Raw genomic sequence first — 72,089 nt, 5'->3', positions numbered from 1 at the left:
ATAATCAATGCTCGTGCCAAATCTCCCGTTTCTATGACACCGGAAAGTGAAAAAAATTACATTCCGCACGTAAAATTTGGACGCTAATTCTTTTGCGCATAGAATTGAATAATCGAGTTGGGAGCCATTAGCGTTTCCTATTTATGACAATCAATGCTCGTGCCAAATTTCCCGTTTCTATGACACCGGAAAGTGAAAAAATTACATTCCGCACGTAAAATTTTGACGCCAATTCTTTTGTGCTAGAATTAAATAATCGAGTTGGAACCCATTAGCTTTTCCTATGTATGACATAATCAATGCTCGTGCCAAATTTCCCGTTTCTATGACACCGGAAAGTGAAAAAATTACATTACGTACGTAAAATTTGGACGCTAATTCTTTTGCGCATAGAATTGAATAATGGAGTTGGGACCCATTAGCTTTTCTTATTTATGACATAATCAATGCTCGTGCCAAATTTCCTGTTTCTATGACACCGGAAAGGGAAGAAATTACATTCCGTACGTAAAATTTGGACGCTAATTCTTTTGCGCATAGAATTGAATAATTGAGTTGGGACCCATTAGCTTTTACTATTTATGACATAATCAATGCTCGTGCCAAATTTCCCGTTTCTATGACACCGGAAAGTGAAAAAATTACATTCCGCACGTAAAATTTTGACGCCAATTCTTTTGCGCATAGAATTGAATAATCGAGTTGGTACCTATGAACTTTTCCTATTTATGACATAATCAATGCTCGTGCCAAATTTCACGTTTCTATGACACCGGAAAGTGAGAAAATTAGATTCCGTACGTAAAATTTGGACGCTAATTCTTTTGCGCATAGAATTGAATAATCGAGTTGGGACCCATTAGCTTTTCCTATTTATGTCATAATCAATGCCCGTGCCAAATTTTAAGTTTCTATGACATTGGGAAGTGACAGATTTAGATTATGTACGTAAAATTACGACGCCAATTCTTTTGCGCTAGAATTGAATAATCGAGTTGGGACTCAATTACTTTTCCTATTTTGGAGATAATCTATGCTCGTGCCAAAATTCATGTTTCTACGATATCGGGAAGTTGGAGAACTTTTGGCGAGTCAGTCAGTGAGTCAGTCAGTGAGGGCTTTCAGCTTTATATATATATATCTTTGGAAAAAAATAAAATTATTTTTCTGCCAGCCATAACTTTTTTACTCTTCCATTGACATAGTTGTGTGAGGGCTAATTTTTTGTGGGATGTCTTGAAGTTTCTATTGGTAGCATTTTTTATCACTGTCATGGAATATAAAGTGTTAAGTTTCAGAATGCAATAAGTATGTTTCTTACCTTGTATTGGACTATTGACCCTAAAATAGAAGACTAAAACTTATGCTTTTTAGTGCCGGTAACTAGGATTTTAAGATAAGAAGTCAACAGACAAATTAAATTATGCTAAGCTATGTTAACAGAGAAGACACAGCTATTGCAGAAATAGTGTCTAATGCAACAACAATATCCTGACTGTACTGATTTCCATGTCTAAGACGGGCCTTAAGAGCTTTGAGACTATTTGGTTGATGTCAATAAGCCTTATGATCAATCAGCTTTGTCACCTATGTAACACTAATCTTTGTACCAAGTAACTCTTGTATCCGCCGTCGACTTTCTATATAAGAGTTGGTAATAAAGTAGAATTCATTGAGTTCTCATGGAGAAGTGTCTTCTTGACATAACATGGAGCGATTTCATGCTATTGATAGATAATTGCTAGCAAATCTTCTCATCACGGGCTTCCATATCTACAAATTTGGCACCTGGCAATGAGGTCATCAGATCGGTAACGGTGTGGTCCGATAACATCACTTGTCATTCATTTTTTCCTGGAGATGGGGAGACCAAAAATGTGGAACTCTGGCGTTGCGTATTTTTATTTTTTTTTGACAATGTTCATTGTGTAGATCAAATAATCTGTTACTTTGATAGATCATATATGCTTTTATGTTTTTTTTTATTTTTGATATGGGAAATGTAGGACTTTTTAAACTTTCTTTTCCACGGGGGACTTGAACCTGTGATCATTTGATCACTCATTCATTTTTTATCCCCCTTCTCCTGACTGATACTTTTCAAAAATCAAATACATCTGATGTGTTGTAACTAGAGATGAGCGAGCATACTCGATAAGGCAAACTACTCCAGCGAGTAGTGCCTTATTCGAGTTCCTGCTCGCTCGTCTCTAAAGATTCGGCTGCCGACGCGGGTGACAGGTGAGTTGCGGTGGTGAGCAGGGGGTAGCGGGGGGGGGAGAGAGTGAGAGAGAGATCTCCCCTCCGTTCCTCCCCGCTCTCCCCCGCCGGCAGCCGAATCTTTAGAGACGACCGGGCAGGTACTCGCATAAGGCACTACTTGCACGGGTACTTTGCCTTATCGAGTATGCTCGCTCATCTCTAGTTGTAACCCCTTTGTGGATCATGGCTTTTACTGAAAAGTGCAATTAAGAAAATGTCTGGAAAATCCTCCTAGAAGAGCTGAACTTTATATGGGGCAAATCAGAATCCCTGTAAGTAATGGCAGTGGAGTGCTGACTACTATTTATCATGAGTTTAAATGTGATTGGCTAATTCTGAATGCAATCACATCCCCAAATATAAGAGGGTGTTCACACTTATGCAACCACATTATTTTAGGTTTTTTTCACCTAAAAGATTTCATTTTGTTTTTCAAATCTGAAATGATTCATCTTTGTCAAATCTTTTAACATGACAAAACCTGGTATTTTAACAAGGGTGTGTAGACTTTCTATATTCACTGTATAGATCAGTGATGACAGTAAAAACTACTGACAGGTGACGTAGTAACATAGTATGAAATGTCAAAAAAAGACATATTTCCATCTAATTCAGCCTATTACTCCCCCACACCACCAATATTGATCCAGAGGAAACAAAAAGACCCAAATGAGGTAGAAGCCAATTTTCCTCATTTACAGGGGTTGTCCCGCGCCGAAACGGGTTTTTTTTTTTTTTCAATAGCCCCCCTGTTCGGCGCGAGACAAACCCGATGCAGGGGTTAAAAAAGAAAACCGGATAGTGCTTACCTGAATCCCCGCGCTCCGGTGACTTCTTACTTACCTTGTGAAGATGGCCGCCGGGATCTTCACCCTCGGTGGACCGCAGGTCTTCTGTGCGGTCCATTGCCGATTCCAGCCTCCTGATTGGCTGGAATCGGCAGGTGACGGGGCGGAGCTATGAGGAGCCGCTCTCCGGCACAAGCGGCCCCATTCAGAAAAGAAGAAGACCGGACTGCGCAAGCTCGTCTAATCCGGCGATTAGACGCTGAAAATTAGACGGCACCATGGAGACGAGGACGCTAGCAACGGAACAGGTAAGTGAATAACTTCTGTATGGCTCATAATTAATGCACAATGTACATTACAAAGTGCATTAATATGGCCATACAGAAGTGTATACCCCCACTTTGTTTCGCGGGACAACCCCTTTAATAAAGAAAATTCCTTCCTGAGGTCAAGTCTAGCAATCAGAATAATCTCTGGATCACAGACCCTTCTGAGTACTTAGTGATATAACATGTAATATTATTATACTCTAGAAAGACATCTAGTTCCCTCTTGAACTCCTCTATAGATTTTGCCATCACCACGTCCTCAGGCAGAGAGTTCCATAGTCTCACTGCTCTTACAGTAAAGAACCCCCTTCTATGTTGGTGTAGAAACCTTCTTTCCTCTGGACATAGCGGATGCCCTCTTGTTACAGTCACCGTCCTGGTATAAATAGATGATGGGAGAGACCTCTGTATTGTCTTATGATATATTTATACATGGTTATTAGGTCGCCCCTCAGTTATCTTTTTTCTGAATTGAATAACGCTTATTTTGATAGCCTCTCTGGGTATTGTAGTCCACCCATTCCATTTATTACTTTAGTTATCCACCTATGAACCCTCTGAAGCTCTGATATGTCCTTGTTGAGTACCGTTGCCCAAAATTGCACCCAATAGTCCATGTGTGATCTGACCAGTGACTTATAAAGAGGAAGAACAATGTCCTCATCATGTGCTCTTGAGCGTATATCCACGCGCATGACCTGCGTATGACCACCAAAGCGAATTGCATGTGGTCGCATATATGTACATTTTTCTGTGTGATTGTCTGCATCTGTACAGCGTATGAGTAGAGTATCATATGTGAGGAAGAACAAACACAGGAAATGGCATAAGAAAGTTGCCCAACCCCCTGGAAACACCCTTCTATTGCCCAAGCGACCATCAGGCGACATTTTCTTGTGCTTTTATCATAGTGTGAGCTGTTACCTATGCTCTGAGGACCATGCCTGTAAACTTGGCTGGTTTATACTACTTTTTTTGAACAGTCATGTCCAATGCTTGAGTATGAGCCCAGAAGAAATAAACGAAGGTTCTTGGTTTGCAGTGACCCAGTAAGGGGGACTTCAGCAGCCTTTACTCCGACTTGGGCACGCATCCTGAAAAGTTCTCAGTCTTCTGCAGCATGTCCGTGGCATAATTCAACAAACTACTGGAGGAAGTGCGTTTTGGATTGAGCTACGCTGACACTAACATGCATCAGTGTATCTCCCCTGAGGGGCATCTGCAGGTCAGCCTGAGTGTTAAGGTTGTGCATCTGGGACTAGTTGATTCTACATGTTTCCATGTGCACACCTTCACAGGTAGGGGTTAATTGAGCTGTCTGGGTGTGGTATTCTCCAGAAGCCAATCCCCCTGGTCTGCAGCAGATAAATACCAGCAAACTCTTGGGAGAGATTGCTGGTCGTTTTAGTTCTTCACTGTTAATCCCACTCAGAGCTGGTGTAGTGCATGCTTGTCTGTAGTGTCCCTCCCTCCTCCCCTGAAGTCAGTCTGGGCACTTGTTGTCCCTCCCCTACTTACAGTTTCTGGTGTGTGTGATTTGGGTAGTGTGTGGTACGATGACCACACAGGTGCATGTGGCCCGCAGGTTTCTCCCTATCCCTGGGCAGGTGTTGCCCCCAGATGTCTGATTTCCTATGGAGTGAGGACACTTGGACTGCTTTGGTTTGCCATTGGTATGCATGTGAGCTCTGAGTGGTGTCCATGTTGTATGGACTACCTGTTGTATGTTGGTGTGAACAGTGACTTGTGTTGTATGTCTGTGCAAGTGGCCAGACATGTGGTCTATGCAGTCCTGTTCTATGTGGTATGTGTTACACTGTTGGTGTGAACAGCAACGTATGTTAGGTCTGTGCAGGGTGCTAAACATGTGCTTTATGTGCAGTTCTGTTCTATGTACAGTGTGTGTGTACAGGGTCATGTCCTGAGTGTTTAGTGCATCTCTCCAGCTCCCTGATCAGGGATAGTCAGGTCAGTAGAAGAAAAGAGTGGGTCCGCCTTTATCGAGGTGATGACTCCACTTTTAGGCAGGAGTGTCCCTCTTTCCCTGATCAGTTAGGGACAGTTGTCCATTCTTCCTCCAGTAGAGGTAAAATTGGTCCATGAAAGTACTCTATGTATGTGTTTGTGGTTTTAAATGGACACGTTCGCGTCCGTTCTGTGGAGTGGCCCTTTTGGGCACCAAGCGGATGTAACACTGAGGTAAAGGCAAGCAGGTTTCCATGTGTGTTTTGTGGTTTAGAGATCCTTTTTCCCTATAATGTGTTTCCCTTTTTTCTTTTGTAATATCTTAAATATTTGTATCTGTCTTTTCGTTTTTAGATTCCTCATCACTGGGACCTTATTTGTATCACTGCATTTTGAGTTCCTGTTGGGCCACTCCACCATCTGTGGGATCATGAGGAAGACCTGCGATGTTATTTGCGAGTGGCTGAAGCCATTGGTGATGCCGCTGCCCTCTCTGCAAGCCTGGTTGGACATCGCCCAGGGATTTCAAGCTGTTGTGCAGTTTCCGAACTGCATCCATGCCCTGGATGGCAAGCACATCCATGTGAATAAGCCACCGCACTCAGGGTCCTGATATTACAACTATAAACAGTACTTTTCTGTAGTTCTGTTGACCATAGAAGACAGTAACTACTGGTTTGGGCTTTTGGATATAGGGTCCTATGGAAACACCATTAATGCTCACATTTTCAGGGCTTCCAGAATGGGGCAGCAGCTTCTTTCCAATCAGCTGGCCCTGCCAGAGCCATAGTTGCTTCCTGATTCTTCAGGTCCGCTAGCCCCATTTGTTATTGTTGCAAATGAGGGCTTTGGCCTGTCGACCCACATTCTGTGACCATTTACACGTAGAGGGTTGGACATTAGAAGATGGGTCTTTAATTACCGGCTCACACGGGCTTTGCATTTTGTCAAATGCGCCTTTGGGATTCTTACCAGTATGTAGCAAGTTTTCCTTGGTGCCATTCAGATGGAACCCAACAATGTGTGCATGGTAATTAAAGCTGCCGTGGTTCTGTATAATTTTTGCCGGATCAATGACACGAGTTGGACCATGGCAGATGATCCACTTCCACCAACCGCACCAGTTGTTGCAGTCGATCAGAAGCCACAACGTAGGCCAGCATCATCTGGACTTCAAGTTAGAGACCTCTTAGCGGACTACTTCCTGACTTCTCAGGGAGAGGTTCCATGGCGGATGTACTCTATCTATCTCAGGATCTGGACTCTCTAAACCGGTTTATTTTTTTTTTGTGCTGGCTTCCAAATTATTTTTTCAGCTAGGGTTTTTGTCTTTTTTCGGTAGGGATTCGCAAGACAATAAGGACCCTTGACATAGGTTGCAAGCTTACATAATATGGCCTAATTAGCTCAAGTTTTCTTTAAAAAGACATGTTATAATTTTTGTGATTTTTGCATAATTTTGCTATATTATAAACTCATATATCATTAACTTTTCTGTGGTCACTTCAAGAATGAAAAAAAAGTGTTTTAAAAAAAGCCTGTGTGCTTTCCCTTCTTTATAACACAGTTACAAGGTTTTGGTCAGTAAACATGCAAAGGAATGTGTTTTCAATGGGGCCGGAAAACACAACGCTGTATGATGTGTTTTCCAGCCCAATTGAAAACAATGGGCAAGATGTTCCGAGAGCACACCCAAAGATAGGACATGGCATGAGTTTTTCACTACGCACATATTGCCCGCGATTTCTCGGCCATGTGAAAGCAGTCTATGTCAGCACAACTTAACATATGAGAAGTGCTGAGATAAAAACATTAATTACACGAAACACACAGTCGTTGAACCTTAACAATTTTTAATTAACAAAAGCAAATGTATGAAAATAAAATTGTTTTTAAAAAAATGTGAAAACTTTTTTTTGCATTAAATAATAAAGGACTGACTTCTGACTTCTTACAAATTTTGATACCGGGTCCCAGGATGACTGCTGGGTGAGCCAAAAGGGCCAAAACTGGCATGTCGGTGCTGTGATCACTTGTGCCTGGTATCGGAGTTATGGGTTGAGGCAAATATCTTTAAGGTTAAAAAATTAAAAATGTTAAACCCAATTAATTCAAACTGAGGGTGCATTCAGACGACCGTATATCGGCTGGGTTTTCACGCCCAGCCGATATACGGCGTCTCTCTCTGTAGGGGAAGGAGGCTGGAAGAGTCGGGAGCAGTGCTCTGACCTCCCGCCCTCTCTCTGCCTCCTCTCCACCCTCTCTCCGCCTATCTGCACTATTTGCAATGAGAGGAGGCAGGGTCGGGCGGGGCTAAATTCCGTGAATTAGCTCCGCCCGCCCCCCCGTTCCGCCTCTCCTCGTTGAAATAGTGCAGGGGGGGGAGAGGAGACAGAGAGGGGCCGGGAGCTCAGAGCACTGCTCCCAGCTCTTCCAGCCTCCTCCACCTGCAGAGAGAGACGCCGTATATTGGCCGGCGTGAAAACCCGGCCGGTATACAGTTGTCTGAATGCGCCCTTACACTGACTATATATTTCATTAACCTATCACGCGGGTCGGATTGCAGGCTTTGTACATGTCTATAGCATGTGTACATTCCCTTGAATCTGCAGGTTGGCACTATTTGTAGTACATTTATTGTGTTAGATTGTACTTAGGAATGCAGTTCCATAGTTGGTGCAAGATACATCAGGTGCTGGAGGTAAACGTAAGGCCTCTTGCGCTTACCTCCAGCACCACTTCTGGCGTTAGCTGTATATTCCTTACAGAACTGGTCCCGCGAGCGTCGCCACTTTCTCTTGATCTCATCCACTTCAACAGAACAAAGAAACCAAAATATAATGACTTCAATGCTTTCTTGTTCCATCCATATCAGGCTCGGCTCACGTTTGCGTTCGCTTACAACTGCCCTTTTCTATTTTGATTGCAGAAAAATGCAAACTATAAGAATACATAAAAAATGTGTTTTCTATTTCACAAAAGCAATGCATTGTCTGCACAACAAAGAGCAGATTCCCTTCGCTATTTCTTTGAGGATAGATAATTGCTCAACATAAGTGAGATATTTACTTTTGGTGCACATGAGTGAAAAGAACGAAAGTAACCATAATTTAACAATTTCCTTATTTTAAGATGTAATAATAATAATAATAAAAACTAAATGTTTCCACTTTTTTCCCGTCTTTGCTCCAAAAACATACAATACATTAACGGTTCTGCAAACAACACGCTGACATTAAATTTACGAAGCATAATTATCATCAAAAACATTTGAAAAAAAAATAGGGGAAAACAATACTCACTTAAAGGGGTTGTCCCGCGCCGAAACGGTTTTTTTTTTTTCAATAGCCCCCCCCGTTCGGCGCGAGACAAACCCGATGCAGGGGTTAAAAAAAAAAACCGGATAGTGCTTACCTGAATCCCCGCGCTCCGGTGACTTCTTACTTACCTTGCGAAGATGGCCGCCGGGATCTTCACCCTCGGTGGACCGCAGGTCTTCTGTGCGGTCCATTGCCGATTCCAGCCTCCTGATTGGCTGGAATCGGCACACGTGACGGGGCGGAGCTACGAGGAGCCGCTCTCCGGCACGAGCGGCCCCATTCAGAAGAAAGAAGACCGGACTGCGCAAGCGCGTCTAATCGGGCGATTAGACGCTGAAAATTAGACGGCACCATGGAGACGGGGACGCTAGCAACGGAACAGGTAAGTGAATAACTTCTGTATGGCTCATAATTAATGCACAATGTACATTACAAAGTGCATTAATATGGCCATACAGAAGTGTATAACCCCACTTTGTTTCGCGGCACAACCCCTTTAAATCCTTTTTGCGGCCTCATTGCTCTCCATAGGTCTACAATAAAGAATGACTGGCAGCATAGGCAGGATTGCAAAGGTGAAAAAAGGCTTCTTTATTCCCCCATTACACAGATAGCGACGTTTCGGCCTGTGTGGCCTTCCTCATGCTCATGAGGATGAGCATGAGGAAGGCCACACAGGCCGAAACGTCGCTATCTGTGTAATGGGGGAATAAAGAAGCCTTTTTTCACCTTTGCAATCCTGCCTATGCTGCCAGTCATTCTTTATTGTGGACTTTAAACGTGGACCTTTGGTTCTTTTGTGGTCCGGACTGGGCTTATGCATTATTGACCTGACCCTTGCTAGGGTTGAAGTGTGCTGCTGGTGTACTCTATCTTATATGCTCTCCATAGGTCTGGGATGCCAGATTATTCCAGGCCCTGTCCTGCACAGTCCTTTCCTGGTAGTCGCTCCGATTGGTGTTCCAGATTGCAGGAAAGTCCTGAATGAGAGCAATGAATCAGCCCGTCTCAAAATCCATGTCTAGTATTATATATATATATGATATATGTGTATATATATATATATATATATATATATATATATACACTACCGTTCAAAAGTTTGGGGTCACATTGAAATGTCCTTATTTTTGAAGGAAAAGCACTGTACTTTTCAATGAAGATAACTTTAAACTAGTCCTAACTTTAAACAAATGCACTCTATACATTGCTAATGTGGTAAATGACTATTCTAGCTGCAAATGCCTGGTTTTTCGTGCAAAATCTACAAAGGTGAATAGAGGCCCATTTCCAGCAACTATCACTCCAGTGTTCTAATGGTACAATGTGTTTGCTCATTGGCTCAGAAGGCTAATTGATGATTAGAAAACCCTTGTGCAATCATGTTCACACATCTGAAAACAGTCTAGCTCGTTACAGAAGCTACAAAACTGACCTTCCTGTGAGCAGATTGAGTTTCTGGAGCATCACATTTGTGGGGTCAATTAAACGCTCAAAATGGCCAGAAAAAGAGAACTTTCATCTGAAACTCGACAGTCTATTCTTGTTCTTAGAAATGAAGGCTATTCCATGTGAGAAATTGCTAAGAAATTGAAGATTTCCTACAACGGTGTGTACTACTCCCTTCAGAGGACAGCACAAACAGGCTCTAACCAGAGTAGAAAAAGAAGTGGGAGGCCGCGTTGCACAACTAAGCAAGAAGATAAGCACATTAGAGTCTCTAGTTTGAGAAACAGACGCCTCCCAGGTACCCAACTGGCATCTTCATTAAATAGTACGCGCAAAACACCAGTGTCAACATCTACAGTGAAGAGGCGGCTGCGGGATTTTGGGCTTCAGGGCAGAGTGGCAAAGAAAAAGCCATATCTGAGACTGGCCAATAAAAGAAAAAGATTAAGATGGGCAAAAGAACACAGACATTGGACAGAGGAAGACTGGGAAAAAGTGTTGTGGACGGATGAATCCAAGTTTGAGGTGTTTGGATCACAAAGAAGAACGTTTGTGAGACGCAGAACAAATGAAAAGATGCTGGAAGAATGCCTGACGCCATCTGTTAAGCATGGTGGAGGTAATGTGATGGTCTGGGGTTGCTTTGGTGCTGGTAAGGTGGGAGATTTGTACAGGGTAAAAGGGATTCTGAATAAGGAAGGCTATCACTCCATTTTGCAACGCCATGCCATACCCAGTGGACAGCGCTTGATTGGAACCAATTTCATCCTACAACAGGACAATGACCCTAAACACACCTCCAAATTGTGCAAGAACTATTTACAGCAGAAGCAGGCAGCTGGTATTCTATCGGTAATGGAGTGGCCAGCGCAGTCACCAGATCTGAACCCCATTGAGCTGTTGTGGGAGCAGCTTGACCATATGGTACGCCAGAAGTGCCCATCCAACCAATCCAACTTGTGGGAGATGCTTCTAGAAGCGTGGGGTGCAATTTCACAAGCTTACCTCAACAAATTAACAGCTAGAATGTCAAAGGTGTGCAATGCTGTAATTGCTGCAAAAGGAGGATTCTTTGACGAAAGCAAAGTTTGATGTAAAAACAATGTTATTTCAAATACAAATCATTATTTCTAACCTTGTCAATGTCTTGACTCTATTTTCTATTCATTTCACAATGCATGGTGGTGAATAAGTGTGACTTTTCATGGAAAACACAAAATTGTTTGGGTGACCCAAAACTTTTGAACGGTAGTGTATATATATACACACAGTGCAGACAGCAGCCCAGATGGCTGTGTTACTCCAAAGACTCTTTCCTGCATTGTCTGCCCACAAATTCCTGCTTTCTATATATCATTTGTTATCTGGTCTCCTGGCAAAGTGCATATGAACTTACATCCATACACAATATGATTGCGTATGCACTGCGTTTCAAATGCATCCACAGAGAGCAATGCAGCTGAAACGCACGGAATCTGCGGTAAAATAGAGCATGCTGCGATTTTTCTTCTGCTTGGAGAATCCGCAATACCTACCTACAAGTGTGAGCAAAACTGCATAAGTCAATGCATTTGATTGCCCACATATAATGGTGTATCATACGCTCGAACAGTGATGGCCAAATCCACAATTCAAATCCGTGTGAGAGCGGCCTGACACGGGTTGCTCCAGGTAAGGTTACAGTTAACTAAAATCCCCAAGTGCTTTTTTATGTCAGTGTTACCCAGTGGTTTCCCATTTAGTGTGTAATGGTGACATGTATTTCCTCTGCCATGTGCAGAACCGCACATTTATCAGCGTTAAGCCTCATTTGCCACTTTTCAGTCCAAGCCCCCAATTTATCCAGATCCTCCAACAAACCACATTCTGCTCTCTGTTGTGTTAATTACTTTACATAGTTTTGTGTCATCTGTAAATATTGACATTTTACTGCACAATCCTTCTACCGGATCATTAATAAATATATTAAAAAGAATAGGGCCCAATACCACCCCCTGTGGTACCCCACTAGTAACGGTGAACCCTCCAGTCCTGCCCCCTGTGGTACCCCACTAGTAACGGTGACCCCTCCAGTACTGCTCCCTGTGGTACCCCACTAGTAGCGGTGACCCAATCAGAGTATGTACCATTTATTACCCCCCTCTGCTTCCTATCACTGACCAGTTACTTACCCGCTTACACACATTCTCGCCCAGACCAAGCGTTCTCATTTTATATAACAACCTCTTATGTGGCACAGTATCAAACGCTTTGGAAAAATCCAGATTCACAGGATCCAGTGACTCTCCCCGGTTCAGTCTAAAACTTACCCCCTCGTAGAAGCTGATCAGGTTGGTTTGATGGAAGCGATCTCTCATAAACCCATGCTGATACAGAGTTATACAGCTATTTTCCTTGAGGTCCTCCAGGATAGCATCTCTTAGAAACCCTTCAAACATTTTAGCAACAATAGAAGTAAGACTTACTGGCCTGTAGTTTCCAGGTTCATTATTCAACCCCCTTTTTGAATTTTCGCACCACATTGGTTTGGGGTCAGACCCATCGATGTAGAATCCTAAAATATGAGAAACAATATTCTGCCGTTCACATTACTTAATTCCCTTAGAACCCGGGGTGTATGCCATCGGGACCAACGATTTGTTTATTTTATTCTTTTTAAGGCGTCTCTGCGCTTCTTCCTGGATTAGACTGGTGACATTTAGTTGAGAGTTTACATTATCACTCTGCATCTCATCTGACATTTCATCTTCCTCTGTGAATACACTGGAGAAAAAGCTATTTAAAAGATTTGCTTTCTCCTCGTCACAATATTTCCTACATTGCTTATTAAAGGGTCAACAATTTCAGTATTAATCTTTTTACTATTTATATAGTTAAAGAATAGAGATGAGCGAGTATACTCGCTAAGGCACATTACTCGAGCGAGTAGTGCCTTAGCCGAGTATCTCCCCGCTCGTCTCTAATGATTCGGGGGCTGGTGCGGGTGACAGGTGAGTTGCGGCAGGGAGCGGGGGGGAGTGGGTGGGGGGGAGAGAGGGAGAGAGAGATCTCCCCTTTGTTCCTCCCCGCTCTCCCCCGCCGCTCCCCGCCCCCTGGCGGCCCCCGAATCTTTAGTGACGAGCGGAGAGATACTCGGCTAAGGTACTACTCACTCGAGTAATGTGCCTTAGTGAGTATACTCGCTCATCTCTATTAAAGAACAGTTTAGGGTTAGTTTTACTCTCTTTGGCAATAAGTCTCTGTCTCCATCTTTGCTGCTTTTATCTGATTTTTTTTCCCTTATAGCTTTTTAGTGCTTCTTCACTGCCTTCTTATTTTACTAGTTTTAATGCTTTCTTTTTGTTGTTTATTGCCCCCTTTACTTCTTTATTGAGCCACACTGGTTTTCTCCTATTGCTAATTCCTTTATTCCTATATTCATCTCCCTCACATATATGCTTCTGTAGTGTGGGCTTTAAACAGGATTTTACATAAAGACAAACCTCTCCACCTTTCCATTTTTTATGATCCCTTCTGAACAGACTGTAACCCTGTAAGTTCACTGCCCCGTCACAGCTTTCATCCAACCAGGTCTCTGTTATTCCTACTATGCTGTAGTTTTTCTTAGACATTATTACTTCTACTTCATCTACTTTTGTTGGTCAGATTTCTAGCATTAGTCACCATACAGTTTATAAGGTTTCGGTTATTTTGTATATTAATTGTATCCCTACTAACTCTTTTGCCAGTTCTAACTGTACTAACCCCTCCCACTATTCCGCCCCCATTCTCATTACTTAGTCCCAGGTCACTGTCTACACTATCTTTCCCTCTCTCTCTATCTCTCTGGTTGCCCTTCCCCCAGCTTAAACACTCCAGCCTCCATGCTGGCCATGCTCTGATTAATGCCAGTGATACTTGCTCCTGTGTAACAGCACAAGAGCAAGCTGCATTGGGACGTGCTGTCAGGCATCGTTTGCCAAAGTCCCTGAATCAAAAGTCACTAATCACACACTTAAAAAACAGCACACTTTAGAAGACAGCACACTTAGAATACAGTATGCATGCTCAATTATGATTGCTTTATATAGCTCTTATCTGTAATGCTCTTGCTCCTCCTCTCTTTGGAAAAAAGGCGAAGTGAATAACATTGATTATCTCATTACCAATATCATTAGGCAGCGAGTGAACAGTCCTCTCTTGGAGTTGATGTTTTGGAAGCAGGGATAATGGGTAACTGTAAGGAGTCTAACAAGGGCCAAATTGTGATGCGCAGATGACTGGATCTGAACAGCTCCTTAATGACAGGTTTTGTTGGATGGTCCAATAAATGAAGTAGCCGGCAGCATAAGTGGATGAAAATAAATAGTTCCTTTATTGCCCCATCACCATGACAGCAACATTTTGGCCATGTTGGCCTTCTTCAAGGTTTTGTTGGATGTTCCTAGTATGCAGTGACATTACTCCATGTGCTATGCTTAGCCCTGTCATCAGCAGCATATTACTGTGTTTCCCTGGAAATAAGACCCTGTCTTATATTCATTTTTGCCCCAAAAGAAGCACAAGGTCTTTTTTTCGGGGGATATCTTATACTTACCTAGCAGGCGCCGTCCGGGTCCCTCCTGCTGGTCTCTGGAGCTCTTACTTTGAGTTTGTAAACCCCACCTCCAAGAAGCGTTGGCTCTGTGCAGATTTTGGTACCAATTTCTTCAGCTGCAAGTTCTGCTACATCCTGGCAAAATAATTCCACCTATGTGAAAGAGCCCTAAAGGATCATAAGCATTGAATGGAGCTCTGGTCATGCATTTGCACCACAGCTCCATTTATTGGAAGGATTCAGGGTACGATGCTCTCATTTTTCCTCATGGTCCCAACAGTTGGACTTTCAGCGTTCATCTATTAACCACCTATCACATGAAAATGTAACAAAGGTACAAGGTACCTTTACACGGGATAAGGGCTCCTGGACACAAGCGTATGTGTAGGTATGCGCTCACGAGAGGACGATGTGATTGTGTTCTGAATGGAGCGCGATCATGTGCTTTTGTGCACGTTCCCACACATTTTACTATACATTTTGCGCTGCTGGGCCTGTTCACATTGGCTCAGGAGACACCCCAGCCGGCTTTGAACTTGCTCAGCAGCCTAATTAGTTCCCAGTATTAGCAAATAACACCCCAAAATTGTGCAGTTACGTGCACGATTTCATATGGAAGGGGTGTGTATTTGCATTCAATAGACTCCTATTGAGCCTCAGATGTGCAAATGCACACAAAAATAGAGCATGTCCTGTATTATTTCGCCCGACAGAAATGCGGGCGCAAAACCGCTAAATATGACAAAAGCAATTGAAATTAATGGATTCTACTGTCTGCAGTCTGCACGAGCGAGTTTTCGACCGCAAAACGCGCACAAAATTGCTCATGTGTAGGAGAACTTGCTGTCAGGTGCGTAAACTCCTGACTATTGTCCCAATGACTATCGCTCTTGTGCTCTCATACAGGAGTGATAGTCTTCAGTGAATGGAGGCAAAGTGTGCGAGTGATCACCTCCATTCACTGCAAACAGATAGTCGCTCAAAAATTGAATGACTCCTATTTACATTAAGCAAGAAGTCGCTCGCTAGTCTCTTAAATTCAGTGAGCTGAAACCAAGCGACTAGTGAGAACTGAGCAGTTCCTTGCCCAGTGCCCTGTCAGTGAATGTCTGTACATGGGATGGTGATTGCTAAAAATCACTGTTTCAAGCAATTATTTGGATGATAATCACCCCATATAAAGCTATCTTTAGTGTGAAAACCCCTTTAATTGGTGACTAGAATGGAGAAGCAACCTCTAAAGACTACTTCTGTAGGAAGAGATTAACTGCACCACTCATCTCTGTATAATTGTCAGGTTGTGACATCACAATATGATGTTTACACAAATATTCTCTAGACACCTATCAGTGGAACATTTCCATTGATCTGTATTATATCTTCTACAATACTCATCTATTGATCTTTCTATGTAATTATATGCAGGGTGTAGTCAAAAAGATGGATCCAGCGCTATATCTCAATACTGGTTTGTTATATTGAAATAACAATAGCGTACTAGAATAGGAAAAACTAAAAACGTTTGGCACCATGTTAGCTAGTAGAGCAAAGTGTGTTTGTTCTCAGTAAGAGAAACCAAGTCATCTTGTAGATATGATACCTTTTAATGGCTAACAAAGATACATGATGTTACAGCAAGCTTTCAAACCTCTCAGGGTCCTTCCTCAGGCTTAATGGAACAAATCAAAAGACATATTTATATTAAGACATATACACATGATCACATGGGAGGGCACAGACATGGTAAACTTAATTTGCACTTAGATAAATACCAGAGACAGGATAAAAGGGCACAGATGTTTTGTGATTAAAATCACTTAGATACATAGCAGGGAGGGGTGAGCATAACTGTAAATAATTAGTCCAGTGACAAGGAATGTGAAAGTTTATAGTCTCTAAATCCCCTAACATGAATTTAGAGACTATAAACTTTCAGAATAGGAAGGCATGGATGCGCTACAGCATGATATGGTGCAGAGGCTCCCAGGGGCCCCGGGACATGGGTTTCAATTCTGTATTGTAGACTCTATAACAGATGGAGAGTAAAACCCAATTGCAAAGTTGAATATTAGCATATGAAAAGCAGAAATCCCCTTTGTGCATCTCTCTAAGTCCTGTGGGTATGGCATGACTGAAGTAAGGGAACTGCACTCGAAGTGGCCTCTGTCTGCTATGATACATGCATGGAGCTGTTCAACAGTGCAGTCCAGGGCTGACACCATCATTCCACCACCATGTTAGTGAATGCTAAAGCGACAATTCAGTACAGACACAATGTAAATTATCAGCGCAAAACCCAATTAGAAGACAAAGCAAATTTCTGCGTGAACATGTGGGTTGGAATTTGGCGTGATCACCCTGTTGGATGTGTTTATTCCAAGGACTCTGGGTATCTGAATCTCCTGCAGATTATAGTGGATGACTTCCTGGATGATTTGCCCCGATCGCAGCACACTTTCCTTACTTCAGTCCCATGGGACTTAGAGAGACATGGAAAGCGGATTTCTGCTTCTCACATGCTACTCTTAAACTTTGCAAATGGGTTTTACTCTCTATCTCTTACAGGGGCCACAAGACAAAATTGAAATCCATGTTCTGGGGCCCCAGGGGCCCATGTGTCATATCTGTCTGTAGCGCATCCATGCCTTCCTATTCAAGTATGCTATTGTTATTTCAATATAGTAAACCAGAGATATAGAGCTGGATCCGGCTTGTTGACTACACCCTGTATATAATTGATCTGCAGCCTGACTATGTGCCTATGCCAGAAAACTGTCGGAAATACATTGATAATTCTGCTTCATTATGTCTCATATATTTTACATGCAGTATCTGTAGATTTTATGCTAATTGATCCAAAGCATCTGACGGTTGTATTCTAATTATATAAGGACATTACATTGTATTCTGCATGCAGTTTATATGTCGATTACATGTTTATAGATCACCCAGCTGGGGCGAATACATCATGTTGTATTAGATTTTTGTATTTTATATGCATCTTCTGTGTAGACTGTATACTAATATAGATAGTATATCATATTACATTCTATTCTTTATGCAGCTTCTATTTAGATCATCCAGCTGGGGGAGATATTATATCAGTTGTTTTATATTTTTGTATTCTGCATGCATCTTCTGTAATACTAGTAGTAATAGATGCTGGGAGACATATTATATCACATTACATGATATTTTATAATATGATAACACATTATATGATATATTACATTCTGTATCCAGCATTTTTGTACCTAATAATAAATATATGTGATCAGATTATATCATGTTACGTGATATTTTATAATATTGCAATACATTATCTTATATATTGCATTCTGTATACAGGCTTTGTGTACATTATATAATAGTACATGTTGGGAGATAAACGTTATCACATGACATCAGATTACATTATATAATATTACATTATATGATATATTGCACTATGTACGAGGGGCTGCTGATAAGTCTTTGGCTTTATCCAGAAAGAAACGAGATCGGAAGATGAAACTTTACATTTATTCCACATACTCTCCACTGATGCCAACACACTTCTTACATCGGTATTCCAAGTTCTGTAAGTCTTGCAAAAAGAAGGATTTCGGTTGGGTCTCAAACCAGTCATCCGTAGCAGCCATGGCATCAGAAATGGTGTGAAATTTGGTCCCCTTGAGGTGTTTCTTCAGGTTTGGAAACAGATGATAGTTGGAGGGAGCTAGATCTGGTGAATAAGGTGGGTGGTCAACCAGCGGGAAGCCTAGCTCCACCAGTTTTGCCGTGGTCGCTTGTGCAGTGTGAGTGTAGGCGTTGTCTTGCAGTAACAAGATTCCTTTGGACAGCTTGCTGTGCCCTTTGGCCTTCAGTGCTGCCTTCAATTGGTCCAAAAGTTCAATGTAATACCTTGCATTGATGGTGGAACCATTTTGAAGGTAGTCCACTAGCAGCATGCCCTCCTTATCCCAGAACACAGACGCCATCACCTTAGGGGCTGAACTTCTTTGGGCTAGGAGAACCACTGTGCCTCCACTCTTTTGACTGCTCCTTGGTTTCAGGGTCATACAAATAAATCCAGGCCTCATCCATAGTGACCGGTCGATCCAGGAAGTTCTTATCAGTCCGGAAACTCTGACAAATGGACCGGGAAGTTCTCACTCGATGCTTTTCTGATCTGTTGTCAAACATTTGGGGACCCACTTTGCAGATATCTTCTTCATGTTCCAATGTTCACGGATAATGACACAAACATGTTCACCAGAAATCCCTATGATGTCTGCTATTCCTTTAGCAGAAATTGGCCGATTCTCCAGTATGAGGTTGTGCACAGCATCGACGATCTCCAGAGCAACAACCTCTCTCGGTCGTCCAGGACGTTCCTCATCATTGGTGCTGAAGTGGCCCATTTTAAATTTGGCAACCCAGTTCTTAACTGTAGAATATGAAGGTCATTGATCCCCCAATGTCTGCGACATATCACCATGAATATCCTTCATGGACTTTCCTTGCAGAAACCAGAATTTTATCACGCCTCTGCTCTCATTTGCTGTAAATATCACCTTAGACTCCGCCATTTTGTTTTCCTGCGTGCCGAGATCACTGTTGCCATAAGCTACAAACACAAAATTTTGAAAACATATATTAGACACGTAAGGCTTTCATGTGATGTAACAATCGTTACCATAGAAACAAAAAAGAACACAAAGCCAAAGACTTATCAGCAGCCCCTCTTATAAGGCATTCTGTATACAGTGTTTGTGTACATTACATAATAGTAGATGTTGGGAGATATACTTTGTCACATGACATCAGATAACATTATATGATATATAGCACTCTGTATAAAGCGTTTGTGTACATTGTATAATATTACATTATATGATATGTGGCACTCTGTATACAGTGTATACATTATATAATAGTAGATGTTGGGAGATATACTTTATCACATGACATGAGATTATATTATATGATAAATTGCACTCTGTATACAGCATGCACATTATATAATAGTAGATGTTGGGATATACACGTTATCACATGACATATATATATATATATATATATATATATATATATATATATATATATATATATATATATATTGCACTCTGTATACAGAGTGTACATTATATAATAGAAGATGTTGGAATATATGCTTTATCACATGACATCAGATTACATTATATAATATACCATTTTATGATATAAGGCATTCTGTATACAGTGTTTGTGTACATCATATACTAGTGCATGTGGGGAGGTATACTTTATCTCATGATATCAGATTACATTGCATGATATATGGCACTCTGTATAAAGCCTTTGCGTATATTGTATAATATATGGCATTCTGTAAACAGTGCTTGTGTACATTATATAATATTAAATGATATATGGCACTCTGTATACACCCTTTGTGTACATTGTATAACATCACATGATATATGTGGCACTCAGTATACACCCTCTGTGAACATAGTATAATATTACATGATATGATATATGGTACTCTGTATACACCCTTTGTGTACATTGTATAATATTACATGATATGATATATGGCACTCTGTATACACCCTCTGTGAACATAGTATAATATTACATGATATGATATATGGTACTCTGTATACACCCTTTGTGTACATTGTATAACATCACATGATATATATGGCACTCTGTATACACCCTTTGTGTACATAGTATAATATTACATGATATGATATATGGCACTCTGTATACACCCTTTGTGAACATTGTATAATATTACATGATATGATATATGGCACTCTGTATACACCCTTTGTGTACATTGTATAATATTACATGATATGATATATGGTACTCTGTATACACCCTTTGTGTACATTGTATAATATTACATGACATTATATATGGTACTCTGTATACACCCTTTGTGTACATTGTATAATATTATATGACATTATATATGGCACTCTGTATACACCCTTTGTGAACATTGTATAATATTACATGATATGATATATGGCACTCTGTATACACCCTTTGTGAACATTGTATAATATTACATGATATGATATATGGCACTCTGTATACACCCTTTGTGAACATTGTATAATATTACATGATATGATATATGGCACTCTGTATACAGCCTTTGTGAACATTGTATAATATTATATGACATTATATATGGCACTCTGTATACACCCTTTGTGAACATTGTATAATATTACATGATATGATATATGGCACTCTGTATACACCCTTTGTGTACATTGTATAATATTACATGATATGATATATGGTACTCTGTATACACCCTTTGTGTACATTGTATAATATTACATGACATTATATATGGTACTCTGTATACAGCCTTTGTGTACATTGTATAATATTATATGACATTATATATGGCACTCTGTATACACCCTTTGTGAACATTGTATAATATTACATGATATGATATATGGCACTCTGTATACAGCCTTTGTGAACATTGTATAATATTATATGACATTATATATGGCACTCTGTATACACCCTTTGTGAACATAGTATAATATTACATGATATGATATATGGCACTCTGTATACACCCTTTGTGTACATTGTATAATATTACATGACATTATATATGGCACTCTGTATACACCCTTTGTGTACATTGTATAATATTACATGATATGATATATGGTACTCTGTATACACCCTTTGTGTACATTGTATAACATCACATGATATATATGGCACTCTGTATACACCCTTTGTGTACATTGTATAATATTACATGACATTATATATGGCACTCTGTATACACCCTTTGTGAACATAGTATAATATTACATGATATGATATATGGCACTCTGTATACACCCTTTGTGTACATTGTATAATATTACATGACATTATATATGGCACTCTGTATACACCCTTTGTGAACATAGTATAATATTACATGATATGATATATGGTACTCTGTATACACCCTTTGTGTACATTGTATAACATCACATGATATATATGGCACTCTGTATACACCCTTTGTGAACATAGTATAATATTACATGATATGATATATGGCACTCTGTATACACCCTTTGTGTACATTGTATAATATTACATGACATTATATATGGCACTCTGTATACACCCTTTGTGAACATAGTATAATATTACATGACATTATATATGGCACTCTGTATACACCCTTTGTGAACATTGTATAATATTACATGATATGATATATGGCACTCTGTATACACCCTTTGTGAACATTGTATAATATTACATGATATGATATATGGTACTCTGTATACACCCTTTGTGTACATTGTATAACATCACATGATATATATGGCACTCTGTATACACCCTTTGTGAACATAGTATAATATTACATGATATGATATATGGCACTCTGTATACACCCTTTGTGTACATTGTATAATATTACATGACATTATATATGGCACTCTGTATACACCCTTTGTGAACATAGTATAATATTACATGACATTATATATGGCACTCTGTATACACCCTTTGTGAACATTGTATAATATTACATGATATGATATATGGCACTCTGTATACACCCTTTGTGAACATTGTATAATATTACATGATATGATATATGGCACTCTGTATACAGCCTTTGTGTACATTGTATAAAATTACATGATATGATATATGGTACTCTGTATACACCCTTTGTGTACATTGTATAATATTACATGACATTATATATGGTACTCTGTATACACCCTTTGTGAACATTGTATAATATTACATGACATTATATATGGTACTCTGTATACAGCCTTTGTGTACATTGTATAATATTACATGATATGATATATGGTACTCTGTATACACCCTTTGTGTACATTGTATAATATTACATGACATTATATATGGTACTCTGTATACAGCCTTTGTGTACATTGTATAATATTACATGACATTATATATGGCACTCTGTATACACCCTTTGTGTACATTGTATAATATTACATGACATTATATATGGCACTCTGTATACAGCCTTTGTGTGCACGGGAAGGAAATTCTCATTAGTTACTTTGACATTCGATCAGACAATGAAACTGCAACCTTGTTACAAAACCCAGTGAGGTTTTGTAACAATTTGAAGACGAAGGACCAATGGGAGGCGCTGCTGGGCGTCACGTGACGGGCTTTTTATATAACACTTGGCTGGAAGAATTCTTATTAGCCGTATTGCAGGAATGAAGCGACTGAGGATCCCGGGGGTGAAGTGAGCGGGGCAGCATGGGCACCCCGGAGGGAGGCAGTGCCAGCCTGATGCTGGAGTTTGCTGCTCAAGCCGTCCAAGCCAAAAACTTCCAGCTGGCATGTGAGATCTATGAGAGGCAGCTGCAGGGGCAGCAGTCCGGGGTGGTGGACTGGGGGCTGCTGCTCAGGAGGGCAGACTGCTTGGCATGCTCTGGGAGACTGCACGATGCTTTCGAGTTGTACCAGGAAGCTGCTGCCCACAAGAAGCTATGTGTTGACCAGCTGGACACCCTGGTATCCTGCCTGGCAGATCAGCTGAGAGAATCATTGCCCCTCTGCCCACAGTGGGGGATCCTGACTTGTAAGGAGTGCCAGGGCTTCCTCTATGAGCCTGTGACTCTGCCATGTGGGCATACCTTCTGTAAGAAGTGCCTGGAGAACCAGAGGAGTAGGAGTCGGTGTAAAATGTGCAGGGTGACTCAGGAGGGCACAGAACATCACTACAGGGTTAATGTGCTCCTGAGTAACTTCATAGCCAAGTGGTTCTCTTGTGAGGTCCAAGCTGCCAAGCTCAGGCATGAAGGCAATGTCCTGCTGGGTGACAGCAAGTTACAAGATGCACTGGACAAATACAATGAAGCAATCTCCTTAGGTAAGAACAGGGTATTGTCTGGGTTGTGTGATGTCTCTGTGGTGCTATACACTGGAAAGAATCAGACAATGGAAGTGATGGCATTTCTCTTTGTCACTGGGCTCTCGGCTTAGCTGTAGCCTGGCATGAGTACAGGATTCCTTTATGATAAGGCTCTGAACTTTTTCACTTGTTATACTGTATGTGTCTATACTGACTCTCAAATTAGACTTTTGGTTAATAGAGTTGCTTGTTTTCTCAGTCTGTGTACTATAGTCCGAGCTATTTTACCATACAGTTACTGAATAATACACTGCTGACTATGAAACTGTCTATCATGTACTGTATGAAACTGCTGTGACGTCTGTTGCTCTAAAGCAGGGGTGTCTAACATTTTGTAATTTCTGGCCAACATTGGAAGAATAGTCGTTTTTGGCCACACATTAAATACACAATCACTAACAATGCAGGGCATCGTACACCACACAACCCCCATCATCCTCCACTGTGCCCCCAAAAATCCCCCATTGTCATCCAGACAAACCCCATTGACCTGCACACAACCCCTTTCGATCTCCACACAACCCCCATCGACCTCCATACAATCCCTATCTTCCTCCACACAATCTTCATCGTTCTCCACTGTGCCCCCCACACAACCCCCATCATCCTCTACTGTGCCCGAAACAGCCCCATCACCCTCCCCACACCTCTGTCGTCCTCCACACAATGCCATTGTCCTCTACACAACCCCCATTGAACTTCACACAATCCCTATCTTCCTCCACACAATCCCCATCGTTCTCCACTGTGCCCCCCACACAACCCCCATCATCCTCCACTGTTCCCCCAAACTGCCATCTTCCTCCTCCCCACAATCTGCATTGACCTCCGCACAATCCCCATCGTCCTCCACACAACACCCACCATTCTCCACACAACTCCCATCGACCTTCACGCAACCCCCATTGTCCTTCACACAACCCCCATCATCCTCCACAAAACTCCCAGCATCCTCCGCACAATCCCCATTGACCTACACACAACTGCTATTGGTTTCCACTGTGCCCCCAAACAACCCCCATGATCCTCCACACTACCTCCATCATACTCCACATCCTTCCCACAATCCATCATCATCCTCCAGAATTGTCGCTGCAGGCCGCCTGCTGGAACTCTGGTGACTGACTGAGTCAGACAGCCATAGAGTTGTAAGTGGCGCCCATTGCCACGTCATCAGTATGAGCTTGTTTGTGAGTGGAAGCTCACAGCCTGACGCAGCTAGGTACCGCCTGCAGCATGCCTCCTTGAGGTTCAGCCTGCGCAGGCCCCTCTCCCCTTTAGGCCACATTGATAGCCATCTCGAGTCACTTGCGGCCCGCGAGCTGCGGATTGAACACCCCTGATCTAAAGTGTCCTCATTTGGTGTAAAATGGCGTATATCACCTTAGGGTGCATTCACACGTGCGAGTTTCTACATGAGTTCCATCCAATTGCAATTGCAAGCTATTGATTTCTACCTGCTTTTTGACTGGTGGTCAATATAGAAAAATCGTTGCATGTACTATTTTTGGGCGATTTTCACTAAAGAATCACCCATTAATTCCTATGGGAACAAAAAAAATCACATCGCACTCATAAGTAGATGGGATTTGCATGTGAGTGTGTTGCGATTATTACCATATTAACCATTGGTAGCACTTGCGATTTTTTTTTTTTTTTTTTCCCCCACGCATGTTCATAGATGTGATGCATTATTTATGCAAAAACATATCGCAATCACAGAAAAATCACAGTTAAATAGATTGCGATGTAGTTCTGACAAAATCGCACCCGCCGTGGGCATCCACCCTAATACTGGCCCTGCGTAGTGTGTGACTATATATTTGCATATCTATGCAATTTTCCCTCACAATTTTCATGCGTTTTGCATCCAATGTTTACAAGCGTGAAAAAAAAAAATTCGTATACATTTTTAATGGTCACCATGGTGGTAAAAACGGATCGCAATTGCATCAATCTGTTTTTTTTTACTGTACCAATACACTTGAATGGGCAATTTTCATCCGAAAATCGCAACAAATTAGAACATTCTGCGATTTTCTTGGCTTGCCATAAAGCTTTCTGCTGCAGAAATTCCGCAGCATTTTTGCCCTGTGTGAACATACGCTTAGATATGTCTTACCGTGTGTCCTGGCAGAATAATTCCAGTGAGCAAACCCTGAGAGGATGACTGGGATTGATCTGGTCTTGTTTACAGAGTAGATGGTTAAGGGGTTAAGAGAAGTTGGGGGGCCCCACGATAAACTTTTGCACCCGGGCCCATACTCTGGATGGGCATGTTATATTGCATCATTGTATGTAAGGGCTATCAGCCTGGAGTCCAGTGTAGGAAGTAGATTTGTGCTGCTGTTCAGTGAAAGCAAGTAGAGTAAAGTACAATGTTCCATAACTTTTCATTATTCAATAATAATCACTCTTTTTTTTCATAAAACCCCAATTCCCAAAAAATTGCACGCTGTGTAAAATGTAAAAAATTGTAAAAAAAAGAAAAAGTACAATGATTTGGAAATCTTATATAGCCAGATTTTATTTCCATTAGAACATAGCCCAAATATGAGATGGTGAAAGGGAAACAGTTTTCCATTTCTTAAAAAAAATGAAGTCAAGAAACACATCTCACAAAAGTTGGGCGGGGCCATGACTACCATTGTGTAGCATCCATTCTTCTTTTTACAATAGACTGTAAACTTCTGGGAAGTGAGGAGACCAAGTGCTGGAGTTTTTGGAGATGAATGTTGTCCCATTCTTGTCTGATGTGGGATTCTAGCTGCTTGACATTTCTGGGTCATATTTGTTGGATTTTCCGTTTCATAATGCGCCAGATATTTCCTATTGGTAAAGGGTCTGGACTGGAGGCGGACGGTTCAGCACCCAGACTCTCCTTCTACGATTCCATGCTGTTGTGATGGATGCAGTATGGGGTTTAGCATTGTCTTGCTAAAATATGTAACGCCATCCTAAAAGATGTTGTCTGGATGGGAGCATATGTTGTTCTAAAACCTTTATATACTATCAGTATTAATAGTGCCATAAGCAGCATTGCAACCCCATGGCATCAGTGATGCAGGTTTTTGAACTGTGCGCTGTTAACAAGCTGAACGGTCCCTCTCCTCTTGAGTCTGCAGAACGCGGCGTCCATGGTTTCCAAAAAGAATTTCAAATTTTGATTCATCTGACCATAGAACAGTTTTCTATTTTGCCTCAGACCATTTTAAAGCAGCTTTGGCCCATAGAAGACGCTGGCATTTCTGGATTTGTGTTGATGTATGGCTTCTTCTTTGCATGATACAGTTTAACTTGCCTTTGTGAACGGAAGAGTGAACTATGTTTATAGACAATGATTTCTGGAAGTATTCCTGAGCCCATGCAGTGATTCATATTACAGAATCTGCCTGTTTGTAATGCAGTGACGCCTGAGGTGCCTGTAGATCTCGAGCATCCAATATTGACCCTCAGCCTTGTTCCTTGTGCACATGAATTTCTCCTGATTCTCTGCATCTTTTGATGATATTATGTACTGTAGATGGTTGGATAGTCAACGTCTTCACAATTTCACGTTTTTCTGAAACTGTTCCGCAATTTTTATACACAGTTTCTCAGATTGGTGAACCTCTGATCCCCTTTGCTTCTGAGAGACTCTGCCTCTCTAACATGCTCTTTTTTTATACACAGTCATGTGACTTAGTAGAAAATTGACTTTTCAGCTGTTTTTCATTAGTACAACTTACTTTTCCAGCCTTCTGTTACCCCTGTCCTAACTTTTTGGAGATGTCTGGCTGCCATCAATGTCTAAATGACTTATTTTTCCATTTCATTGAACAAATTGTCTTCCTTCCCCCTTCTGATATGTGTTCCATGTTCTACTGTGACTAACAAATGGTTATGTAAGTTTTCCAAATCATTGCATCCTTTTTTTCCCTTACACGTATTTACATTGTACACAGCGTGCCAACTTTTTTGGAATTGGTGTTGTGTAACCACTGCTACCACAAATTGTTACCTAATATGCTAAATACATCCACGCTAAACCGACAGTGCGTTCAAGTGAAGCTTGCATATCGCGTGTCTGATCTAGCGAGATACTGTTATATAACATTGTCCAAGTACATAAAGGGGTTATCTGCTGTGGACGACCCAGCCAGATTGCAATCTCTGATAATAAACTGAACATAGAGATCCAAATGTTGGAATCCCTTAGAATCGGATATTACTGGAAGGAGAGCTAATGTATAACTGGTTGTTTCCTCATTACAATGCGTCTATTGTCTCTGATGAACACTGCAATCCTTTAGAAAGTGGAAGTGAGCCCTTATAAGGGATAGCCCACCAATAGCTCTAGCAGTCAACCCCATAGAAGTAGTATCCAAACTACATCTTATCGGAAAACGAATCATGTTTCCAAATTATATAACAAGTGTAATTCTCTTGATCACCTTTCATGTATCATCAGAAATCCTTTGTTCTGTAGAGGATTTGAGTTGTTTGACTTTTGGGAATTTCACCTGTTAGTAGTAGAGTATTATATTCTTGAGCTGGCACACATTTCTCCGACTCCGTTGTGCACCACATGCTCTTTATAAGAGGCCCGACCGGTTCGTTCCTTGGAAGTGTAGCTATGTTGAGAAAGTGGGTCAGGAGAGCATAGTTGCATAACCATGAAGAATATACTGTCTGCCAGTTCTCCCTGCCCCTCCTCTCTCTTCTATGCTTGCATAACCAGCGAGGTAACAAAGAACTGGGTCAAACAACCTTTTCCAACAATAACTGTAATTTAACTAGATTGCTGAATTATTGTGAACATATTGTACGGTGGAATTATTAGAATGTAGGAAGAATTTCCTAAAACACAGCACATAACATAAGTGAGCTTATCCGGAGCTAGAACAGACAATGCAGCACGCTGTCAGCCCATGGAGGCAACCACATCAACAGGAATTGTATACAAAATGATCTCTTAATAGAAGGATTAGTACATACAGTACAGCAATCTAAAGCTAATCGTCTTCATATTATAAATGATATCATTATTTTCTTCTTCTGGGCAAGTCAATTCTTTTCTGTAATCTATGTCGCTGCAGTGTTTCTATTAAAAGAGTATTCCTATCACAGAAAGCAATGATATATCGCTAGGATATGCCATCATTTTCAGATCAGACTGCAGGGATCCCCACAAATCCTGAGAATAATGAAGCTGCGGAGCTCCTTTAGCATAGCGCCCCCCATCATAGTTTTTGTCTGTATAGTGATACTAGCAGCCACCCATTGTCACGGGAACAGCCCGATTTAATAAGTAGTGGATGGTCAGAGATACTGCTGTAAATGGGGAAAATGTTGGAAGGGGCCTAGAGATGAGTGAACGTACTCGGTTCAGGTGTTTTTGCACTCCAGCACCGCTTTTTCCAATTAACTGACTACTCGGACGAAAAGATTCGGGGGGCGCCGGGGGTGAGTGTGAGGTTGCAGAGGGGAGTGGGGGGGGGGGAGAGAGAGAGAGCTCCCCCCTGTTCCCCACTGCTACCCCTGCTCCACCACGCCGCCCCCCGGCGCCCACCGAATCTTTACGTCCGAGTAGTCAGTTACTCGGAAAAAGCGGTGCTTGAGTGCAAAAACACCCGAACCGAGGACGCTCGCTCATCTCTAAAGGGGCCGTAATACTAAGTTATATTATATGGTGGGCACTTAGTTCCCTTACAGTTGTCCCAGCAATTATTGATTTTGTACTTGAACAAAGGAGCATGGATTGCTCAGAGAATAATAGCGAAGCGGGACAGAGATCTCTTCCAACCGCCTGCCCCTATTCACAGTAAACAGGTAGTCACTCATAAATGAACGACTGCCTGTTCACTCAGGCCAATTGTCATTTGATTTTCATGCCCGCAGGAACTAAATGACAAGTGATGAGTGAAAGGATTATCATTTGTCGATCAGTTACGATTATCATTCAGTTTTACACAATCTAGTGATAATCTAAGCAATAATCGTTCCGTGTAAAAGGGCTGTGAGAGTCTGTTCATACATTTAGGATTTGATAAGGATTTTGTTGCTGATTCGGCACCGAAACCCTCACCAAATCAACTATGTTTCGGCATCTAGAAGAACTAAGCACCAGTTTTGGTCCTCACTGGTGAATTGGAGTGTGTTCATTCTTCTTGTGGATTCTGGGCTAATCCTTCTGCAAATTTGCTGCAATGGCCACTACACATCGGTAGCATAAATCTGAGTATCAGCTTCTGGATTGCTGCTGTGGATCTTCTTGTAAATGCACGTTGGATTTGCCATCGGTCATAGGAAATCCAACATGTGTGAGCATACCCTGAAGCATTCAGACCCCCATGGATCAGAAAGTGAAGAAGTAAACCATCACTTTACTTGATGAGAGGAGTTCTTTAAGTACATCTACTATTGATTAACATTAGGAGTACAGTCAGCAAACCTAAAAAATTCTTACACTATCAATATATCGTCGTTAATGTGTTTCTTTTGGGTCAGTAGTAGTCTGGGGGCCAAGATCCCCTTCGATTGCTAGAAGAAAGGGGCAGGTGTGCATGGCTGAGTGTTGCACCCCTTCCTCCAGTCTGCAAATTCCGCCGTCCCTTGGAGAGTTGGCAGTACTAATATACATACTGTGTACTTTCTATAGATTGGAATGTAACTTTTCTCTATATACATCTATCGAGGTATGGATTTTCTAATTTAATTATGTATATATATATCAGTATGGGCAAGTAGTGGCACAGTGGGCCTCGATATCCAACTCGCTTCATGGCGAAATATGCTAACACATGAATATTATGGAGGAAGAGCTGTACATATGTATGGACCGTGGGCAAAGCTCCATTACAGTGAGCCACAGCCATACAAGTAGGAACTAATTGCATAGGATTCATAATAGGTTCTGCTAATATAAGAATAAAGTTGGTATTAGCTATAATTATTGCTGATTTTAAACCGGTGTGCTGTACAAATGAAAAATAGGGGTTTTATGTATATAACCACATTTCATATATGCAATGACAGGAATGGGAAGCATCTACTAAGTGAATAACAAATGGATACGTTGGGAGACTGGACCCTGCCCATAAGGGCTTATAGGGAAAGAGACAGCAAGTGAGGGTAGAAGGTGCTCATCTGGTGGGGGCAGCCGGCTTACTGTAGGTTGTAGGCTTGTCTGAAGAGGTGGGTTTTTAGGTTCCTTTTGAAGCTTTCCCAGGTCGGTTGAGATAGCGAGTTCCAGAGTATAGGTGAACCACAGGAGAAATCCCAAAGACCATTATGTGAGGACCACAATAGGGGAGAGCAGAGGGGGTGGTCTTGCGAGGCCCAGAGTTATGTGTAGAGCAGTATTGGGATATTAGGTCAGAGATTATGGAGGCGACACGTTGTGGCCACCTTTGTATGTCATTTATTATAACTTCAACTAGATTCTCTGGGTAACAGGCAGCCAGTGAAGAGATTGGCAGAGGGGAGAGGCAGGAGAGTAAATTGAAGAGAGGTGGATAAGTTGGATCGCAGAATTGGGGTTAGATTGGAGGGGCGCAAAGGCATTGAATGGGAAGCCACAGAGCTTTAGCCACAGTAGGTCTGTGTAGCCTACTTGACTGGTGGAGTCTGAGACCTTCTGAGTCTACATGCTACTGAGCCATAAATCTGGTACTGGTTATGAAAATATTATTTACTTATATCAGACCATCTCAAATTATGACAAACTCTTTTTTTTTTAGCTTAGTGGAAAGATGGACCCTTAGAATCAGGTTCTTTGAATGGCCCAAAATACATCTCTCTAATGCAGACGTGATCAAAGTTGGGTTCGACAGAATTACGGGAAGTGGGGTTGATGGGCGAGGGTGTAATAACTGTGAGGAGTGGGACTAATGGGTGTTGGTTAGATATATGGTCTAAAGAAGAGAGATGAGAGTTACCCTTTTATTCAGCACATTGCAAAAATCTGTATACCCCACAGCTTCTTATAACGTGAATCACTTCCATTCCTTAATGGAGTAATTCAAGTAATGCACAGTATACTATTATTAACATGTTATCCGTTAATGTACAAGCCAAGATTCAACTTGGGAGACCTTCACTTCAATTATATTGGATATTGTTTTGCTCATGTTTCCTTTGCTATGAATGAACATAGTGACAGTATGATGCGAGGAACAACCGGATGAATAGTATTATGTTCCATCCATTAAGCACCGATGCCATGGTAACACACTTTGTTGATATTTGTTAATGTTAATGGCACTTTACAAACCGCTATTTTAGAGCCTTAGCTAGCTTTGTATTAGAAGTGACAATTTCTAACAGAGAAAGCTACAATGAAGCAACATTTGCCAACAATATCAGGGTTACATAGTAAGTATAAATAGCTTAGCCTCTCCCAACCTATATAAGACAGCAATGATGACTATTAGGAATATAGGTCAATATTACAATATTTGCATATTGGTTTTCAGCTATAGTCTAGGAGAGGGCAATGTGAGGACCTCCGCCCTCACGGCCTTCTTGTGAAATTTCCTAATAATATAGTGTATATAGGGAAATCTGCCCACCTCAGGTTTTTATGAAGAATTGCCACTACTGTCATTTAAAAAAATAATTTATTATGTAGCTATCCCATCAGCACTGGTGTAACTCTAGGGGATGCGGTTGCGCTCGGGCCCACTAGCCTTTAGGGGGCTCATAATGCCTCTCTTCTCCATATAGGGAGCCCAGTAGTATGAATAAAGCATTATAGTTGGGGGCCCTGTTACAGGTTTTGCATTTGGGCTCAGAAGCTTCAAGTTATGTCTCTGTGTTAAGGGGTTAAGAGAAGTTGGGGGGCCCCCAAGATAAACTTTTGCACCCAGGCCCATGAGCCTTTAGCTAAGGCCCTGCCCATCAGTATATATAGGTCGGCTAGTATTACCTCCATTAGTTAGTTACTTCTTTCTGTCTAAAGCTCCTGGTTTGCTCCCAAATGCATTTCAGAAACAGACGAGGGAGCACTTGAGGGAGACATCACTCTCGAGGAAGTAAAAGAAGCTATCCAGTCCCTGAAAATCGGGAAAAGCCCAGGACCAGATGGCTTCACGTCTCGCTTCTATAAGCTTCTCGTAGAGAGTTTGGCCCCCCTGATGCTTAATGCATTCAACTCTATATCCAACTCCTGCCCCTTTCCCGCTCAAGCATGACAAGTAGTAATAACGGTAATCCCCAAGACAGGGAAAGACCCTGCTTCCTGTGGCGGTTATAGACCAATGTCCCTTTTAAATGTGGATACTAAGATTTTTTCAAAAATCTTGGCTAACCGCCTTCAATCCTTCATTCCCTCATTAGTTCATAAAGACCAGGTGGGCTTTGTCCCGGGGAGGGAGGCAGGGGACAACACAATTAGAACACTTGCCCTCGTGTCCGGGCATCCCTTGTGCCTGCTCTCTGTAGATGCAGAGAAGGCGTTTGATAAGGTGAGTTGGGGGTTTCTGGAGGCGGTGCTGGGGCGGGTGGGCATGGGCCCCAGACTAAGGAGCTGGATAATGGCGCTATACAAACGCCCTTCCGCCCGGGTCTGGATCAATGGTCAGCTCTAGCCACCTATACAAATACGTAATGGCACAAGACAAGGCTGTCCCCTGTCTCCCTCCCTATACATCTTGGTGATGGAAACCCTGGTGAACGCTCTCCGAGCAAACACCAATATTAGCGGCGTTAGAATAGGTAACAAAGAAAATAAAGTAGCTTTATACGCGGACGACTTGCTGGTATACGTCACAAACCCCAGAATCGCTCTCCCTAGCATCTTAGCAGAATATAAACGGTTCGGGAAACTCTCAAATTTTAAGGTGAACCTCAGCAATTCAATAATTCTCAATGTCACTATAACGGACTCAGAGGTCGAAGCCTTGAGACCCACTCTCCCATTTAAATGGAAGCAGGACGACCTCAAATATTTAGGTGTAATAATCACAAAAGACTTAGAAAAGCTCTTTCTAAAAAATGTCAAACCCCTCCTCTCCATGCTAGAAGCAGACTTCAAAAGATGGCAACTGGTCCCCATGTCCTGGTTCGGCAGAATAAGCGCAGTAAAAATGAACGTTCAAACAGTGCCTATTCATTTACCAGGATCATTCTTATTGCAGATTAGGAAATCTATTATGGCTTTCATCTGGGGGGGTAGCAGAACCAGACGCAACTGGAAGGCCCTCTCCGGTCCCAAGGACCGAGGAGGCATGGGAATCCCAAATGTTGCCTTGTACCATAAAGCGGCACTGACCAAACGAATCCTGGATTTGTTCCATGGCAGACCTCAGAAGTTATGGGTGGAGATGGAACAAGACTCAGTCCCCTTTGGTGGCGGAGGTCTCATTTGGATCCCAGGCAATGGGAAACACAAAGGTATAGGCTGGTCTCCATTCATGGAAGACATGGTCTTGACCTGTCTTAGACCAGCGACCAAATCGGGCATGATCCTGAGGCCGGGCCCACTCACTCCCCTGGTCGGTAATATAGATATCCCTAGCTTTTTAAAGGGTACTCCCCTGACAAATGCCATCACAGGCACGATTTTAAGGGTCAGGGATATGACCCTAGGGGACGGATTCAAAACACTACATGAACTATTGGAAGGGCAGAGACCCCCCACCCAGAGCGTGGTTTCAATACCTCCAACTGCATCACTACGTGGGGGCCCTGGGGGGCTCACACCAGATGAGCTACCTTTGAGGGGATGTGTCTTTCGGCTTCTACGGCGCAACAGAAAATATCATCACTGTACAAGATGTTAATTGAGGAAGACACGCAGGATAGAAATAGGGACCTGGTGCAGGAATGGGAGAGGGACCTTGGAATCACACCCCCAGAGGAGTCATGGAAGAAAGCATACATCTTAACCCATAAAATAAATGTATCTAGTAAACTACAGGAACTAAACTATAAAATCCTCACAAGATGGTACCAAACCCCGGTGGGACTAGCTAGGATATTCCCCCAGTATTCGGATACCTGCTGGAGGTGCCAAACGGAATCTGGCACACTAGTCCACATATGGTGGTCTTGCCCCCAGGTCTGCCCCCTCTGGCAGGAGGTCAATGCCTTGTACTCCTATGTGTGCAGATGCAAAATAACGTTTACGCCAGAAATGGCTTTGCTTTCCATGCTCCTGGATCAATAGCCCGTTCTAAAGGTTCCCTACTTAGATTTTGTGTTATGGCCATGCGCCAGATAATCCCCAGAAACTGGAAGTCGGCGACACCCCCCCTCAAGACTGATGTGGTTAGAAGCGCTAGACCACATAAGGGATATGGAAGAACTGTGTGCAAAGGACGAAATGAGACACAACAAATACATCTTGACATGGCTGACCTGGAAACAATTTAGACTCTCCCCGGACCTAAAGGCATGGCTTGACAACGGAGCTCTTCCCATGACCGCCACCACAACCAACTCTATCACTCCATAAACCATAATCCTACTACTAGTTACCTGAAAGCCAGGGCCGCTTACTCCCCACCCCCACCTACTTCCTCTTTCTCTATCTACTGTCCCCTCCTCCCCCTTCGTCTCTTCTTTTCCTCTTTTTATTGTTTCTTATTTTTGTTTAAATAATTAGTTTCAAGCCCATCGGGGCATACAATTGTTATAATAGATTTGTTTACATAGGGAAAAAGGAAAAAAAGAAATTGCCTTAGAGACAGAGAATACGGATGAAAAATGAAGACAGACTGAGCATATGTTAATTATAACTGTGTTTATTCATGACGTTTCTCCAAAATTTTGTAACCAATGTTTATTCATGGCAAGCAAAATGAAAACTGTTTGAACCATAAAGCTCCTGGCTTCTTTCTCCTTAGATGATCATGTGATCTCAGTTCTGACCATCTCAGATCTACTTGGGGTTATGCTGTCTGGAACTAGTCAAGTTCTCAGTCTGTGTGATGCTGTTGCATGGATCTAGCACAAAAACTACCAAGAGGGGGACACAGGCACTCCTATCACAGTTACTGATTATGATCACCAAGCTCCTGTGACACAGTTATAATAAAGGAGATCACAGCTCATCCTCCTGACTGGATACTTATGATCTGTAGCTTATGTAGGTGAATATAAAAAGTAATGATTATTAAACTTGCCCCACAGCAGGCAGAAGTGGTATAGCCTCTAGCTAATGCTGTGCTGATGCCTCATGGAATTGATGTGAAAGTGAAAGTAATTAAGCTCATCATCAGGAGACTGCACTGCATGGAAGTAGTTGCAGTACACAGAGGAGACTTTCAGGGTGTTACAGCAATCAAATGGAGGGTAGGCATGGAAAAATGTGCTTTTGCAGAAGTGGCCCCTTAAAGGGGTTTTACAACACCATAAACCATCTCAAGTGGCTGAAAATTCTAATGTATAATTACATTTAAGATTGAATATTGTTCCCAGTGGTCACTCACGTTCCCTACTTCTCCCTATAGACAACACTTCAGCACATTATAATGACTACAGGAAAAAGCATTGAACCACTATGAACAGTAATGTAGAAACTGAAACAAATTTAAAAGGTTCCTTTATTAGATGTTTTACCATTTGGAGCTACTTTCATGCATTTTTAGAGGTTGGAAAACACCTTTAAATGATTCAGAACCAGATTTAGCCCTGTGTGTCTGCAGCTTCATATTCGATCAGCATGATCAAGAGACTTCACAGTGATGTTAAAGGTATTCTGTCATCAGGTTCATGCTGCCTAAAACTTGGGGCAGCATGAACCCAGAACAGATATGCCTGTTGTCCCATGCAGAGGTGTAGCTAAAGGCTCGTGGGCCCGGATGCAAAAGTTCAGCACAGGGGCCCTCCCACAACTTTCCTCTGCATTGTTGGGTCTTTTACAAAGCCCATTGATGCAATATTAGTAGGTAAAGGCATTACTACAGGCTTAAAAGATTAGGCAGAGGCTAGATATAGGGAGCCGAAATGCAAATCGGTAACATGACCCCCCCAACCAATAATGTGCCTTTTATTACACTGGTGTTTTCTTATATGATAGAGGAGCCTTTGCCCCTCCTTCTCCTATAGATACCCCCATGACCCCATGTACATTTTATTCTGAAATACTACAGCATTTCAGAAAAAGCATACTTTAAAGTTTCACTACTCGGGAATGGCCTTCCAAGTCACAGAGGCGGGCTGCATTGGCTTCTCCGCACCCACAAAGTGAAGACTGAAAGTTCTCTTTCTTCATGAGTATAGGGAAAGAGCTGTCACTCTACATGCTATAGGTAGGGAGAGGATGGTGCTGCCAGTCTCCGTGACCTGGACGTCCATTCCCATGTCAAGCTTCAAAGTCTATTTATTTTGAAACACCACTCATGCTGCCCATGGTTCAGGCAGCATTAACCTGATGACAGAATCCCTTTAATTTAGTGAGAACTCATGACAAGAGGGATTCCCTGATCCGCTGCTACCTGCTTAAGCCTGTTTATAAGGTTAGATTTATAGACCCCTACGAGAATCTACAAGAATCCCATAAGTCTTCCCCATTTGGAAACTGCAGCATTTTATATCTATGTTTAGTGATTCTCTGTATGAGCACCTAAAGGGACAAACTGATTAAATGTTTTTCACTCTGGTATTTTTTGAGATGTTTTGTTCCGTCTCAGAGAACCTGGTTGCTATGGCAGCACAATTTGTTGGGAGGAAATTGTTCACAAACAGCTCTTTTTGGAGTCCAGGTTAAAAATTAAGCCAATGTAGATGAGAATTTAGCTAATTTAGCCCAATGACAAAACAAAAATTGACAATGGAAACTATGAAAACTCAGTAAGTACCTAATTAATAGAATATATATATATTTTTAATTTGGCAAAGTAAATATAAACAAAAACGTGGTGGAATTTTTGTAACACAGTCATCACAATAGTAGAGGTGTTCTGTATCAAATTGGGTAATAGATGCAGCATAATATACCCACCATGCAGATAAAGAGCCATCACCCAAACACTAAAAAAGATAAAGACAGACCGATAGAATCAAGTAAGAAAGAAATGCAAGTAAGAAAGAGATATCAAGCAGGCCAATGGGATTCTTAGGGATCAGATTTTCTCCATTTTTTTCTGACATGGTCTAGATGTATTATATAAAGAGAATGAAGGAATAGATCGGTCATACATGGATGCTGCCATCAGTTTCATTCTCCCTAACCCAACATTGTGTCCTGTGATTGACTACCTGATAGGACATCTCTAGAGTCTCCTGCGCCCTCCTCATAAATAACTTTTAAATGTGGGTCAGGCATAAAATATTAATATTTCTTTTGGGATTATAATACAGTAATCATCAGGTAGTCCAGAACATTGAGTATCAAACAGACAATGTTGGAAGATAACCCCAAAATGTTGAATTATCAATCTGGATATCGGGGTAATCACTATCTGATGCTTTCAAGCTCATCTCTGGAGCATGGGAATATAGAGCTATAATGAAGAATGAAGAGACGTAACCCATACTAATATTCACAGCCTAGGCAATCGCAGAGCAGCTTCCATACTCTTATCACTGAGGAGAGTACCCTCTTTATGGTTGTCATTTAAGTGTTACTGGGAGGTCATAGAGTTAGGCAGGTCCTTCAGTTAGTATTAATGATGAATGAACATTTCAAAAGTTTGGTTTGGCCAGTTCAACGAATTTGAGCAAAAACTCCAGTTTAGTCCAAATTATTTCTAAGCAATTCCGAACTTCACCAATATCCCTAAAATACCGTAGTGTTTAATAGTAACACTGTCTTAGAGCCACAAAAGCCATGTGTAACACTTTAGGCCACCTAGAAGTATATCTAAGGAGTTCTGGGCTATTTCAATGCCAAGTTAGTGAAGAAGAAGAAGATTAAAGAAAGAAGAAAAAAAAAGGAAAAAGAAGATAAAGGATTAATTTTTCTTCTCTTCCCTTCTTTTTAAAAGTAGGAAAAAGAAAATGAAGGAAAAAAGGAGACAAATAAATAAAAGAATTTTAGTAGCTCTGGCCTTTATAAAAACCTGAGGTTCCGTTTTGTGTAGAATTGAACTTTTAGCAGGGTTCAACTATTTTGGTTCACTCAATATTAGTCAGTATCGAAGGGGGTAGCATTGGGATGAGTTAAGGACCATTTACATGCAACGATTATTGCTCAAAATTCGTCCAGCAGGCCAAAAGTGAGTGATAATCGTTACATGTAAACGCGGGCATCGTGCACTTTTTGTTTGAACGGTGGATTTTAGCCTGCATGAAATCCATCGTTCAGCCACTGAAAGACTGAGCAAATTTGTTCCATTTGAATGAATTTCGCTAATCTTTCAAAAGTCTGCATGATAACAGCATAGTGATTGTGTTTGCTTTGCATACTTAATAAGCACACTGTGTACTCAGCTAGGAGGAGAATAATGGAAACTGCTGGCCAGATGTTTGCTCAGCTGGGTGCGTGTTTAACACACCTAGCTGAACAAATAACTCGTGGAGGAAAAAGAAGATGATTAAAAGGTCCTTTTACATACAAATGAAGATGATTAAAGCCATTAACACTTTATGCAAATACATAGCTAAATCTTTCAATCTTTCCTCCCTTTGAAAGATTATCTTGGCGTGTAAAAGGACCTTTAGTTTTAAAAGTTTCAGTCTCACATAAGCATACTGTATATATTATATCTAAGAGTGCAAAGTTAATTCACCCCATCCTGATCCCTACTGTGCTGATGTTTCACAAAAAAGTTTTTAAACTGAAACTTTATGGATTTTTCATTATGAATGCACTGACCTATTTGATAAGTTCTCATCCATGCATGCTTAAGGAATTCCTAATTACAGAGATTCTTTGGGGGTAAAAGAGACTGAGATTTGAGGAACCCCAATGTAGATTAATTCCTGTCCTTTGACTATAATTTACTAGGATGCCTTACTAGTTAGACACATTTCTCAAGGAGCAGATACTATGAAGACCTACTTAATCTTATAAATTGTTATGCACTTCCATTCCCAAATGACTACTCTGCTTGAACATATACTATAATGGAAAAATGATAATTAGAACTTAATGAGCCTCCTTTCCATTAACTTCATTACTGACCTAACAACATTGTTGTACTCGGGTATGTATATGAAATCTCCTGACCACCTGAGGGCACTTATTCTGGTTAACGGATTATTAAAATGAGCTAGAGAATTCTCAGCAATTAAGCCATGATGGTATTCCATTTATATCTAGTCCAAGAAGGAACTCTGCCATTCTGCATTTAAACACTGCTACAAGTTTACTGAACAAGTTTGCAGAAACCTTTACAGTCCTAGAAACGAATGCCATCAGCAACTCTCATTATAATCTTTCCACTCTAAATTTTGTTGATCGTGACATAAAAATATGCAAGTGGCCAGAGTTGTCAAAATTTGTAATAAAATGCTAAATGGCCTGTAAAAATCAATCACCCAGCACTTCTCGGTGCATCGGTGCAGCCGGGAAGATTCTGGCAGGAGAAAAACTACGTGAGCAATCTTGCCGGCAATTTTAATCCAAAGCCGAAAAGAACAGTTTGTAGAAAGCTGAAATGCAAAAATTGTTGGTCAAGTAGTAAAGACAGCTTAAAGGGGATGTTTTTTGGGGGGGACAATCCTTTTTTTTTTAGAAAAGGTCTTTCAACAATAAGCAGATCAGAGTATATCCTGCTACCAGGATTCTCTGCTATCTAATGTAATCTGCAGAGAAACCTAGAAGCAAGTGTTTTTGATACCCCTACAGTGCCTCCGCAGGAGACATAAATCATTACAATGTGCCCATTAAAATCAGTGTGCAGTGCGTGTAATGTACAAACTTGCTGGGTCCTCCAAAACATGAGGCACTCTTTATAGCTACTCTCCTCTCTAGATTATAGTTTTGGGTCTCCATTAAAGGGGTATTGAAGATACCCCACTGATCAGCTGTCCTCCAGATTCACTATGTTCCAGAACTAGCATAGCTCTATACATAGTACAGTGCTCTAAAATAGTAAGCCTCAATCCCATTCTGGGAGAGAGCTTCCAGTACCACTGTGGGCCACTGCAGAATGTACAGAGCTGTGCTGGTTCCGCTCCACAATGTTTATGGCACTAGCATAATAGCTCTATCGAACAGCTGATCAGCGAGGGTGCCGATTGTCGGACTCCTGTCTATCTGTTGTGGATTAACTGTCCTGAGGATAGGTTATCAATCATTTAGTCCCGTAAAACCCCTGTAAGCAATTATGACATTTCCTCAGGCTATGGGACCTGCAATTCTTGATAGATGCAGGTCCCATCTCTGAGACCCTCAAGGTTTGGGAGAACTGGGGTACCAGTGCCAAAAATGCATACTTTAAAGGGGTTGAATCTTTGCACGCATTTTTGTAATGGCTGGGCCCTAGAGAAAACAAAAAGCGTACTCATCTGACTTCAGCCCCCTGGGACCCAGCTGAGTGGCACCTGCTGCCCTATTCCCCAGTGCGGACAGCCAACAGAAGTCAGGTGACCTCTGCAGCCAATCAGAGGTAGTAGCATCATCATCCCAGAGTGTGAGTACTAATACCAGGAGTTCGGGACAGTGATGCTGTGGCCTCTGATTGGCTACAGTGGTCCCCCGATTTCCGGTGTCTGTCTGCACGGGGGAACAGTGATGGGGCTGTGAAAGCTGCTCATCTTGGTCCAGTGGGTCAAAGATTCACATTCCTTTTGATTCCACTTCCGGCTTTGACTAAGAAAAAACTCATGAAAACCTGCCACAAAAACTGTCTTTTCTCCTAAAAACTACTCTGAATCCCAATTCTCTGATTGCATATTGAGAATATGATTTCTAGGTGAGACAAATCTTCTAAAGTTAATCACCCACTTTTTTCCGTGGCCTCATTGTTAGCATGAGTCAGGTCAACAGTTGGGCTTTATTAGTTTTCACAATGGCTGCTCCCAATGTTAGGATGAACCAGAAATATTTCAGGAATGATCAAAAGAGTAACTCCTTAACATATTACAATACATATTAAACCAAAGAGCCATTAGTAGTCTCCTCTGATTAAATGCCTAAAAGAGACGCTTAGAAGTTTTCTATACTTTATATATCTGACTAGCTGATATACCCGGCTTCGCCCGAGTTAATTTGGTACTGGTTTTTATCTGGTGTTCACATGGAAAATCTTATGAAGTCGTGGTTACTTTAGAGATATTGAGGAAAAAGATATGTTCACCATTTTGCATAGTTCTCTGCGTTACCCAGAAAACACCACGTGGAGGTAACCATGCGACGTTTCCTTCATATAAAATGACATCAGGAAGTGAGAGAATTAGATTACATACATAAAATTTGGACACTAATTCTTTTGCGCTTAGAATTGAATAATCGAGTTGGGGCCCATTAACTTTTCATATTTATGACACAATCAATGCTTGTGCCAAATTTCATGTTTCTATGACATTGGGAAGTGAGAGATTTAGATTATGTACGTAAAATTTGGACGCTAATTCTTTTGCGCATAAAATTGAATAATGGAGTTGGGACCTATTAGCTTTTCCTATTTATGACATAATCAATGCTCGTGCCAAATTTCCCGTTTCTATGACACCGGAAAGTGAAGAAATTACATTCCGCACGTAAAATTTGGACGCTAATTCTTTTGCGCATAGAAATGAATAATGGAGTTGGGACCCATTAGCTTTTCCTATTTATGACATAATCAATGCTCGTGCCAAATTTCACGTTTCTATGACACTGGAAAGTGAAAAAATTACATTCCGCACGTAAAATTTCGATGCCAATTCTTTTGCGCTAGAATTGAATAATCGAGTTGGGACCTATGAACTTTTCCTATTTATGACATAATCAATGCTCGTGCCAAATTTCACGTTTCTATGACACCGGAGAGTGAAAAAATTACATTCCGCACGTAAAATTTCGACGCCAATTCTTTTGCGCTAGAATTGAATAATCGAGTTGGGACCCTATAGCTTTTCCTATTTATGACATAATCAATGCTCGTGCCAAATTTCCTGTTTCTATGACACCGGAAAGTGAGAAAATTAGATTCCATACGTAAAATTTGGACGCTAATTCTTTTGCGCATAGAATTAAATAATCGAGTTGGGACCCATTAACTTTTCCTATTTATGTCATAATCAATGCCCGTGCAAAATTTTAAGTTTCTATGGCATTGGGAAGTGACAGATTTAGATTATGTACGTAAAAAATTTCGACGCCAATTCTTTTGCGCTAGAATTGAATAATCGAGTTGGGACCCATTAGCTTTTCCTATTTTGGAGATAATCTATGTGCCAAATTTCATGTTTCTACGATATTGGGAAGTTGGAGAACTTTTGGCGAGTCAGTCAGTGAGTCAGTCAGTCAGTCAGTCAGTGAGTCAGTCAGTCAGTCAGTCAGTCAGTCAGTGAGTCAGTAAGGGCTTTCGTCTTTATATATCTGATATACCCTACTGTGTCTGATAATGCAGACTATCTAATAACATGTCATTAATTGCCAAATTGTGATGTTTTCTGTTACAGTTTCACTTGACCATTTACTGTATAGCAACCGTTCTATGATTCACTTCGGCCTAAAGTCCTATGAACTGGCACTGAACGATGCTGAAATCACTTGCAAACTCCAACCATATTGGTTAAAAGTAAGTATTCGAGAAAAATTGTTAAATTACATAATATTATACTAGTACCAGCACATAGAATCCTGATGACAGAAAATGACCAAGAGGTCCATCCAGTCTGCCCTATTATATATGTATCCATTTAAAGGGGTTGTCTGGTTATTGGACAACATGCCTCTTTTAATGCCCCCTGTGCTAAAATAAGAAGAGGAACATTACTTATCTCTTCCCTTCCTCTGCAATCCAGTGCTGCAGCCCCGCTGTGCTCCCGATGTTTGTTGCTGCTGCCGATGTCACCGGTAATCAGTTGATCGCTACAGGTAATCAGAGGCTGCAGCGTCACATTTCCCGAACTCCTGGCATTGTGCGACTCAAAATGTAGGCAATGGTGCCAGGAGTTTGGGAATGTGATGCTGCAGCCTCTGATTGGCTGCAGCAGTTATCTGACAGCAGCAACAAACATAGGGACCACAGCGGGGCTGCAGCGCTGGATCACAGTGGCAGGGAACAGATAAGTACTGCTTCTATACTTATTTTAGCACAGGGGGCACTAAAGGGGGCATGTTGTCCAGTAACCAGATAACCCCTTTAATGAGTATGTGCAGGTAGACACAATCAAAAAGGGGTTTTCTTTGATGAGACCACTACTTGTAACTAAGAGTTTTCTTCTGCATTGCTCGGAGGAGTTTGCCCATGAGTGCAGCGATAATATACTGTATGCTGATCATTACAGAAAAAATACATTTATAGTTCTTTCTTTGCTTTTTTTTAAACACTTTTTTTTCTACGCAGGGGCACCTGAGGAAAGCACAAGCACTGGTCCACCTGGGAAAAACGGAAGACGCTTTAAAAGAATTCCTTTACTGTCTGGTGCTTGACTCTGGGAATAAGACGGCAAAATCCGAAGCTCAGAAGGTAGTGCAGCCAGTGATGGTTCTTCAGGCTACCGTTTCCTATGATCTTTCTATGTTTATACAACCATTTTAACGGTCTTGATTTCTTGGACATATTGAATGTTAACCCCTTAGTGACTGACTGATTTTGTGCCTTAAGGACCAAGCAATTTTCATTGTTCAATGCAAAAGCCATAACTTATTGAATTAGCTCTATGGGGGCTTTTTTTTTTGGGGGGGGGGGAGGGGGAGGAGTTGTATTTTTTTAATGATACCACTCTGGGGTACATATATTGTAATGTATAACATTTTATTAAATTATTTAGGGGGGGGGGGAGGGGAGATGGGAGATGTAAAACTCACCAGAAATTCTGCCATTGTTTTGGGGGTTTTGTTCGCATGACATCCACCATTCAGTAAAAATGACATAATAACTTTCTTATCCGAATCCCCATGATAACTACAATACCAAATGTCTCTAGATATTTTTTACTACTTTAGCACACACACACACAAAAAAAAATGTTTTTAAAGAAAAACAACTGAATCTGAATCGCCGCATTCTAAGACCTATAACATTTTTATTTTTCCTGCAATGGAGCTTTGTGAGGTCTTGTATTTTCCAGAAAGAGTTGCAGTTTTTAATGGTAACATTTTGAGGTACATGTGACTTTTGGATTGATATTTATTATGTTTTTTGGGAGGCGAACAAAAAGAAAAATAGCAATTCTGGCGAAACTTTTTAAACTTATTTTTATGGCGTTCTCCAAGCGAGATGAATACTAAAATATTTTCATTGTCTGGGTTAATATGAACACGGTAATGCCTATTATGTGCTGCTTTTGTATTTTATGAGTTTAATAAGGGTTTTTGTGGGGAAAAATGCAACATTTTTATTTTTAACCCTTTGCAATCCAATTTTGGATTCAGGGTTTCCTAGGGTGGGTTTTCTCTTTCAGCCATTATACAATGGCACCATCTGTTGGCTAGAGCCAATACTGCGGTATGGGGCATGCTGAGAGGTCCCCTAACAACAGAGTAGCCAGTGATATACAGTAAGAATACCCTGCCGGATGTCTTCCGACATCGGAGCTGTACAGCCTTCAATCAAAATGTCTTCAGATGTCAGACAGTGGATCGGAAAGGGTTAAACTGGATTTTTTAAAATTCAACTTTTTTGATACACATAGGCTTCTGAAAAGAGTCAAGCTGTGCGCATGCGCTGATTTCCTGGAGGTATAGAGCTGGAACATAGTTTATGGGGCTCAAAAGTGATTGCAAGTTGCGCCAACTTTCATGACACACAACTGTGTGTCTCAGCCAAGCGGCTACCTAGTAAATTAAAGAATTCTGTCAGTCTGTTCACAAAGAGATTATTGCTGCAATCCAGCATTCTGAGTCAGATTGTAGCAGTAATCACTACACTTATACCCAACAGATTAAGATTACCCAAAGATCCAATGACCGTTGTAGCCACATAGCCAGGATCATCTCTTAATAGGTCCAGTGCACCACTCTATGTGTAACTTTCATTTAATATTTGCGTTATTATCTTATCCTCACAGTTGTTGCTTAACATGTTAAGTCCTGGACACAGTCAGGGAGAGCTGCCCGATATCCTGCAAATGATGCCACATCCCTCAAGGATAAAGGGAAGTCTTATGAATTCACTCAACACCTCAGACTACAGCAGTAACACACAGAAATTATATAGGGTGAGTAACAATATCTCCTAAACTTTTTCACATGTTTGTCTCTTAACACATTTACTACGTTCTCATTCTAGTGTTACTATTAGTGATATATATATATATATATATATATATATATATACACACACAGGGTTATTACAGATGATCTTCCGATGTGAAACTCCAGAACTCCCATTTAATGACACTCAGATACAGAAATGTGATATCAATGCAAACAGAAACTCAAAAAGTTTCACTTAGCAACACTAACTAATAGTTAGATGTTCTCGTTGTCCAACCAATCACAATGCGGCTTTCATTTCTCAAGCTGCTAAGGTAAAAGGAAAGCTGCACTGTGATTGGTTGCTATGGGGAACAAGGACAGTCTTACTTTTAGACAGTTTTGCTAGATGAGGCCCAAAAAGTTTTATTCCACTGTAGTCAACGCTAGGACGATATTAGACAATATGGCTGCCAATGAAGACAGGAGAGTATTTTGTGTCCATTATTTTCGTGTCCACCGGTCTGTTATTAGTATGCAATGCCATTTTTGAACAAGGTTCGGGGAAGATCCGACCAGCGGGCGCACAATTTGTAAGCGGTACTCCAATTTTAAGGAAAAAGGTTGCAGCTGTAAGCAAAAAGTCCAGCAGTAAGCGTGGAAGTTTCACATGAAGTCCAGTGACAAAAGTTAGTCGCATTGATCACCTCTGATGGGAAAAACATTTTTGATGTTGTTCAACAAAACTTTTTGAGTTTTTGTTTCCATTGATTTCAAATTTATATACCGGAGTGTCATTAAACAGAAGTTATGGGGGTTTCAAACTGGGAAGATAATTTGTAATAACCCTGTATATAACACTGTCACCTGTAGCACTGTACATTATTTAAAGGGGTTGTCTATTTGTAAAACATCTGCAAGATAGGCCATCAATAGTAGATCGGCGGGGATCTGTCACCCAGGAACCCTGCTAATGAGCTGTTCACTGGGCAAGTGTGCATGTGCACTAAGCTGACTTCTGTAGGACACAGGCAGCTCCGTTTCCACTGCAGTGGCCAGGATTGGTACTACAGTCAAAACTCTCACTTAAAGGGGTTGTCCCGCGAAAGCAAGTGGGGTTATACACTTCTGTATGGCCATATTAATGCACTTTGTAATATACATCGTGCATTAAATATGAGCCATACAGAAGTAATTCACTTACCCACTCCGTTGCTGGCGTCCCTGTCTCCATGGCTCCGTCTAATTTCAGCATCTAATCGCCCGATTAGACGCGCTTGCGCAGAAGGGTCTTCTCCCTTCTGGTCGGTCCGGGCATGAGCAGCGTTCTGGCTCCGCCCCCTTCTACGCGTCATCGCGTAGCTCCGCCCCATCACGTGTGCCGATTCCAGCCAATCAGGAGGCTGGAATCGGCAATGGACCGCACAGAGCCCACGGTGCACCATGGGAGAACACCCGCGGTGCATCGTGGGTGAAGATCCCGGCAGCCATCTTGGAGGAAAAGAAAGAAGAAGATGCAGAGAGGGGATTCGGGTAAGTAAATTTTTTTTTTAAATTTTACCACATCCCTTGGGTTTGTCCTGCGCTGAACGGGGGGCCAATGCAAAAAAAAAAAAACGTTTCGGCGCGGGACAACCCCTTTAAGTGAATGGAAGCTACCTGAAATAGCAAGCCAGGTCACTGCATTGAAAATGGAGTTGTCTGTTTTCTGCATAAATTAGCTCAGTGCATACCCAGTCCAGCGAACAGCTCATCAGCGGGGGTTCCGGGCAGCAGACCGCTGCTGATCGAAGAGTAGGTCATCAGCTGTTCACAACTGGACAACCCCTTTAACAGTGAATTGCAGAGGAGACAGTTCTAAAGTCCTCATCACTGTCCAGGACCATTTCATAATGATTCCATCACTCTGCTGCACACTGTCTCCTTTTCCAGCTTGTACTGTAACTTTCCTATTAATAGCCAGTGAGATCATTGGTATATCCCAGGGGTTTGATGTCATTCACAGTCACATTATCAGAGACTAGAAGGAGATAAGCTCACTGAAGAGAAAACAATGCCCTGTCCACTTATGTCATTATGTAAGCATCACAATGTGACAATTCATCTTATGCAGAAAACCTGCAAAATACAAGCAGAGTAAGAACTGAAAGATTGAAGGAAGGATTTTCGAAAAGCACGGGGTATTTTACCGTCACCCTTTGTCATCCCGCAGTGTGCATTGCTCTCTGCAGTGTCTTTTCTAAGCAGCAGGCCAAATATATTTGGGCTGCCCTAGAAAACTGCAAATTGATTAAAAAAATAAGTCTACAGGGTATAAAGTCACTAGACTGATCCCTTTAAAGGCGTATACCAGAGGCTTTAAACTGCTTTACAACCACTCTGTCCTTCCCGGTTACTGCTGACCAGGACATGTGACTGTTGCAGCCAATCACTGGCCACAGAAGTGACTTTTTCTAGTCAGTGATTGGCTGCAGCAACCAGGAAGGAAACAGTGTTTGTGAAGCAGTTGTAAGTCTCCACAATAACCCTTTACGGAAGAGCATCTATGCTGAAGTACCCCAGATCATTTTTAGTATTGAACTACCCACTACTGTGATTAAGAATGATGTAATAGATGCTCTTTCTTAAAGGGGCTGCCCACGTTGTATATAGTGCCTCTCACCGGGTCCCTTATGCTATAAAATAACGAAGCAGTGGATACTCACTTCTTCCCGCTTGTCTCCTGCCACCAGCTCCTGTCTTTGTTACTGATGTCATCTTTTCATTCTGCAAGCAGCTTTTAGCCATGTACGAACAAGCTGCTTCAGCCAATGGCAGCGCTCGGTGACAATTGCCGAGCTTTGTTATTGGCTGCAGCAGCAGGCTCACAGACCTGTAAACATAGTGGAGGTCCGGAGCTGGTGGTGGGGGATGAGCAGGGAGAGGTGAGTATTCGCTGCCTTGTTATTTTACAGCATGGGGGACCCGGTGAGAAGCACGAAATATAACTCGGTTACCCCTTTAAAGTCGTCTATCTCAACTTCCCAATAAATAATAATTATTAGGGAGTTTGATGAAAAGTGTATCAGCATTTTCACTGATATAGACCACTTATTTAGACTATTGATAACCAATCGGAGATTTCATTATCAATGTATTTGAATCTGGGGCTAAATTGGAATATAAAATTACTGTATTGCTACAATATTCATGGGCATTTGAGAGGGCCTTAGTATCCGGCTCAGGGTTTCCCCTGTCTTCTTGATGTAATGGGGACTCGGTTCGGGTTGGAATGAACCGTTCTGACTCCAAGACCACTAGGAGTCCCAGGACCAACTCTTTTAGAGTCACCATCATGCTCTTGTCCTCATATGTAGGCAGGGGCACTGACAAAGATTAGTGTTCCGGTTCCAGCTGTACCGGTTTGGGAGAGGACTGGGTGTAAAAAAGCCTCTATCGATGGCCATGGCATGGAGAGTTTGGGAATAACTCTCATATAGCTCAAGAGCAAACATCTTCCCTCAATAACTTTAACAAACAAAGCAGAAATAGATGAACAGTTGAAACGCTCCTGTGCCCGGGGAAGATAAAACTTTGTGGCTATAAATGAATCAGAGGAATCCTCTGTAGCGGTAACAATGTTTATTGCGTTATTTTAGGTCCATTTAGCAAGATCAATCACACTGCTTACCTGGCCACCGGCACTATAAGGCTTTGGGATCCCATGTCCCATTGACGTGGTTCAAGAGATGGGAGGGAAACAAGGAGGCAACTGTCTCTCTGGAGTTTGTCTCTGGTTGAATCCTTCCTTCCCGATGAGGAGTATGTGCCGGTAGGGCTGCCTCTGCGCACTGTGGTATCCCCAGCTCTTCTCATACAACGTAGACGCCTCAACTTACCACTTCTGGTGGCTTTCCTGCTCCGATAGCTGCTCCTTGTTCCCACCCCTCTTAAAGCCGCTGTTATCATTACACAATTAATATTGCATCAGCAAAAAAATGATACTAAAAAAACCATATCCCCACCCTTACCGATGAACAGAAAAAAAGCCAAATACTGAGACAGTTAGATGAACAATAGGGAGGGATAAAATTGCAACAGTATATAATGAATTTTCCATTTACAGCAGGCAAAACTCTTAAAAATGGTTTGAAATGGAAGTATTATATAGAGGTTGTATACATGTTCGTTATGCAGTATAATAATTAAGAAAACCATTGTTCTGTGCAACTACTCCAGATGGACTGGTTTTCCCCTATTCTAATGACCAGCGGCGATCCTGAAAAACCTTTAACATGAAATAGTAAGGTAATGTCTCGTGTGTTGAAGCCATCTAAACATAATTTGCCTCTTTATGACCAGGTTAATATGGAATATAAAAAACCCCTAACGGTTCCAGAAGACGTTGGCCCACCTGGATGCAAAACCTCATGGAAGTTAATGCAGACTCCGGAAAATAAAAGTGATGTGGAGAACAAAAAGATCTCATCGGCAGAGACATCCATAAAACTGCCTCTGATGGGCAACACATTAAAAAGGAAACTGTCTTCCGAAGATGCATGTGAGGCCAGAATAACGGAGGGGCCCTCTAAGCTCTTGAAGAGAGGTAAGCCTCAAATGCTATGTCTTCCCAACGTAACCGTGCAATGAACATGGCAAATACAGTGTGGATAGACCCTACAGTATCATGCTCACATTGTACCAGTAGCCCTGTGTTATGAAGCTGTAGGTATAGAATTCTGTATGCTTTTGTCGTATCACAGAAACATACATCTGATGGAGCATGCCATAATTTGTTTTCAAGAAGAGACCAAGAAGAGCTAAGGTTCAAACGCAACTTGTTGGTAGGTTGTACAGACTTAATGAACTTCGATAATGTGGGTATTTTTTATTTTTTTTAATAGAAATCAATTTTATTCAAAAATATGTGTTCAAACCAGCAAGTGTAACACGTTTCGAGGTTCACAGATCTCTTCATCAGAAACAGGCTGAACTAGATGGACATTGTCTTCATTCAGCCTAACATACTATGTTACTATGTATGTATGTATGAAGATGTCTGGATTATATATAAAGTAGATGTTTGAACAAGAGTTCATGTAGCGGTAAACACTATAAACCATAGGTTGTCAGCCGTTTGGCCATGGCTAGCTCTTCTGCTCCCCTCGGCCGCCCTAACCAAACTGCTGACGCTCAATGTCTCTAAATAAAAGGGATTTCTACATTATCGAAGTTCAAATAATGGAAGTTGCTGTCAACCAGCAGGTTACTCCTGAGCCTTAGCTCTTCCAAACCTCCTCTACTTTATATTATAGCGCTAATATCACCTTTGGTTGACCAGTGAGTTAGGCCGGCAGCACCTGTTGCCTACTCTCTATTAACCTTACCAACGTGATAGACTCAAACCCTCATTTGGTATCAAGGTTGCTTTGCTCCCTTCATTTCCTACTTCATTAATATGCGTACTTATTTTTATAAACCCTTGACAGAATAAACAATATCCAAGACTAAGTTATGCTAGTGTGGAAATATATTTCACTAGATGTTGTTTTTTATTGGTTTCTTCGTAGATGTTAGAGTACCTGCAAATGGCGGAGACCATCATTCATCTGTCTCTACATACGTTGACCCATCAGATCTGGACTGTTCTCTCTGTATTAGGTAATGTTTCGTTCTGCTGGGACTGTTCTTGATATGACACATGGTAGAGTTGGAAGGGATCTCCAGGGTCATCGGGTCTAACCCCGTTATCAGTGCGGGATTACCTAAATCATCCCAGACAGATATTTGTCCAATCTCTGTTTGAAGAGTCCCATACCCTTAGGCTATGCTCACAAGGGGCATATTTGCTGCAGATTTTCCGTGCAGACCCTCCACAGTAGCAGCAAAGTGGATGAGATCTTCCAAATACAAAAAAATCTGCACAAAAGCCGTGGGTAAATTCACATGTTGTGCGGATTTTAAATCTGCAGCATGTCAGTTAGAGCAGCGGAAATCCCATACGGATGCTACCAGGGGCGTAACTAAAGGTTTAAGGCGCAAAAGGTGAGCTGGGGCCCCCCCTCTATCTGTATCTGTACCCGTACCCATACCTAAACCATGCTGCACAGAGGCATAACTTGAAGCTTCTGGGCCCCAATGCAAAACTTGTAACAGGGCCCCCAACTATGATGCTTTATTCATAGTACTGGGCTCCCTATATGGAGAAGATAGGCCTTATGGGCCCCCTAAGGCTCCTGGGCCCGGGTGCAACCGCATCCCCTGCACCCTTTATAGTTACGCCCCTGGATCCTACCTCTTCAAATAAGGAGGTGATTTCCATACCAAAATCGGCATCAAAACCCACACTAATTTTGATGCAGATTTTGTGCTGCGGACACTCCAACAAATTCCGCCCCGTAGACAGCCTAGGAGGGAATAACTTCTGGAGGACCACATTTAACAGCCATTAGTTGACAAAGTCTCTGTGACCACCTATCTTCTGACGCTCATTCTAATTTTCCGCCAATCTTTTCAGATATTTTGGGTCATTTTGGGAGGGCACTAATAACCCCGCTCAGAAGTTCTTTTGAATGCTTAGTATATTCTACAACTTGGGTTCAATGTGATCTCACATTTTGTCATTTTTAGGTCCAAAATTCTATGCTAGTTGATTTCTTGATACATTTTGTATAGTTTTTAGATCTTTGCTTTTCGGATACAGAGCTCTAAATCCCCTGCATATTTACATCATAACATGTTGGATACCTGCAGCCACCACTAAAAAGAGGTTCAGAACTTACAGCATACTGAAGTATTATTGAGTTTAATGCATATACATTATGCAGTGGGAAAGCTATAACTATGGGCTGTGCAGGCGACCAACGTGTTATCTGTTCCTCTCGGTGTCATAGTTCTTCCAAACTACCCGTTTTTATACTCAGGACATTTTGCACCAGGCACAAATCAAGGGCCGTTAATTTTATATGGAAGAGCCAACGAATACACTACACTATACTAGTATGTCACAAAACTTTGGGAGGCACGGGCATTCCTGACTATGATATGCATCATAAAGCAGCTGTAAGTTCCTGCTCTTTCATCTGCTTCATAATAGTGCAGTTAAGGGGGTTGTCCAAGTTATGCAAAAACTGTCACCGGGTCCCTGCGGCGTAGAAAGTAGCTGATGCTCACCTCTTCCTGCTCATCTCCTTTCTTTTCCGTGCATCCCCCAAGTCTATTGTGCATAACCCCCTCACACCAGCTCTAGTATACCAGTTACTTATCTATCATGGCTTCTATGGGATAGAATCAGAGATGAGCGAGTATACTCTCTAAGGCACATTACTCGAGCGAGTAGTTCTTTAGCCGAGTATCTCCCCGCTCGTCTCTAAAGATTCGGGGGGCGGGGGAGAGCGAGGAGGAACGGAGGGGAGATCTCTCTCTCCCTCTCTTCCCCCGCTCCCCGCCGCAACTCACCTGTCACCCGCGCCGGCCCCCGAATCTTTAGAGACGAGGGGGGAGATACTCGGCTAAGGCACTACTCACTCAAGTAATGTGCCTTAGCGAGTATACTCGCTCATCTCTAGATAGAATGCTTCATAGATGGCTGTTGGCTGCTAGATAAGGAATCCTGGTAGTTATAGCCACAAGTCCTAGATACTGAAAATCTCATTGATCCCTTCCATAAATTCATCTTTCCACAACTTGTCAGCTATACGAGTATGGATCAATACTGCTTTATGATATACCTGGATTCTGTTCCTTAGGTAATGATTGTTTTCACCCCTTCTTTCCTTTTTTTTTCCACCTTCATTTCATTTATTCTTCTTGTTTACTCTACTTTCCCTTCCAAATGATCAGTTAGGACTTTGATAAAAGTTTGCAATTTACTTCTACTTAACTCTTACGTGATTATAGTGTACTAATACAATCCACTGTTTTCCGTACTGCAACTTTGAATGCTCTAAAAATGTGTAAAGGGGTTGTCTGACTTGGCAACAAGGGAGCAAGTATCATCAGATAGGTATTTATTAACATATATTAAGCCCCCCACACCTGAAACTACTAACTATATTGGAAAACCTCTTTAAAGCTGTTAATAAAATGTACCATAAATGTTTGTCAATGTAGGGATTTATAGAGCTCTGTATCAGAATATCGCAGCTTTAATCATTTGTAATAACAAATCCACATCGAATATTGAATTTTTTTTTTCAATTAATTTTTAATTTAAAAAAAATCATGGGTGGACATTAATTTTAAGAATGATTATACCTATCGGGATGATATCATTTGTACAGCTGTATACATAACATGCACTAATATTTATTGTATAGTATAAAAGTATGAGCCAAAATAAGACTGTGACAATATGGCTATGTTTCGAAGAAGGGAAATATTTAGGGTTTTTTTTTTTGAGGGTCAGTGTAATATAAAAAAGAGGAAGCGGGAAGGGGGGGGGGGGGGTAATGTCCAGCTAGTGCCATACAGGGGGCTGAGGGCAGTCCCATGTATAGCTATCCTTATACAAATTATAGCATACCCGAATATCTGCATGGAATGGATAGGGTTACCACCCAGCCACTACTAAGGGCACTATTACTATTGGGGACACAAATGGAGGCATTATTACTTCTGGGGGTAATATTATTGGGGCCACAACTGGGACATTTTTTACTACTGGGGGCAGTGTTACCATTGGGTCCACTACTGGGGGTCACTATTATTATTAGGGCCACCACTGGGCGCAGAGTTACTATTGGGGCCACTAATAAGTGCGCTACTACTATTAGTGCTACAGCTGGGGGCATTATTACTGATGTGGGCACTGTTACAATTGGGGCCACTACTACGGGAACTATTAGTATTGGGGCCACTACTGGGGACACATTTACTATTGCAGCCACTACTAGGGGCATTATAACTACTGGGAACCCTATTACTATTGGGGCCACAACTAGGGGCATTATTACCACTGGGGACTCTATTACTATTGTGGCAACTACTGGGGGCACAGTTACTATTGGGGCCACTACTGGAGACATAGTTATTAGTTGCAGCTACTAGAATAACTGAGGCAAAAACATAAATTGTAATAAGCCATGCCCCTAATCAAACCCCCTTTTACCTTTCATGGTATTGTTTTGTGAAAAAGTGGCAACCCTAGGAATAGGATAGGGCAACACTAAAAAAAAAGTAAAACGTTGAGGAAGTGAGTTAAGTTCGAATGGTCATGATGATCAGTAATGATCAGCAATACTTGTATTTCTGTGTATAGGTTAGGAACTCAGGGTTTATAATGCATTCCTGACAGGTATTTGGACAAACCACAAATGCTTCATTTACAGAATAGTCCTTTATGAGACTAGAGCAAAGAGAAGCTTCTGTGCTCATTGCCCGCTCAGACACTGGGAGTCTGCCTCGTTCGCAGACAGGTTATGTAATCTTATTAATCATAGGCTGTTTCTTATATTAAAAACGGCAGACTGTGCTCCTTTCCCTGGATTAAGCAATGACCCAGCGTCCAGTCGACCAACCAAGCTGGAATTAACCCAGTTCTACTTTTCAGGCAACAAAAAACTTTCACATTCAGGCCAAGAAAAGAGTTTTAAGGTAAAATGGTTCCTGGTGCTGTGTGTGCCGTAGTTGTGGCTAGGACCCTCTTAAGACAACCCAATGTTGCCGTAGACGTACTTGATATTCAGCTGTTAGTATATAGTGTATATGTTCTTGCCACAGCAAGGTTTTAGCTAGCCACACAAGTGATCCATAGGAGCCCTAAACTGTACTGTAGAGATGACCCACAACATATCCTACTGTTGCAAGATATTGTTGTTTTTCTCTTTTTACTCCTTTGACTCCAGGTTGCTGTATGAGCCAGTCACTACTCCCTGTGGACACACCTATTGCCTCAAGTGTCTCGAGCGATGCCTTGATCACAACCCCAAGTGTCCATTGTGCAAAGAAGACCTGTGTGAGGTGAGGTTCCACCTTTATAACATTGGGAATACTGAATAATGGGTAATTGCTGCCCTATTATACTAAACAGATAGCGATATGAGCAGTGAGATCGAAAGGGGGCATAAACCTTAAATTCTTCCCTTTATGTACACAACTCAATGGGAGCTGAACCTGCAGTTACAAGCACCGGCCACTACACAGGGGTCGGAGCAGCAGCTTCCACTCGAAAACCTTGTGTGTTGCGTGGCGCTGACAATGGCACCCAATCAGCTGATCGGCCGGGGGCCAGAGCAGTGGACCCCAACCAGTTAATTACTAATGACCTATCCTGAGGACAGTTTATCAATAGTATTTCCCTGGAAAACTCCTTTAAGTTTGGTACCATTTCCAAACTGCTGTGAGGCAGACTAAGGCCGGATTCACACGAGCATATGTGTATTTGCATGCAACTTTGCAGAATAAACTATGCTTTTTTTGTATATTTTACTGTACTTTTTGCACCATGTGAGACATGTACATTTGCGCACGGCAAACAGATACACCAATTGAAATGTCTAATTAGTCTAATGAGTTTCGGATGTGTTCTTTTTCCTGCCCACTTTTGCAGTGTTTCACGCATCTCCTAGCATATTGCACATGCATTTCGCATCCCCATTGACCTCTATGGGGGTTTTGCTGAAAACAGAGCATGCTGAATTTTTTTTTTACATGACCAATATGCATTGGAAATGAACCAATTGAAATCCACAAGTTCTGTTCTCTGCGTATTGCGCACGCAAATATGAGCACATATATGCCCGTGTGAAAAGAGCCTAAGGGAATTTCTACTCTAGTAATGTCCCATTCAACCAAATTCGAGACGAGCTGAAATGCTCCTTCAGGATCTCTCAGCTCCATCACTTCTACGGCTCACAAATCACTTCCCTGTATTCTGATATTCCGTGTCCGTTTTCAGTACCTGGCCATGAGGAAGTTTTGTAAGACAGACCTGATGGAAGATCTCATCGCCAAATACTTTCCTGAGGAACTCAAAGAGAGGAAGATGGTTTATGAAGAGGAAATAGCAGAGCTTTCCAAGTAAGTCCACAAATCAAAAAAGCTATATATCCGTGGAACCGTGGGCTTGCCGGCTTGCAAGTTTTACAGTTTATACAGATATGGATTCACTATTGTGAATACATTGCAATTACTTATTGTGTCCGGTCCTCAGCTGCAACCTGTATTATTACCAATTCTCATTAAAACCTGCATGATGGATGTGGATTGGCCTTGCCACACACCGATTTGGCTGTGGGTTGACGTGGCAGCACCCGGGGACCAACCAGTTTTCATGCTTAACCTGTCCAAGTGGGATACTGGCTTTACTCAAGCCATTACACATACAGTCCCAGTTAAGTGGATGCTGATGCAGTACTTGTAGGTCTGAACAGGGTTTAGTCACAAAACAAGCTAAAGTCAACACTGGCAGCACAGATGCATAAAGGAGGTCCAAGTTAAATGTCCAGAAACTCAAGAGTCGAGGTCAGGGAACATAGAAATCAGAATGTTCAAAAACAGGCAGAAGCAGGAATATACAGAAACTCGAGCTTTATCACAACGGCTATAAGACCCATTGCTTATACATCCTCCATGGGTGTGGGGGATTACTAATATAGCAGATGATAGCTGGAGATAGGTGGAGGAGACAATGGAATTAGAGAGTGCACTAGCCCTTTAAGAGAGGGACGGTAGCGCATATGAGCCCTATAGACAAAGCCTTGGGAGCAAACAAAGGCATAGTGGTGCTGTGTGCCATGTGATTGGTGGCAGTGCCCTACCGCAACCCTATGAGCAGTTCTGGTTCAGACCATGTCTTCCTGGTATAAGATATGTCCCTGATCTTTTTACCATTTACTTGGTATTTTTGCATCTTTTGCCTAGTATTGTTGTGAGTATTGTAATTAACATCTATCTATTGTCATTGCCAACTAGGGACAGTCTAGGCATCCCATAGGTTCCAGACATAGGGTTGCCCTTTTCAGGGCGTATACCCTGCTTTTAGGCTGGGTTTCCCATATTTGTATTCTAGAATGAGATTTCCCTTTCCTCATTATTAGTTATGTTATAAATAGTTTTGTCGATCCAGACAAAGTGCTTAGACCTCTTGCTCAGATGTAACATTTTACCCTTAAAAACTGTATTGCCCATATGTACAACTCTAAATATGAACTGATATTACTATAGATATACAAATTGTTGTCAATTACTTAAAGCCATCCCTAGGCAAAAGAAGGCAGTATATGAGAAGAAGACATTCACTCATGTAAATGCCACTGTCAAGCCACCCAGTGCAATATGATACACTTCCCCCAGGGTTATCAATTTTAATAGACAATTCCTAGATTTTATTGTGATTTCACTTGATTTTACAGGTCTTTATTTTCTTCTCTTTAAGCTTGAACACAAATGTGCCCATATTTGTGTGTACAATGGCATACCCTACAGTACCATGTCCGCTACACATATTTGAACCTTGCTATCGCTTGATGATTCGAAGATGCATGGAAACTGGTACCAAGCAGTTTGGCATGTGTATTGGAGACTCTGTTAAAGGGTAAGTATATGTATTAGTTTCATAAATCTAGGTTACATTTTCCCATTGCTTTTTTTGCTATCTAAAACTACCATTGTCTAGTAGGCTGCAAGGTAAGTCATGGTGATTCCATTAACCCTTTCCAATCCAATTTTGGATTCAGGGTTTTCTAAAAGGCTTTCTCTTTTTGCTGTTATACAACGGGGCCATCTGCTGGCTAAAGCCAGTGTGTGTGCGCCAGAGAGGCTCCGACAGTGGAGTGGCTGGCAATAGACGGTAAGAATACCCTGTCGGACGTCTTCTGACATTGGAGCTGTACAAGCTTCAATCAGAATGTAGGAAGACGTCAGACAGTGGATTGGAAAGGGTTAATAAGAAGAAGAGAACCTGGGTATTAGTCAAAAAAATGGGCAGAAACCCTTTTAAAGCGATTGTAGAGTTTATGTAGATAAAGCGATCTCCGCAGTGATAGGAACGCGGTTTAGAGAAACACTTTGATTTAATAGGTTGCTCTTCCCTTTCTCAGGTTTGCAGATTACGGCTGCATGTTGGAGATCAGGAATGTGGAGTTCTTTTCTGATGGCCGTTCTGTAGTGGATAGTATTGGCAAAAGGAGATTTAAGGTCATTCGACACAGTCAACGAGATGGCTATAACACAGCTGATATAGAATATATAGAGGATGAAAAAGTAAGTAATGTATATGCCTTTAGCCATATACTTTAACCCTTTCATGAGCATATATTTGAGTTCTGTCGTTTTTTAGGTGGTCCGACAATTCTTGCTATATTAATACTATAATTTCAAGGGTCATTACTAGAGATGAGCGAGCACGCTTGATAAGGTGAGTTACTCGAGCGAGCCTCACTCATCTCGAGTAACTGCCTTCTCCTCTGAGCGTGCTCGGGAGGGCGGGGGAAGGGGGGGAGAAGGCTTAGTACTTTCTCCCCTTCGTTTTGGCAATCAGCTCCCAGACTCCACTGATCAAAACTCCTGCCATACCGCAATGACATGCCAAACCTTTTGAAAGTTTATTTACACTTTAAGTTTTTCTCTCTGCATAAAGGACATTAGTAAAAAGATGGGGAACAACCGGAGTTTGTAAATCTTGTTGGTACAAAATCAGCAACACCAGTTCTATTGCTCCTTATTGCTACACTTCGTTACGAGTTACAGTATTAGTATCTATGATGGCGCTATACTAAGATTTTCATTTAGCTAATATGTGACATAACATAGTTAATACATTGTTGCCCTGTTTGTCTTGCAGGTACAGGAAGAACATTATGCTGAATTGCTTGCATTGCATGATTCTGTGTACGACCAAGCCTACATTTGGTTTACTACACTGAAACCAGCACTAAAAACTCGCATTTTGAGTCATTTTGGATCTATGCCAGCTAAGGAAATTGACTTACAGGTAAATATGTAATATAAGATGCTGAGACTTTGTCAGTGTGGAAAGTTTTTAAGAGAATGAACCAGCATCAATACTCAAGTAGTGAACGTCTATTACTTTATTTAGTATGGCCCTGGACCAGCATGGCGTGTCAGCCTATGGTGCTGCGTTCCAAGGAAAGTATTAACCCACCAGGGTCCACAGACCACTTGGGTTCTCTGTAGGCTGATCCGGGACTGAGTAGAAGACCCTATCAGCAAGAGCTGTTACATAGAAGACGTAACAGCCGACAAATCTAGGTTACATCACGGGAATGTTTTGTCTGCCTCCACACCTTATAGTTCTTCATCTGAGTGTTTGGAGCAGGGTTCCTTGGGAGGATAAAAATTGAAAACTGTTCATCATGGCAAACAAGATACTTTTAAGGGGTTGTCTAGGAGCTTTCATTTTTTTTTTTTTAATAATCCGGGAATGCTGTAAAATAAAAAAATTGACTTTACTTGCCTCTTTTACTCCCTGCCGCGGACAATCCCTGACCTCAGCATTTCCACCGCTGAGGCCATTGATTGGTTTCAGCATCCATGTGGTAAGACGGCACATGATTGAGCCAAGTGATCTGAGACAGCGACTGGAATGGTGGGGGAGCAACACAAGCAAGTATAGTCTATACTGAATGGGAAAGAACTGTAGTACCATTCCAGGCCACTGCATGGCGGACAGTGTTGCACTTCTTCGGGCATGTTGTGCCTTCAGCAAACAGTTTCAGATCCCTGCTGATCTGCTATTGATGAGCTATTTTGAGGATAGGTCATCAATATTATAATACTGGAAAACCCTTTAAGTATTTATCTGAATGCTTGTTTATGTGGTTCTGGAGCAAGTTATCAATTTGCTCTGTATTCGGATCTGCTAAAAAGTGGTTTTGACCTCTTTGTTTCTGACTACCCTCTGGAATTGCCTTCCTGTACCGCATACTTGGCTTTGCCATACACTGTTGGTGAACCTGGACTGTCTGACTACTCTCCTGCATTAAGCTCTGGATTCCACTGGTGATACTTGTAGTTCTTCTGACTCTGACCTCACTTCTGTTTTATACTCTAGTTTGTCTGTCTAGAACTTGTAGTACTACTCCAGTTACTATTTTCTCTACTATGTCACTAGTTGGTGACTATTCTGAGGGCCGCGACTTGAGGATTCCCATGCAGCCAAGTCCAACCCTTTTTGCAGTTGGTTAGGCTTAATACCAGGGAATCCCTGAGACTCATTGATCCAGTATAGCCTGTGTCAAGTCATCTGTGGTACCCAGTTCAGTCTTGGTATATACACCGAAAGATCACTGCATTGGAAACACCTACTCAATAATGGCTTGGTCCACGTTTTTAGGCGATCATGGCTTTCAGATGTCGGGGAACAGATTCCACAAGGTGGTGAATATCCTCCATACCCAAAGCAATCCAGGACAGCTGCAGCAGCTTCATCTGCTGATGCACACTTTGCAGATAATTGGGAGCAGATCCCTGACCAAGACACCACCACCAGTGGTGTGCCCATGGGATATGGCATCATGCTATATATGCCAAATGCAGACTCAGCCATCTTTATGGTTCAGCAGATAACAGGACCCGTCACTCCAGATGACATTTTGCCATGTGTCCAAGGTCCATTGATATCTTTCCTAGACCCATAAGAGGCATTGTTGGCAAGGACATGGAGTCATCAGGGAAACCCTTGTTGGTCTATTGCTATTGAAACCCAGTCAAGGCAAGGTACACCACATGGTCATTTTGGAAAGTTGTCTAACTTCCCAATTATTGTACTGCTGGATCAGTTGGTCCACTGTGGCGGGTTGTTGTTGAGGTACTAGACTTGTGATTCGACACTTGCCTTTGGGATAAACCATACGTGGCCTGCTGCTGCGTGATCTTCTGTTGGATATCTGTCCATGGTTTAACCAGTCTTGGTACACTTTTAATACTATGGTTTGGGGACAGCCAACAAATGTGACTGTTTCAGAAATATGGGCACCAATAATCTGCATGTGGAATAACTCAAGTCACCACGTTTATTCTGCTATGCAGGGAAGAGGTGAGCACATGATCTGAGAATAGATCGAGATGTGGCCATCATGTGGTACTGCATTACTGACTGTTACAAGTCAACAACATTCCATTTCGCCTCAGCATCTAATAAGCATTTATCAGCACAGTTCCTGTTTTGTTGTTTAATGCTCCACCCTCCGAAAACTTTAACATCTTGTGCTCTGAAATAATTCACAAGTGTGGGGTTCTTCTTTTGATTGCACCAGAGCTTTACCCTCTATCATTCTATGGTCAAAATTAGCAGGATCACGTTGCTTACCCATTATGGCTTGTTCTAAACACTCTAATAGTTGTTGAACATTACCAGCTTCTTAAAACGATATTACAGAATAGTCAGATGGCCTATATCAGTGGTGGCAAACCTATGGCATGTGTGTCAGACAGAGCCCTCCCTGCTGGCACGCATCGCCGCCGTCCCGTCACCACATCAGTGAATACCGGCAGGGGCCGCGGCTCCTCTGCCAGTATTCACTCACTGCGCTGCTAGTGGCGCTGATCCCGGCGCACACTGTAACGTCAGTGTGCAGCCGGGATCCCCCTTCCCCGACGTCTCCTCTTAGGTTCCGCGAGAGCAGGGGGAGGAGGCATCCGGCAGCACACTGACGTCACAGTGTGCACCGGGATCATCGCCGAGCAGCAACACCTGGCAAAAGAGGGGTGGAGCTTCCATGAGGAGGAGTACACACCCCAGTAGTGACACCCCACAGTGGCAACCACTAATATTGACACTGTGGAGTGTCAATATTAGTGGTGGCTGCTGTGCTGTTTCACTATCATGCTGAGGGTCCGCTGTGGGGGGGCTCACTATTACCGCTGTGGGGTCACAATTACTGCTGAGGCTGCTAGGGGTGGGGTCAGTATTACCACAGGGGCTGCTGTGGGGGGTTCACTATTACCACTGGGGGGGTCACTATTACTGCTGAGGCCGCTAGGGGTGGGGTCACTATTACCGCTCGGGAGGGTCACTTTTATCGCTGGGGCCACTGTGAGGTGTCACTATCATAGTGGGGGCCGCTGTGGGGTGTCACTATCATAGTGGGGGCCGCTGTGGGGTGTCACTATCATAGTGGGGGCCGCTGTGGGGTGTCACTATCATAGTGGGGGCTGCTGTGGGGTGTCACTATCATAGTGGGGCCTCTGTGGGGTGTCACTATCATAGTGGGAGCCACTGTGGGGTGTCACTATCATGCTGGGGGCAGCTGTGGGGTGTCACAATCATGCTGGGGGGAGCTGGGGGGGGTCACTATTACCGCAGGGGCCACTGTGGGTGTGGGGGGGGGTCACTATTACCACTGGTGGGGCCACTATTATTGCTGTGGCTGCCAGAGATGTGGTGACTATTACCACTGGGGGGGTCAGTATTATCACTGGGGCCGCTGGGGAGCGTCACTATTACCATTGGTGGGGGTCATTATTACCACTGCAGGCCGCTGGGGGGTGTCACTAGTATTGCGGGGGAGGTCACTATTATCGCTGGGGCCGCTGTGGGGGGGGGGGCACTATTACCACTTGGGCCGCTGTGGCATGTCACTATTACCACTGGGGCCACTGTGTGATGTCACTATTATCACTGGAGCCGCTGTGGGGTGTAACTATCCTAGTGGGGGTCACTGTGGGGTGTCACTATCATAGTGAGGGTCGCTGTGGGGTGTCACTATCATAGTGGGGGTCATTGTGGGGTGTCACTATCATATTGGGGCCGCTGTGGGGTGTCACTATCATAGTGGGGGCCGCTGTGGGGTGTCACAATCATGCTGGGGGGCGCTGAGGGTGTCACTATCATGCTGGGGGCTGCTGTGGGGGGGGGGTCACTATTACCGCAGGGCCCCACTATGGGTGGGGGAGGTCACTATTACCACTGGTGGGACCACTATTACTGCTGAGGCTGCCAGAGGTGGGGTGACTATTACCACTGGGGGGGGGTCAGTATTATCACTGGGGCCACTGGGGGGGGCGTCACTATTACCATTGGTGGGGGTCACTATTACCATGGGGGGCCGCTGGGGGGGTCACTAGTATTGCTGGGGGAGGTCACTATTATCGCTGGGGCTGCCGGGGGGGGGGGGGGGGGGACTATTACCGCTTGGGCCGCTGTGGCATGTCACTATTACCACTGGGGCCGCTGTGGGATGTCACTATTACCACTGGGGCCGCTGTGGGATGTCACTGTTACCACTGGGGCCGCTGTGGGATGTCACTATTACCACTGGGGCCGCTGTGGGATGTCACTATTACCACTGGGGCCGCTGTGGGATGTCACTATTACCACTGGAGCCGCTGTGGTATGTCACTATTACCACTGGAGGCGCTGTGGGATGTCACTGTTACCACTGGGGCCGCTGTGGGATGTCACTATTACCACTGGGGCCGCTGTGGGATGTCACTATTACCACTGGGGCCGCTGTGGGATGTCACTATTACCACTGGAGCCGCTGTGGTATGTCACTATTACCACTGGAGGCGCTGTGGGATGTCACTTACCACTGGAGCCGCTGTGGGATGTCACTATTACCATTGGGGCCGCTCTGTGGATGTCACTATTAACACTGGGGCTGCTGTGGGATGTCACTATTAACACTGGGGCTGCTGTGGGATGTCACTATTAACACTGGGGCTGCTGTGGGATGTCACTATTACCACTGGGGCTGCTGTGGGATGTCACTATGGGTTATGTTTACATGTGGCAGAAATGTGCAGGGCTGTTTCAAAATAGACAGCGTGCAGATTTTGTCTGCTTTTTGGATTCGGAAATGCTGCAGAATTTTCCACCGAATGTTCCCCTGAGGACATTCTGCAGCATTTCCGCATCCATAAAGCAGTCCAAATCTGCACGCTTATTTTGAAGCAGCCCTGTCCTTTTTAGAACAACGGGGGTAAAATCATACATCGTGATAAGCCCCGCCCTCTGACATGTTGGCACTTTGCGATAAATAAGTGGGTTTTGGGTTGCAGTTTGGACACTCGGTCCCTAAGGCCTCTTGTCCACGGGGGAAAATCAGGCCCGCTACGGAATCTCCATGGAGAATCCGTAGCGGGTCCCTCCTGCCCCGCGGACATGAGGCATTAAAATAAGAATTAACTCACCTCTCGCCCGCTCCGGATCTTCCCTTCGCCGCGGCTACATCTTCTCTCCGTCGCTGACGGATCTTCTTTCTTCGGGCCGGCGGATGCGCAGGGCACGTCGGTTGCGTGCCCCGCGCATGCGCCGGCCCGAAGAAAAAAGATCCGGCCGCGATGGAGAGAAGATGAAGCCGCGGCGAAGGGAAGATCCAGAGCGGGTGAGTAAATTCCGATTTTGGTCTCCCGCGGATCCGGACGGCTTCCATAGGCTTCAATAGAAGTCTGCGGGAGCCATCCCCGCGGGAGACCCACACGAAAATGGAGCATGGTCCAGATTTTTTCATGCTCCATTTTTTTAAAAATCTCTTTTATTGACCATCCGCGGGTATTTATCTACCCGCGGGTGGTCAATGCATCCCTATGGGGTGCGGATCTGTGGGCAGGAGAAGAGTTAAAATCCGCTGCGGATTTTAATTCTTCTTTTGCCCGTGGACATGAGAGCTACAAGCTTTGCCAGCACTGGTCTATATTATGTAAATTGCAGAAAACATGTGCATTTATATCGGTTCTTGTCTTTTCCAGGTAAACCCCAATGGGCCAGCATGGTGCTGGTGGATTCTAGCTGTTCTTCCTCTCGAGAGCCGGGCACAGCTCCCTTTTCTTGCTATGACATCACTGAAGGATCGTTTAACCAGTATCCGGCGTGTCCTACTTTTTATGCGTCGTTCACGAACACGATAATGCTATTGTACCTAATTACATTCCATCGAGTGCATACATATTGTACGTGCCAGAAATGTATGTCACATTACAAATTGCAACGCCTTGACTCCTTCAAATAACTTCTTTGCAATTTTTGCCACCTGATGAATGAAATCCGTGCAAAGCCTGGACGCCTTTTATATCAAATGCAGTATGCAGATATTTTCTTTGGAACTCCAAATTTTGATAAAGTTTTGTTATACAAAATCTGAGTTTTTACAGAGCTGTACAGATTTATGATCATCGTTCCGCTTAATAATTTATTTTTTCATTACCATTTCCCCTGCTTGATGTGCTAAATTCACGGTGAAACAGAAAATGGAAAAATGTTGTAAATTGCTATATTTATTTCCTGTTATTGAAGATTTGTTATAATTTAAAAAAGAAGAAAGAAGAAACACACTTCTCCAGTTATATTCACTTTGTGTGTTTAAACATATTTATTTTGTAAGGAAGGACATTGTAGGAGATCAGAAAACATCTATGCTGCGGTTTGAGTTTTTGCACTTTACTTTCACAGTAAAAAAAATGTTTCCAATAATGCAGTAAATATATAAAGCTATGTGACTTTAAAGGGCCACTCTGGTGATAATATATTTTTCCATGCCTGCCCCCCTCACCTGATTGCCTGTTACACTCTGGAGATCTCCCCCTGTATATTGCAGTCACTTCCATGCAATGCAGCCCCCTGTCTGATGCTTATCAGGCACCATCCTGATGCTGAGATTTTTACTTTCAGTTTCACATCTAACATAGTAACATAGTTCGTAAGGCCAAATGAAGACAATGTCCATCTAGTCCAGCCTGTCTCTCCTGTGTTGTTGATCCAGAGGAAGGCAAAAAACCCCAAGAGCAGAAGCCAATAAGCCCTTTTGGGGAAAAAAAATTCCTTCTCGACTCCCTAATGGCAATCAGACTGTTTCCTGGATCAACCCCTAATAGTTCCTACCTGCCTGTAAACCCGGATCTATCCCATGATGCATCAGCACAGCATTAGCTGAGGCCATACCATTCTGCCTGCTGGGGGGATAGTTTGATTATCATTCCCTTTTATCTTCCCTTCTATAATTATACAGTCAGGAGAATGAGTTGTGATCTCCTCTATTATAACTGTGTGATGGCCTCATGCCTACGGCCGGGTATGTGCTGCGGAAGAGCCGCGGGACGGATGGCTTCCATTGACTACAATGAAAGCCTTCCAGGTGGAAATCCACACAGAAAAGAGTGTGCTGCAATTTTTCCTCCCACGAGCGGAACATTTCCGCTCTCGGGCAAAGAAAAGCTATTTTCCATAGCATGCTATGGGCAGTATTTGCTGGAGGATCCGGAGGCGGATGCCCGCTCCGGATCCCGCAGTGCAAATACGGCCATGGGCATTCGGCCATCATCATCATCAATAACTGTGACAGGAGGGCCTGTATCCCCCAGTAGACAATTTTTGTAGTAGGATGTATGCTGTTGGCCTTACACAAATTGAAAATCTGACTAGTTTCAGAGATCATAACACCAAGTAGATCTGAGCGGGTCAGAACTGAGATCACATGACCATCTGAGGAGGAGGCCCGGAATTTCTCATAGAAAGAAATAACTAACCAAGGTAGCGCTAGCATACGTATATAGCTGCATAACGAATGAATAAAACAAAAAAAATCACTGGAGTGGCCCTTTAACCCCGCAATACCACCGGAAGTATGTTTACGTCTTGGGCGCATGGTACTTAACGCATAAGTGGTAAGCATACATCTTGTGTATGGCAAAAGTGAGCCTGCGCCATTCAGCAGCCGGCCTCTCGCTGTTCACTCCTTACATGCCATGATCAATGTAAACTGCAGCATGTAAAGGGTTCACAAAAGCAGTGTGCTCCCTCTGTGACGTCATCAGCCCTGTGTTATGTAATTGCGAAGGCCTGATGGTTCGCCATGGCATTCAGATGCCAGACAATGGTATCTGGGCCTGCCATGGCCTGTGATCGCTATTGTAAGCAATAATGTATTACCATAGCGATCATAGCTTTTCAGATTTAGGTCCCCTACAGGGACATAAAAAAAAAATGTAAAAAGAAAATAAAAATAGTAAAAGAAAAAGTATCAAAAAAACCTTTTTTGTGCAATTTCCCTCTTTTTGTATTAATAAAAATAAAAAAAAAACACACTTGGTATCATCGTATTTGTAACAACCTGCACAATAAACTGAACACACTAGTTATCCTAGACAGCAAAAACTGTAAAAAAAAAAAAAGAAAATGGAGCCAAAATGCTAATCTTCTTCATTGTGCCTCCCAAAAGAACACAATGAATGTGATCAAAAAAGCCATATGGTAACAATAAAAACTACAGCTCATCAGACAAAAATATACGCCCTCACGACCTCCATCAGTGGAAAAATAAAAATGTTTTGGGACGTTGAATGCAGCGATGCAAAAAAATGTAATAATTTCCAAAAAGGCTTGTATTGAGCAAAAAAAAAAAACATATATATATTTGCATTGTCGTACAATCAGCACTTCTAGAGAATACCTCTGTAACAATACATGCCATGTCTATCTATTGGTCAATCACTGATGACTACTAAGCCCACAATGAGCAGAAATGGAAATGAATACATTTGCCTCTGTTCACATCCTCCTTCCTCGGAGGCGCCAATCAGATCCATGTTGCACTATTTCATCTAGTAAAGTGCAGGAGGGCAAAACGAAAGCCAGATGGTTCCCATTGTAGTCATAGGGGCCAATCTGACACCATTCGTTTCAGTCATAGGATGGATCTGGCTTTCTGCTTTTCTGTTCCTACGATGAAAGAGAACAAAAAGCAAAACACTAATGTAAACTTCGTCTTACAAGATCTACAGAATTTCCCATAAAACTATATATCAAACTGCTGAGTTCCCCCAGCTTCTCGCAGATTGGACTGCATTTTCAATGCAACTTTCAAACACTTGATTTTCCGTCCTCCAAAATCTTCTAGCTGGAGTCCCATAATAGGTAGGTCTTGGAGGTTCTCCTTGAAGGACGCCTCTGGAGCATGACTCATCACCTGATCTTAAGAGTCATGATCGGCCTGGTCATCTGTATACAAAACCATTTCCTTGACCGGACAGCATGATATTTAGCAGGCGAAGATTTATTTTTCCATGCAGATGACCAGATGGATTCTGCATCGGGATGTTGTGGTCGGGTAACACAAGAGTTTCATAGTGCAAAATGAGGAAAACCTGTTATGGTTCAATGCTGTTCACAAGTCATGTGTTAAACGTCTCTAATAGGGATGAGCGAGTATACTCGCTAAGGCACTACTCGCTCGAGTAATGTGCCTTAGCCGAGTATCTCCCTGCTCGTCCCGAAAGATTCGGGTGCCGCCGCAGGGGGCGGGGAGCTGCGGGGGAGAGCAGGGAGGAACGGAGGGGAGATCTCTCTCTCCCTCTCTCCCGCCCGCTCTGCCCCGCTCCCCGCCACAACTCACCTGTCAGCTGCGGCGGCACCCGAATCTTTCGGGACGAGCAGTGAGATACTCGGCTAAGGCACATTACTCGAGCGAGTAGTACTTTAGCGAGTATACTCGCTCATCCCTAGTCTCTAACTTACTTTAATATACAGAAGAGGCCAGAAATGTTTGCCTTGACCACCAAGCCTATCTTCAGAATGTTAAAAGGAGAGATTAGATTATTGCAGCCATCAGGGAAGTCCAACAGGTATTGATTCCAAATGAGGTAAAATACATAGTTTTTATTAATGACCTTGTTTTTTATAACGTATAATACCTTTTTCATTACAACGGGGTCAACTATTACCAAATATTACATGGAAAGAAGCCAGTAAATGCAAAGGGGAAATTAATGAAATAAACAGTGGCATACAGAAGTCATAAATTTGGTTGAAAGCAAGACTTGTGCAAAAAAATTGGGACTTTTTACAAGCTCATGCTACTTTAAAAAAAAAAAAAAAGGGGGCATGCCCAATTAGCAGAGGTTGTGAGCGCCCCAGCCTGACAGATTTATCTACAATTTGTGCCAGAAACTGGCATAAATTATACAAGCAATCTACTCCAGCTCATAATATTTTAGGCATAGAGATTGCCCCGATATGTGCCTAATATATGAAGAGTAGAGATGAGCGAACGTGCTCGGTTCGGGTGTTTTTCCACTCGAGCACCGCTTCTTCCGAGTAACTGACTACTCGGACTAAAAGTTTCGGGGGGCGCCGGAGATGAGCGGAGGGTTGCAGAGGGGAGTGGGGGAGAGAGAGAGAGAACTCCCCCCTGTTCCCCACTGCTACCCCCCGCTCCACCACACTGCCCCCCGAATCTTTTAGTCCGAGTAGTGAGTTACTCAGAAAAAGCGGTGCTCGAGTTCAAAAACACACGAACCGAGCAGGTTCGCTCATCTCTAATAGAGAGGCATGTGCAATATGAACAAAAAATGAAGGACTTATTCCCCCCCCCCTCTTCCCCAGGTAGGGTTGCCACCCACCGGTAATTCACCAGCCTGGCCGGTATTTTGCCCGCCAGGCCGATGCCAGCATTTTTTTTTACCGGCCATATTACAGGCCGGTATTTCTGAATACCAGCTTCGACCGCCCATCTTACACCGAGGCTGGTATTCTTAGTGATTCCGTACCGGAGTGCCGCAGCTCCCCACTGGTAATCACACTGGGGGGGGGGTCTAATACTCACCTACCGCCGGCGTTCCGGTGCGCTTGTGGGTCCCCGTCGCTCCTGCAGGCTGCCGCGATGTCCTCCATGCCGGCAGAGCGTTTAGGACCAGACACTGTAAATTTACGGCGGCTGGTCCTGGGCTTAAAGCACCGCCGTATGTAAAATTACGATGGTGCTTTAAGCCTCCTGTCTCTGCAATCAGTCAGAGACAGGAAGGGGTTATCAGCTGTTAGTGACAGCTGATAACCCAGAGGAGAAGGCAGGAGGCGTATTTAACCCTTTCTGCCTTCTGCTTCCCCGAGTACACAGTGCTCAATGGGCTCTGTGTTCTAGAAAGTGAAAGTAACATGTAACTTTCACTACGGGAGCCTCGGGGAGGGGGGGGGGGGTGATGTGGCTGCCAGGGTTCCCTGCTACTGCAGAGCTAGAAGGTCATACTAGACTCTGGCCAACTCTGCCAGTGACTAATGTCACTACAGGGGTTGCTTTCCCCTGTAACTATGGCTCCTATGGATGCCCAGTTACAGTGGGAAAGTGTCAAATAAAGAAAAAGAAAATATATGAATGTCCCCCAGAGGTCTTACATGACGTCATGGGGGACATAGGATTAAAAAAATAATAACTAGAAATGTTAAAACCTTTTTTTTTTAGCTTTTTACGCCCAATAAAATTAAAAAACGGGAAAAAAAGTCAGTGAAACCACAGCAAAAATAAATGTCATAGCTAAAGGAAAAAATAGGGTAGTAAAACCACCACATGGGTAAAATCCCTAAAAAGTGTCTGGTCCTTAAGGTACAAAACAGCCTGGTCCTTAAGGGGTAAAACCACTGTCTTCCTTCAATCTGTGTAAAAGTGCATGCAGCTGCATAATTGATGATATCCGTAAACTTTAACCCTTTGCAATCTAATTTTGGATTCAGGGTTTCCTAGGGAGTTTTCTCTTTTTGCCATTATACAATGGCGCCACCTGCTGGCTAGAGCCAGTACTGTGGTATTGGACATGCTGGAGAGGCTCCCGACAACAGAGCGGCCAGTAATATACAGTAAGAATACCCTGCCGGACGTCTTCTGACATCGGAAGCTGCATAGCCTTCAATCAGAATGTCTTTTAGACGTCAGACAGTGGATTGGAAAGGGTTAATGGCTGATTTTGGTCTGTGAATATGGACCAAAAAAGGGCATGCTGCGATTTTTTTTACGTGCGTAAAAAACTTACATCTGAACAATCAATGCTAATCAGCGGGGTTTATGTTGTCCGTACTTAGGTCGCAATACTGACCCAAAATACGCCGTGGGAATGAGCCCTTTGAAGTAAAGGGCATGCAATGATTAGTTGACTTTTCCATTCCATTACTTCCTATAAACAGGCCTTTAGGGTATCTTTACATTAGGATAGAGCCGTGTACAGAACAAAGTGTAATAACAAACCTTTAGAAAACAATTGGAGTCACAGAGGCAACCTGAGGATGATTCATCATACAAGTCAACAATCGTTACAGCTGTCTTATGAGAAAGCGAAGCCGCTGCCAATAGTGTTTCACAACGCGCTTCGCCTGATAACAGAATGTACCTTTTACACAACCTTCAATTCACTGCAGGGTTTGATTTACAAGAAAATGATATAAGATATACCAGGCAAATAAGGCAAATAGAAAGCGCTTAAGAGCACAGAAAAGAAATAGGAGACCACAGGCATCGGTTAATCAGCAGCGAGCTACTTTGACACACAGAAGAAACATTATGTACAGCACACTGTAGTGTAACAGAGTACAGAACATAGTTATATAAGTGGAAGCAAGCCAGTTCATCTCAACGGGTCTAAGTGCCATGTGATATTGAGTGGCA

At 42.5% G+C, this 72,089-nt stretch overlaps 1 protein-coding gene across 1 annotated transcript; it reads left to right on the top strand.

The window, feature by feature from the left end:
• The first annotated feature begins 22,880 nt into the window (after window positions 1-22,880).
• On the top strand, window positions 22,881-67,757 carry LONRF3 (LON peptidase N-terminal domain and ring finger 3). Its single transcript, XM_066581766.1, has 12 exons — window positions 22,881-23,579; window positions 43,101-43,219; window positions 43,991-44,113; window positions 45,657-45,806; window positions 50,125-50,368; window positions 51,333-51,423; window positions 55,608-55,722; window positions 56,660-56,781; window positions 58,139-58,297; window positions 58,803-58,965; window positions 59,546-59,695; window positions 65,416-67,757. The coding sequence occupies exons 1-12, from the start codon at window positions 22,964-22,966 to the stop codon at window positions 65,572-65,574; spliced, it is 2,211 nt and encodes a 736-aa protein (XP_066437863.1). The 5' UTR covers window positions 22,881-22,963; the 3' UTR covers window positions 65,575-67,757.
• Window positions 67,758-72,089: the final 4,332 nt, after the last annotated feature.

The sequence above is a fragment of the Eleutherodactylus coqui genome, chromosome 10 (assembly GCF_035609145.1).
Source record: "Eleutherodactylus coqui strain aEleCoq1 chromosome 10, aEleCoq1.hap1, whole genome shotgun sequence".
Lineage (NCBI taxonomy): Eukaryota > Metazoa > Chordata > Amphibia > Anura > Eleutherodactylidae > Eleutherodactylus > Eleutherodactylus coqui.
The sequence above is the reverse complement of the archived record's forward strand: the minus strand, read 5'-3'. Positions and strand labels throughout refer to the sequence as shown.

Excerpts from the sequence above, each read along its gene's own strand:
- LONRF3 (XM_066581766.1), top strand. The coding sequence starts at position 22,964 with ATGGGCACCCCGGAGGGAGGCAGTGCCAGCCTGATGCTGGAGTTTGCT. Across the intron at positions 45,807-50,124 it reads ACACACAGAAATTATATAGG|GTTAATATGGAATATAAAAA; the intron begins GTGAGTAACAAT and ends CTTTATGACCAG. Across the intron at positions 50,369-51,332 it reads CTCTAAGCTCTTGAAGAGAG|ATGTTAGAGTACCTGCAAAT; the intron begins GTAAGCCTCAAA and ends GTTTCTTCGTAG.